This window comes from Eulemur rufifrons, chromosome 3 (assembly GCF_041146395.1).
Source record: "Eulemur rufifrons isolate Redbay chromosome 3, OSU_ERuf_1, whole genome shotgun sequence".
NCBI classification, from domain to species: Eukaryota; Metazoa; Chordata; class Mammalia; order Primates; family Lemuridae; genus Eulemur; species Eulemur rufifrons.
In genome coordinates this window covers 51,624,677-51,696,765 of record NC_090985.1, presented here as the reverse complement: position 1 = coordinate 51,696,765, position 72,089 = coordinate 51,624,677, and the positions used below count along the sequence as shown (strand labels likewise).

Genomic DNA, 72,089 nt, shown 5'->3' with positions numbered 1-72,089 from the left:
AACTGTCATAATTGTGAGAGAAGAGATTCCAAAGTGGGCAGATCTACTTTTAAACATTTAACAATCTAAAAGCAATAACTTTCCAGGGAGGTAGAATTTTAATTAAATGCTTAGAGGTAATCTAAAATGATGTAAGTGATTCTAAATTTTAAAAAGAACTAAACAGTTATAAATATAGTTATCGATAATTAGATTGAATTTGTATAAATTAGACTGAATTTCTATAGTGATATAATTAAATGAATGGCATGTCCTTTGGTTTCTGACTCATTTGTTCAATAATTAAACTTCTCCAATATACTACTTACTTTTCCTGTTCCTAAGAAGTTCATAGTCTAGTGAGGAAGAAAGCATGTAAACAACTGCCTACAATATGTCAGATTTAATAAACCATTCCAATAAAGGTTCAAAGTTGTTCTGAGACTAATTTCTGACTAATGCAATCATAGAGGACTTCATGGAAGAAAAAGCGTTAGCGTGAAGACTTGAAAACTCAATAGAATTTTTATAGACAAAGGAATTAGAAAGGGCATGAACCAAGGCATGAAGGTGTGAAAGTGCTGGACATGTCCAGGGAAGTCTGAGTGGTCTAGAATGGCAATGTGAGTCTTGGGTTTTGTTTTGTTGTCCGACTTTTAAATCTGTTTCTATTTTTCTTAAGAGATTGGTATAGAGTTTCAATTATGCAAGATAAAAAAGTTCTAGAGATCTGTTGCACAATGTAAGGCCTATGTTTAACAATATTGTATTGTGCACTTAAAAATTTGTTGAGAAGGTAGATCTCATATTTAGTGTTCTTTCACACACACACAAAAAAAATAAATAAAAATAAAAAAGGACAGAAGGAAACTTTTGGAGCTGATGGACATACGTCTATTACCTTGGTTTCATGGGTGTATGCATATGTTCAAACTCATCAATTTGTATACAATAAATATGTGCAGATCTTGTGTATATCAATTTCACCTCAATAATGTTGTTTAAAAAAGGATGAGTTAGGCCCACTTCCACTTATATTTACAGGTAGCATAAATATGTTTGGCTTTTCTTCTGCCACGTAGTTTTATATTATATGTCTCTAATATTTAATTTGGTGGTTTATTTTATTTACTTATTTTCTCTTTTGGGGTATATCCTTCCATATTTTGGAAGATTTTGCATTTTTATTCTAGTCATTACTTTTGTATTAATACCTTTATATAATACCCTTAATCTATCTTTTTCTCCTTCCCTCTCTGTGCCCCACCCTCATTTCTCTCCTTTGCAATTGTCTAGTGATTATGTACTATTAGCAATACTGAAATTATCTAATAACTTCTGTTTTTTCCCCCTCACTCTCTTCCCCTCCATATCTTATTTGAGGTTATATCCTTTTACTACCAGTTAGTACCTAAGCAATTAGTGGATATATTTTATTTTTTAATATACTTCCCACATACTGCTCCTCCTTCATTTTTGATAGTTGTAATGTATCAATATTTTCAGAGCATATAGCCATTACATATTATAATTATCCTTTTACAATCATTTAGTTTTTATTCTAAAGGTTAATATGTTTTTAATGTTCTTCACCTGTCTTTTTGATTGTCTGAGCCATCTCTTATAGATTCTTTAGTAACCTTTCACAGAAACCATATTTCATGAGTTATTTTACATTCCTAACATTTTGTCTGTAGTCTTTACACTTAGAGGTCAGTTTGACTGGATATAAAATCCTTGGCTCACATTTTCCTTTCTTGAGTATCTTAAGTATGTTTTTCTTTTCTTTTTTTAGCCTAAAGTATCACCCATTTAAAAGTTTAGCCAGTTTACTGCTAAAAGCTATTTTTTATTTTCCTCTAAATTCCAACATTTTTCCTAGAATAGGGATTCTTAGGTATTTTCATCTCAGGAACTCCATACAGTTTTAAACATTGAGGACTTCAAAGACCTATTATTTATGTGAATTACTTCTGGTGCTATTTACTGTATTAAAAATTAAAACTGGCCAAGCACAGTGGCTCATGCCTGTAATCCTAGCATTTTGGGAGGCTGAGGTGGGAGGATCGCTTGAGATCAGGAATGCAAGACCAGCTTGAGCAGGAGCAAGACCCTATCTCTACAAAAAAATAGAAAAATTAGCCAGGTGTGGTGGGGTAGGCCTGTAATCCCAGCTACTTGGGAGACTGAGGCAGGAGGATGGCTTGAGCCCAGGTGTTTGAGGTTGCAGTAAGCTATGATGACGTCACTGCACTCTAGCCCGGGAGACAGAGCAAGACTCTATCCTAAAAATAAATGAATAAATAAATGAAATTGAGTAATTAAAAACTAGTTATTGTTTTAAAATAATAACTATATATAAACACAAATAACATATTAAATGAAAATAACTATATTTTCTGAAACAAAAAATAGAATAATTATTTTACATATTTTCAAATTTCTTTTGTCTGGCTTAATAGAAGACAGTTGAATTCTCATATTTTATATATTCAATTTTTTTTTCTTTTTTTTTTCTTTTTTTTTTTTTTTTTTTGAGACAGAGTCTCACTCTGTTGCCCAGGCTACAGTGAGTGCCGTGGCGTCAGCCTGGCTCACAGCAACCTCAAACTCCTGGGCTCAAGCGATCCTCCTGCCTCAGCCTCCCGAGTAGCTGGGACTACAGGCATGCACCACCATGCCCGGCTAATTTTTTCTCTATATATTTTTAGCTGTCCATATAATTTCTTTCTATTTTTAGTAGAGATGGGGTCTCGCTCTTGCTCAGGCTGGTCTCGAACTCCTGAGCTCAAACGATCCGCCCACCTTGGCCTCCCAGAGTGCTAGGATTACAGGCGTGAGCCACCGCGCCCGGCCCTATATATTCAGTTTTTGAGATCTATTATTTAGGTTGAAATATTTGAAGAAAATATGGCCTCACACAGTATGTAGACGAAAATAGAGGGATATGTCTTCTTTGATGCCACATCAAAATTCAACAAGCAGAAGTTTTTTAAAGAGTAGTTCCAATGTTTAATCTGAAACCATTGCACTGAACTTTTTTGTACTCAGCCACACTAAAACCCATTGGTCTTTCTTGCACTTTAAATAGGTCTTTACTGTAGCATCATGTATTGGTCATTTGGAAACTATGTGATCACTGAGTTATGCAGACCTTCCAAATGTTCACACATTTTACTATATAATATCAAAATATTACATTTATTAATATCACTATTGATTTTATCAGAAAAGCAATTGAGTGTTAGAAAACTGTAATGCACACTAACAGATAAAATTTTTTCCCAAAATTTGAATTTTCTCTTGAAAGCTCAAACATTATCACTAGTAAAAAAAAAAAAAAAGTTAGTCAATTTCTTCACTTCATTTAAAAAAATTACTAAATTCCAAAATATTAATAACAATTACTTGTCTATAAATTATTTTTTGCAGTAAAGATGGTGTTCCATGTAAAAGTGGCTAATTTGGACCACAATTCAAACAGTTCCATGTCTTTTTTTTTTTTTTTTTTTTGAGACAGAGTCTCACTCTGTTGCCCAGGCTACAGTGAGTGCCGTGGCGTCAGCCTAGCTCACAGCAACCTCAAACTCCTGAGCTCAAGCAATCCTCTTGTCTCAGCCTCCCGAGTAGCTGGGACTACAGGCATGCACCACCATGCCCGGCTAATTTTTTCTATATATATTTTTAGCTGTCCATATAATTTCTTTCTATTTTTAGTAGAGATGGGGTCTCGCTCTTGCTCAGGCTGGTCTCGAACTCCTGAGCTCAAACGATCCGCCCACCTCGGCCTCCCAGAGTGCTAGGATTACAGGCGTGAGCCACCACACCCGGCCCCATGTCTTTTTCTTCAAGACAAACTTCTTACTTCTGTATGGTGCAGAAGTAGTTTAAATATATACTTCCAATTTCCTCACATAATATTACAAGGGTCAGGATTTAATACAATTAATTTTTAGTGCTTTCTCAAGGAATTTCTTACAGGAAACTTAACCTAAAGAGTCCTTTTAGCCCAGACTGTTCTGGCACTATCAGATGACAACAGTTTTTTGGTTTTTTTCTGCACTTATTGTTGTGTTGGTTCTTGCAAAACCTCCTCCTAGTTTTGGTTGCCATTCCAGTGAAAATGCATTGCTACTTGAGTATTCTCCTACTATAGAACCATTAAAAATTATTACCATTCCTCTGCTTCCCTTCCATACTCCCTGTCCCCAAAATTGATGATATCATGTGATCATGATTTTATAGTTGCTGGAAACTGGTGAAACCTTGCCAACTAGTTCTGTTGTAGATGTTGTATCTGATTTTTTAAAATTTTGCTGCCCTAGCTACTTACTCTGTCTGGGACATGCCCTTTTCCTATGGCCAAAGTCAGGAACAAGAGAAGCCAATCCAAATTATGCAATTTTACTTAAATTTTACTTACTTCCATTCCATTGAATAATGTCATATGGCCAAACCCAACATTAGTGAAGCAGGGGAGGATACTTTCCTCTATCACGGGGTGAGGAAAAGTTCATATGTGTGAACTATAATACAAACCGTCATACTCTTGCTTAAATTTGGTCAAATTCTTGGTCTTATGCTCTCCCTCAGAGAGGGTCAAGCACTTATTATTGCACTAGCCACATGGAAAGGACAAAGAAGGTGGCAGAAAAGAAGGTCCAGAAAGTCCTAACAACTGGGCCATTTGAGAAAAAGAATTTTAATTTCTTCAAACAATATTCAGTTCTAAGAATAATGTGAGACGAATTAATGTGGAAATGATTCCCATTGCAAAGATTTAGAAATCCAAAAATACCTTACATATAAATGATTTAGTAAGGAAGAAAGGTAGCACCTAGACATTGGAAGGAATTGGTAGTTAAAATCCAGTCTGGTAGGCTTGGGAGGTGGTACTGCGGCAGCCATTTTTTTTTTTTTTTTTTTTGGGAACCCGGAAATAGGCTTTGTGTGTGAAGGAGCTTGGGAGTTCAACATTCACAAAAGGTGGCATAAAAGACCTCAGATCCTAGGATCCCTAATACATGTCTCCTAAAAAGCTGCCTCAGCCATCTCCAGAGAAGACCACAGAAACTTCCATCCATCACTCCAGGGAACATGAAACTTACTTCTGCTGGTACTTTGGATGGGAAAAATGTCTTCTGTAAGAAACAAAAAACTCCAAGCCAGTACTGAGAAGGAGATTGTATCTGAATTTACAATACACAAGTTGTGAATAAATCTCTAAACTAAGACATTAACATAAAATTGATCCTAATGTGGTGATATCCCTGAGGCCCAAAGCAGTAAGAAACAAACATCAAACCTCTCTAAAAAGACATTTCTAGACGTAAAGCCATGTAGAATTTTTATTAGGAAAAAAAATTTCTTGCAAAAGATTTCTCTCTCTCTCTCTCTCTCATCATTTACACCCCCTTCAAAAAAAAAAATATAATGATGTAACTCTCAACTTGAAGTTACAGATATAACAAGGAGGACCACTCTCCTAAGAACTTCAGATAATGGACAAACTGAAAGAGATGATTTAAGAAAACCCAAAACTACAGATATCCCCAACTTAACAAGAATAGTCTGAAAATGCTGAAAAGCAGATATCCCACCAAAAAAACCTTTATCACTGGAAACTTATTTTCCCATTAATTAAAATATGAAAAATGGTAATGTATTGCATGTCACTCCTAAACTCCTAATTTCCTAAAATGTAGCTAAGGCATTGTCAAACTTTTACATATACATAAAGCAAATTACCATGCTAGCATGAAAATGCTTAGAACACTGCTTCTTCATTATAAAACAATTTATATGATTGTTAATAGTTGCTCTATATGCAGTAATGTGGATGGTTTGCATGCTATATTGTAAGCACTGTGTTTGCATTATGATACAACAAAAATAAAACAATAAGTGAATATGTTAGAAAAATGCAGACACAGTTTGCAATAAAAACTAAGGCACTTTCCTGTAACTAATTGTTTTTACTCAACAAGAGGAGTTAAAACTCAAAGCTTGAAGATAGTGGAGGAGGGAAAGATCATTACAGTGATCAGTTTGTAATCAGTTGCAAAAGTTGATGGTGCAAAGTGGGTGATAAAGGAGTAATTTCAGGCAAAATATCAGGTTCAGAGAAGTAGTTATGAATTCTTCATCATTTCGTCTTGTTCCTGAAAAAGGCCACTTTGAAAAATATTCAAGAAAAGTGATGGGGTCCATGCTTTAAGATAAAATCTCTTGTCAGCTAGAGTTCTGCTTACATGCCCATTGTTTATGTTGGCAAACATGAGGCTTCTCCTAATGCTAGCAACATCCAAGACACACATTCCCTTTGCTGACACTTAGCATGATTTTTCAAAACATCTAATACTGACTTTTAACATTTTCAACAGTTATGTTTGGTCTATAGCTTGAGACTTTTCTCTAAATGTTATTTTGTAAAAAATAACGTATTGAGTTTTAAAAATATAATTTTTTTCTATATAAGCATAAGCCAAAAAACATTCTGTGAGACATGTATATTCTATGAAGTTTGAATATAAAAATCATGATGCATAATATCAGAAAAATGTTAACCAGGGAGGGTTCTGTGAGGTGTGTCTGTAAGTTTATAATGATTAATTAGATAAAAGAAATATAACCCATAAGGAAAGAATATAATAGAAAAAAATGCTATGATAAAAAAGATTAAATTAGAACTTCTTGAAATAAAATATAGTTATTGAGGTAAAAACCTTAATGGATGAGTTAAAGTGAGTATTAGAAATAGCAGAATATACAACTAGAAAACTGAAATGTGCATCTTCTGAAATTACCTAGAATGATTACAGCCAAAGAGTTAATTAGATCAAATTATTTTTAAGAAAAAGATTTTCACCAAAGGTACCAAGAATACATGATGAAAAAAGAACAGTCTTTTCAATAAATTGTGTTGGGACAACTGGCTATTCACATACAGAAGAATGAAATTAGACCCTCATCTCACACCATTACAAAAATCAAGTCAAAACGAATTAAAGACTTAAATATAAGAGTTGAAACTATAAACTACTACAAAAATAGGGGAAAAGCCCCATGATAATGGTCTAGGAAATAATTTTTTGAGTATGACCCCAAAAGAACAGGAAATAAAAGCAAAAATAGACAAATGGGTTTACATCAAGCCACAAAACTTTTACACAGCCAAGGAAACAATCAACAGAGCAAAGAGACAACCTATGGGATGGGAGATAATGTTTTAAAACTATATATCTAATAAGGGGTTAACATCCAAAATATATGGGGGACTTAAACTACTCAGTAGCAAGAAAATAAGTAACCTGATTCATAAATGAACAAGGGACCTGAATAGACATTTCTTAAGAAGACATGCAAATGGCCAACAGATATATGAAAATAATTTTCCATGTTACTGATAATCAGAGAAATGCAAATTAAAACCACAAAATTCATGTTAGAATAGCTTTTATCAAAAAAGATGAAAGAGAAGTGCTAGTGAAGATGTGGAGAAAAGGGAACCCTTGCACACTGTTGGTGAGAATGTAAATTAGTATAGCCATTATGGAAAACAGTATGGAGGTTCCTTAAAAAATTAAAACTACCATATAATCCAGATATCCCACTACTGGGTATATATATCCAAAGAAAATGAAATCCATATGTTAAAGAGATATCTGCACTCCCATGCTCATTGCAGCATTATTCACAATAGCCAAGATGTGAAATCAACTTAAGTGTCTATCAGCAGATGAATGGATAAGATGTGGTATATATATATATACACACACAATGGAATACTATTCAGCCATAAAATAGAAGGATATCTTGTCACTTGTGACAACATGGATGAACCTAGATGACATTATGTCAAGTGAAATAACCCAGGTACAAAAAGACAAATACTATATGGTTTCACTTATATGTGAAATCTAAAAAGTGGAATTCATAGAAGTAGAGAGTAGAATGCTGGTTACCATGGGCTAGAGTGGAGGGTGGGGTGTGGGGTTGGGGAGTATTTGGTCAGAAGGTATAAAATTTTAGTTAGATAAGAGGAATAAGTTCAAGGGATCTGTTGTACAACATAGTGACTTAGTTAATAATAATATATCATATTCTTGAAAATGCTAAGAGAGATTTTAAGTGTTCTCACCACACACAAAAAATGATAAGTATATGAGGTAATACATTAGTTAATTAGCTACATTTAGCCATTCCTTAATGTATGCATATTTCAAAACATCACGTTGTACACAATAAATATATACAACTTTTATTTGTCAATCTAAATTATTTTTAGAAAGACATAAAATTACAAAGTTCAACATACTAATTCTGTAAGAGAAGAATTGAGAGATTTAAGAATGTAATACTTAAAGATGTATTGAATGACAACTGCTCAGAATTGAATATAATGTGAACCACAAGTTTGAGAATGCCCAATAAACTCCAATTTTGATTAACATTAAATCCCCACCTAGAATATTAATATATCACTGACACATCGTAAAACTTCAAGGGAAACAGAAAAATTTTGAAATCCTTCACACATAAAGAAAATTAACCTACGAAGGAACAACCATTAGACTAACAGCAAACTTTAAACAATATAAATAAGATAACAGTAAAATAATATCTTGGAAGAGTTGAGAGAGAATATAACTACAAAATTAGAGTTCTTTACCAGATAAAAAAAATTTAAGATTCATGGCAAAATAATTTTTATCTAGTACTAAAAAAATACTTCCTTCATAGATAAGAACACTAGATCTCAAAAAAAAAAAAAGTGGTAAGAAAGGAATTTGGTAAACATTCAGGTAATTCTAAATAATAATTACTTGTAAACATTAATAATAGTTTTAGTGACTAGTTTGAATTGTTAATAACAAGATGGAACTAAGATATATGAAGGGAAGATGAAAATGTAGTCAATTGAATTAAAGAATTATTTCTAAAATCCTTGTTTTATTTTGGATGAGGAAACATGTAATTAATTTTAGACTTTGTTAAGTATGCATGATAAAAATTAAAAATCATTTATTAGAAGAATAGCAAACACAGTATAACTTTCACACAAGTTAAAGAGAAAAGGGGAGAATATTGCAATCCAATAGCCCATAGAAGAGAAAGTGAAAAGGGAGGGAAGAAAGCAAAGAAAAAGTTTGGTAAATAGAAGGTGGTAAGTAAAAATGGTAGCAATTCATCCAAATGTATTAGTAATAAATAAATATAAAATGTTATAACTTATCAATTAATACAGGAAAATTGTCAGATGGGATTAAAATAAAAAAATAAAATAAAGCTATATGCTACTTTCAAGAGACATGTTTAAAATATATGAGCAAATAAAGTTTTTAGGTCAAGGAATGAAAAATAAATACCGGGGAAAATATTAAACTGAACAAAGTTGATATGACTATCTTATAAGAAAAAATAGACATGAAGGCAATAAATATTATTCAAGATAAAAGAGTCACAATTACAAAAGTAACAACTTTTCAAGAATATACAACAATCTTAAACCTGTGTGTACCTAAAACCACAACAAAATAAAAATGTTAATAAATATCTGATAGAGTTACCAAGTAAAATAAATAAATCTATAATCATACTGAGGAGATTACAGATGACTTTTGAACGATATTGGTTTGAACTGTGCAATCCACTTATATGTGGATTTTATTTCAATAAGTATATTGGAAAATGTTTAGAGGTTTTTTATAATTTAAAAAAATTGAGAGATGAACCGCATAACCTAGAAAAATATTGAAAAAAAAACTAAGAAAATGTATGCCATGAAAGCATAAAATCTGTGTAGATACTAGTCTGTTTTATTATTTATTACCGTAAAATGTCACATGTAGAAAACTGAAACAGGATCTGCACCTTTCACCATTCACAAAAATCAACTCACGATGGATAACAAACTTAAACCTAAGGTGTGAAACTGTAAGAATTCTAGAAGAAAATGTTGGAAAAACTCTTATAGACATTGGGCTAGGCAAAGAATTTATGAAGAAGATCCCAAAAGCAATCACAGCAACAACAAAAATAAATAAATGGGACCTGATCAATAAAAACCTTCTGCACAGCCAAGCAAACTATCACAAGAGCAAACAGACAACTTACAGAATGGGAGAAAATATTCACATGTTACACATCTGATAAAGGGCTGATAACTAGAATCTACATAGAACTCAGGGAAATCAGCAAGAAAAAAAATCAAATGATCCTATCAAAAAGTGGGCAAACAACATGAACAGAAACTTTTCAAAAGAAGACAGACTAATGGCTAACAAACACATGAAAAAATGCTCAACATCTCTAATCATCAGGGAAATGCAAATCAAAACCACAGTGAGATATCACTTATCTCCAATGAGAATGGCTTTTATCAAAAAGTCCCAAAACAATAAATGATGGCGTGGATGCGGAGAGATAGGAACACTGGTACACTGCTGGCAGGACTGCAAACTAGTGCAACTCTGTGGAAAGCATTATGGAGATACCTCAAAGAGATACAAGTAGCACTCATCATTATTATGGGTATTATTTCATTTCTCTAGCCTCCAAGGGCAGTATTGAGTTTTGAATTCATTTAACTAAATTACAGCCTAAGACTCTGTAATACCTCTATCAAAAGGTTTCTAATAGGGAACAAAAGAAATTACATACCCAGTCAGAAAAGAACCAATGTTTACTAAGTAGTTTATACATGCAATGAAATGCTGCATATGAAAATCAAAGTAACTCTAAAAGCCACAAAGGGCTAAGATCAAAATGTTTTTCATTTTTAATGTCAAGTTGAATTTAGGCTTTATCATTTTAGATGGTTAGTTTAATGATCTTCGTGTTGAATATTCCAACTTAAAAAAAAAGACAGATGTTTGAGTGGCACTGATGACTCTACAAACCACAATTTTGCTTTGCTGGTTGGCTCTCTGCTATGCACACCAATCTGGAATGCTAGAGGGATCCTGCAAGGTTCAGGGAGGAAGAAGGGGAGATATAAAATCATATAGAGTAGTATGGCAGGTTGGCGAAATGAAGGGTGGATGGCACAGTTAAAGCCTTGTTTCTTTATTTCATTTTTTTTTTTTAACAATGGCCACACTAAACATCTTTGCAGGGAGTATCTGGCCAATTCTTCAAAGCTGTGATCCTTGTTAAAGTAAAGAACTATGTTATTAAGAGTCCTAAAGCTCTGCTCTGGGAGGTGTCTTTAAAAGAGCTAACAATGAGCTCAGGAAAGAATCTCCTTATTGGTCAAAGAAGGAGAAAAGTACCACAGGTCAGCTGTCCAGAGGAAATTAGCTGCAATATGGGCAATAGATCAACCAGTTCAACAAAACAAAAGGATGGCAAAAACAGCTGGCACTAAAGCTTACCTCCTACATCTTTCACTGTAAATAAGAATCACCTTCTTCCACCCCTTCATCCCCCTGAGAGCCTGAAGATCATGGGGAAATATTAAACTTCCTTCTAATCAAGCATAAGGATGCTCAGAGGACTAGAATTGAAATATTGTGAATATGATAGAGTTTAACTCATCAGTGGGTGAGGCTTCATTAATTTGTAAGTGATTTTTGTTTAAAATAAAATGAATTTCAGAATATTAATAAGTTTATGTATCTTAATATCCAGTTAATGAGTATGTATTAAGTCTGTTAAATTTGTTATGAGGTTAGTTGTTACTCTACTAAAATTGAAACATTCCAGCATATTCTGTTTGTTAAGTGACATGATAAAGGGGCATATGTATATAAATAATTTTGGGCCGGGCGCGGTGGCTCACGCCTGTAATCCTAGCACTCTGGGAGGCCGAGGCGGGTGGATCGCTCAAGGTCAGGAGTTCGAGACCAGACTGAGCAAGAGTGAGACCCCGTCTCTACTAAAAATAGAAAGAAATTATATGGACAACTAAAATATATATATACAAAAAAATTAGCCGGGCATGGTGGCGCATGCCTGTAGTCCCAGCTACTCGGGAGGCTGAGGCAGGAGGATCGCTTGAGCCCAGGAGTTTGAGGTTGCTGTGAGCTAGGCTGATGCCACGGCACTCACTCTAGCCTGGGCAACAGAGTGAGACTCTGTCTCAACAAAAAAAAAAAAAAAAATAATAATAATTTTGGTATATGCATTTACTGTTAATTTCCACTGAATCATTATTAAGAGTAATATTAGGAATAGTTGATGACATATGGCTGTTCAAAAAGAGAGAAAAGTAGTTAAAATCAATAATCAACAGACTAAACATATGTATGGAGGCACTATGCCAATCACCATTAGAAAATATTTATTGAGATCAGTGTCAATGAATCTGTTGTATGTAGATCTGGTGATAACACTCACATTTATTTAAAATGTTGAATGAAATTTTATGTAAAAAGATCACGTGTGATTTTTGAAATTAAAAATTTCAAGTCTTAATTTTATATCCACAATTTTAATTATCATTTTACTAACTTGTATTATGAGACAAGTTGTCAAAGGCACTAGGTTTTAACCCACTTAAATTATGTTGAATAAAATTCAATTATTTTAATATTTAGTTCAAAGAGGGTTTTATTTGGCTAAGGGGAAATTAATTAACGTATCGAACTTTTTAAACTTGTGGTAGGAAAGAGATGTTGGAAATTTGGAAGGATAGAGTAACTAGGTACACCATTTAGAAATGAAGGAGACTGAGAAAAAATAAAAGAAGAGTACATCAGAGTAAATGCAATGTAGAAATGTTTTGGTGTTGAAAATTGGTGCATGTAGCTTTAAACATTTTATTTTGTTATGGGGCATGGGGATGAAAGGAGAAAATAGTTTCTGACATTTTATTTTTTCTTGAAGTGACATTTCTATTTTAGAATAATTGCAAGTTTTTAGTAAATGTCATTTTAAATCCTTAACCTTTTAGGATAAACGTAGATGATTATTATTTTGTGAAATAATTTTACGGAGCTTTCTAGCTTTAATATCCATGTTGAATTTAATTTTTGTCTCTTTAGCAAAACAATTATTTCAGCATATCAACCATTGGGAATATTATTTCCCTTTACAGTTTTCATTTGCAAATTTCATTATAGCATGATATGGTTACCATCTGGTGTTTCTTATATAACATTATACTCAGGCTTTTCAGTTTTGAAATAATATTTCAAAGCAAATGGAAATCCTTTCAGAGAATATCATGTCATATAAGTAACACATTTATAAAACATATAATGTAGTTCAAGTTTATACTTATTATACATATTGGAAAATGCATATGGTATATTCATGTGAATTTAAAAACCCTATTGGTATTTAATAGTTTATTATGAAACATATCAAGCTCTTCAGATTAACTTTTTTGCTTAATATTACATTATCATTTTAATTGTCTTAAAACCTTTAAATTCCCATAATCTTTTTTTAATAAACAAATTAAAAATTTGTCAGGTTTGATAAAGTTTTTTTAAGCATCTCTGCTGAATAATTATTTTGTAAATATATAAAGTAGGTTTTCCGAAGAAATAGACATGTAAGTTTTTCTTCCCTCGCTTCCCTCCCTCCTTATCTATTATCTGTCTATCTATCCTGTGTAGTTTTGCCTTAGGAATCTACTATAATCTTGGCAATATTTTCACTTTTAAAATTAAAGTTCTGCATGTGTTTCAATAATAAATATATTTTTATTGATCCATCAGAAAGCATATACATATAAAGGAATTAATTTGTATTTTAATTCATTCTTAAGGCAACTTGAGGTCCAGTGGCAAGCACAATGCTGGACACATGGTTGGCATCAATATATGTTTCTTAATCTGTATTCAATCTGCATCATTTGTTTCATAGGCTTACTTAACATTGCTATTGTATATAATGTCATAAATTTTTGTCTTTAATTAAAGTGAGCTGGATCTCTAGAAATAGTTTTATATAAATTGATTCACGTGGATTTTTAGTGCGTGACTGACATATCGATTTCAACAAACATTTGCTATCTGGTAGGCAGTAAAAGACATAATTTCTGACCTTTAATAGCCAAGCTAGGAGATCTATACATGAAAAAAATACGTGTATTAGCCTCAAAAGATAGTTTTCCATATAGCGTGGTCTCTCAATGTACTGTATCTCCTAGTATTCGTGCTATTGTATAGTTTTTTTGCTTTGAGTTAGGACTGGCCCTGTGACTCACTTGTAACCAATAGAGAGATGCTGTGTAACCTACAAAGCTAGGTCAGAAGAAGCCTTGCAGCTCTACTTCGGTCCCTTGGAACCCTCATATACGGTGAGGATGCAGCTGTTAAATACAGTCCAGCCACCCTGAGACCACCACTTTATGAAGAAGCCTAAGCTAGATACCTAGTGAGGCTGCATGAAGGGAGAAAGACACAACTAGACCCCAAATATTCCAGCCATCCTGGCCAGATATGCAACTAAAGAAGCCAAAATATATCCCCAGCTTAAATCACCATTTGATTCAACTATATAAGGGAACCCATGCAAGAATGGCCCAGCTGAGCCACTAAGCTTTTGGGGTGGGTTTTCATGCAGCCATACATAACATAACAGGATAATAGTGTGAGGACTATAGAATGAAAGTTTCCATCTGGAGTGGGGAAGACGCTGGTGGTCCAGAGAGACTAGAAGGAAGAAAGACATGGAGAATATGGAAGGTTTAGAAAACCAAATAGTAGAGCAGCAAATGATGCTTCTGCCATATAAGACACCTTTTTGAATTGCAAAGTGGTTTTCTAATCATGTCTCTCAAAGTTAGGAGTCTGTGCTCATGAACTGTTTTAGGGAGCCTAAAAGTAGAAAAATTCATTTATTTATCTGAGAAAATTTTGTTAAACTGCTATGAGGTCTAATGCTCTGAGTCAGTTGTGATCAATAGTTTAGGAAACTGGGCCAGGGAGTGCCATTTAGTTTTCAGCAAGGATGGTGGTAAAAGGAAGGAGAGAAAGGAAATGGCCACTGAGCAGGAAGCAAAATAGAGGAAAATGAAACATTTCTAAGAAAAGAGATTTTATAAATAAAGGGAGTTAGTTAAAATAATGACCTTGGGAAATAAAGATCAGAGGCATAGACAGAAAGAGGATAGGCATAGATGGAAAGAACAGAAAACAAGATGTAAGGATAAAGGAAAGATAAACTAAGTTTTCAGTGGAGGAAAAATGTTTATCAAATGGCATCCATAGTCCCAGTTAAGCAGGAGGTGAATTAATTTGCTGAAAGTAGGACAGGAAGAGGAGGAGGAGGGCTTGAGTGGGAGGAAAGTGGCAACTGTTATGGTTTACGTGTTGAGAAATGGGACTAGGAGCCAACAAGTGATGAGCAGAATGACTGTCGAGCTGCATCAAAGGCCCAGCTGAGGATGGAAATCATAAGCTTGTACTGCAGCCAATCACCATAATAGTGTAAGTTTCTCGGACAATGTAGTTCCCAGAAGCAGAAGGAAAGGAAATGGATGTCTGAGTCTGGATAGAAGGAGTATTACCATAGCAGGTAATACTGAGTCTGAAAAACTGATGGAATAATATACACAAGTCTTGGGCTTGAGCTCTGACTCTTTAAATTCCTTGAAGACCTTGGGAAAATCATCTAGCCATTTAGCATTTTTCCTCACACATAAAACGGTGATATTTACTTACCATAATTCTTATGAGACTAAAATGAGAAAATTTAAGTAAAGTGGTTTATAAACTTTAAGGTATGACTTTGCCACAAGTTATTTTTCCTTTTTGACAATAGGTGAAGATTCATATGATTGGTGACTTCAGGTACATCTTGTCTGTTTATTAATATGTCTCTTTGTATCTGAATCTGAAGAAAACTTTTTCTCATGAATCACTTACTCTTCAAAGCATGCTCTTTCTTTTGCTCTATGGAAGTCCTAATTCTACTCCCTTAATATCTTTTCTCTTAATTGCCTAGTGAAATGAGCATAATATGGATTAACCTTGTTGATCCAATGATAAAAGATGTCTGGCAATTCTATCTATTCTTTAATTTCTTAGATCACATTTCCTTATAGTCAGCATTTTACCACATCCCTTTATTCACAGAATTGTTCATTATTTGTACATATTTTTAAACTCTTATCTGTTTGTATGTGGCATGTTGTTGGTGCCATTATTTTTAAAGCACAGTCTTTAAACAAGAAGCAACTATGCTTGTTCCAATTCTTTTTTGCAAGGTGTCCATAAAACCCTGAGATGAATGCTGAATTTTAAAGTTTTTTTTAACTTAAATATCCCTTTAGTATTTGCTCTTTTTTTGCTTTTCATGTTTCCATGAACAAACAAATTAGCATTTCTAATTTTCAAGTAAAAATAGTAGACAGAATGAGTAGGTGAGCTGTGAATTGAAAGAGGATATAGCTTCATTTGATTAGAGTGATAATTTTCAGTTCATTCAAGGGAGGAATGATACATAAAGAAAGAGACTTTGCAGACAGTTTCTCACCAAAAATAGCCTGACACAGTTCTGATAATTGGAATAGAAGAATTCTAAGGAAAGTGATATAATATCTAATAGAATGTTTGCAATGATAATCAGAGGCAACAGTGAAATAGCTCCAAAAGAACCAAAAAAGATAAAAAATTACATTGTTCTCTAGGCATTAATCTGATGAAATCCACACATCACAGATATGATTAGCTTTTTTTGGGAATCAACAAAACTGTACATTTTTAACTGAAGAGTCTAGTTACACTGAAAAATCAAATTCCAATGATACAGATTTAATCTCATAAAAGTAGAAATGAAATGTGATTATGGTTGAATTAACAGCAACAATAATTTGGCTATGCCTTGTGGAAGACTGTGGAGATTTCCAGTCATAGTTGGAAACAGGAAGCCCCAGAACCAAAGTTACTCTGCTTATCCAGTACTGATTTTAGCAGACACAAATATGTCCATGGAGAGTTGTATTCTATTTGGGGTAGAACAGATTAGTCAAGCTCTTTCATGGCTTAAAGGAGATAAATCTTGAGATTATTTATCAACCTTTGCTCTGATTCTAGGATCATTAAGACACATTAGGATGAAAAACATTTTTTTACAAGTAAAGAAAAAGGTATGCTGAATGTGATACTTTAGCAAGTTGATAACTCAAAAAGAATGTCTTCCATTAGAAATTAATTAACTTTCTGGCTTATAACATTATGAATTTGTGTTTTCTATGATTCAGTTAATTTGAGTCACTACCTGAAATCTAATTTTTGTTTCTGTGGAACTGAGACCAAATGCTCTAAGTCAACATATCTCAAAATGTAGTCAACTGATGTCTGGGACCCCCAAAACTCCTTCAGTGGATCCAAAAAGTCAAAACTACCTTTATAATAACATTAAGATATTATTTTTCCTTCATGCTGTATTGATTTTTCACTGAGGTCCAAACTCAAAAGTGTCTAAAACTGTAGGCATCTCAGTAAGAATCAAGTCAGCAGCTTGCAACAGTGCCATACTATATACTGTACTTTTATAACTTATAAAAAATTTTCCCTTAAAAATGTTCTTGATGAAGCAGTAAAGTTTACTAACTTCATCAAATCTTTGAGTGACAAAATGGCAAGTACATATAAAGCAAATCTGCAGCATATTGAAGTACGATGGTTGCCCTGAGGAAAAACACTTGTGCAATGCTTTGAGTTGTGAGCTGAATTAGCTGCTTTTTTCATGGAACACCATTTTTACTTGAAACAAAGACCGAGGGATGAACTGTGATTATCCATACTTGGGTATTTAGCAGATGTATTTTTGTAAATTAACAAAATGAGTCCATTATTTCAAAGAAAAAAAAAATGGCATTATTTGGGAACCACTGTTCTAGGCTTTCCCGTTATCAAAATTCTTTAGCACTCTGGCTTAGACTGTGTTGGGTACAGTCTAATTTTACAGAAAGGGTTAAGGGCAGTTGTGGAGTCAGAGTTCTGGGTTTATTTATTCATTTATTTATATTTCAAAATACTAAGGAGGTACAAATGGTTTTGTTACATGGATTCATTACATAGTGCTAAAGTCCGGGCTTTTAGTGTGCCCATCACCAGGATAGTGTTCATTGTACCCAATAGGTAAGTTTTTGTCTCTCAATGCAGTCCCATCCTTTCCGCTTCTTGGTTTCCAATGTCCTTTACATCTCCTTGTGCCTGTGTGTGCCCATCATTTAGCTCCCACTCACTAGTGAGAACATGTGGTGTTTGTTTTTCCACTCCTGAGATACTTCACTTAGGATAATAGTCTTCAGTTCCATCCATGTTCTGCAAAAGACATTATTTCATTGCGTTATATGGCTGAGGAGTACACCATGGGGTGTGTGTGTGTGTGTGTGTGTATTTATATATATATGTATCACATTTTCTTTATTTACTCATGAATTGATGGGGACTTGTTGGCTTCAATATTACCAACTTTGGATAAACACTTTGGATTTCCTGATCTGTAATTGTTATTATAGGGTTGTTGACATTTTTAGAAAAACTAAAATGTGTATATTAACTAGAACTTATGAAATATTCAATAAATATTAATTTGGGGGGCTCATGTTAATTTTTAGATTACAACCTGGATGCTGGAAGCCCAATGGGATGACTCTCTCTAATCCCTGAGACGAAATCTGATAGATGAAGATGATTTCTTCATCATGGAAGAGCTTTAGGATCTCACAGACTTGTCTGGATAGCCATATTATACAACAATGTTCAGAATTTAAGCGTGGTCTGAAGACTTTTGCAACGTTGAAGGCCAGAATTCCTCCTGATATAATGATTTTATACCTGGGTCCTGTAGCAACCAGGTCCACTGTTTCCAGCTTTAGAATTAAATAATCTATGAGCACTAACCTCGTTGGCAATCTTTGGTTAGATTCTTCCAGCGAAATAATCATATGGAATTCTAAATAAGTTTTCCTTGCTTTCTTCCTAAAGTTATTTCTGTTGCAGTGCTACTTGAAACTCCTTGGTCTTTTCTCAGGAACTGTATATGCTAGATGTATAAACAGCCCTGCCCCTCTGCCCTCCTCAGGTGTTCTTGTAAGAGTGGAATTAAGGTCAAAGAATTTGTTCTTTACTATTCTTATTTAGGTATTAATACATTTGGAAGTTGTAAAAAAAGTTATACATTGAGGGAATATTTGGAGGCTTAAAATCTTACTTGTGATCAGATCATTGCTATCATTTGATTTTCTTTTCCTATAATGAATATGGCATTATCCAATTTTTGTTGGTGAAAACATAATTATTGCTTGTTCATATAACTATGATATTTAATATTTCAGCTTTTGAATGCCACCATTATTATATGTGTGTGTTTTGACTGGTATGATTGAAAGCTATCCTCCTAATATCTATATGCTATTTCTTATTCATTTTTTCTAATGAAATTGTTTCCAGTGGTGACTGATGTCCATAGATCTGATAGCTGTTGATGGTTGGTAAGTGAATTCTGCATATTTTCCTGCATCAATATCAAAATGACATTTATAGGTGGGAAAGACAGAATTTCTATTAACTCCTTATTTAATTTTTTCTTTACAACTTGATTTCAAATGCATATATGCTTGAGACAAAAAGCAATATATGCAAAAATTAGAGTTAGAGGCTGACATTACAATTTTATAATAGGTTAGAAAATAATCTTCAGGAGTCTGGTGGAAAATAAACTAAGTAAAAGCTTATCTTCAGGTCCTGAAAGTTATTAGATCAAAGACTTTTTAGTTTGAGAGAAGATGAAAATGCCAGAGTAAAAAAAAAAAGGAAAAATGTATTCTATAGAGTATGGAGGAGGGAGAAGTCATCTCTTTAATTACTAGGAAACAGTAGGAAATAAGATTGATATTTTAAAACTATTATTTGCATGTAAATTGCTTTTCTTCATCAAAACATGAGTTTTAATTTGTTATGATATAGAGTGATAAGGTTACAACTTCCTCCAAAGCAAGTAGACCAAAGTAGTTAACATAATTATATTATGGATTTTCAGACTGCCAGAGAATAAAGAAGTATTTCAGTTATTTTTCCATCTTTATTATTTCTGTTCTTCAATGGAGTTTCATTTTCCTTTCCAATTTCTCCCCAAAGCTCTCAAATATAAAAGAAGATAACAAGAGAGCACTTTGTTAAGTTAACAAAACCAAAAATAGACATTATGAAAATGTGTTAGTTAAGGCTATATTCAGAAAAAAAAAAGTAGCATTATTTGTATTTTCATCATCTGACCAGGACATTTTCAAAGACAAATGATTTATATCATCTGAAGAGAAACCAGAGTATGGAAACAGGCATTTTAAAAGATATGTTCAAATACCCCATTGGTCAGACCTATTAAAGCTTGGAGTTATAGCAAGGATCTCAGTCACCCCAAGCAACTTGGAGTGTAATAGCAGGAATGTGTGCTAAATCAGAGCAGAATGTTAGCGTTCCTACAGGAAAGATCACTCAGATATTTAGTCCTATATTTTTTATAATGATAAAATAGTAGTTTCCATAGACCACTGCATTAGTCTTTCAAATGTAATGCTAACCATAGAATTAAAATATTATTTCTTTTGTCTTTACAGAAAACAGTTTTCAGAACATTAAATGAGTGCAGATAATGATATGAAATAAAAGTTACAAGGATTCGAAATAAATGTGAAGGGAATAATTGGAGTTTATCATACCTTGTAGAGAAAAGTGCATTTGTTAAAGAAGGGATTTTATTTAATCAGAGCATTATTGCAATCAAATCTCTTGGTTTTGAACTCTATAGGTGTATTAACTGGGATTTGGTGCAATCATAATCCTTTTAAGATCTAATGGGGGGGGACTGTGGCTTACAATGAATCAAGAGCACAAAAGAACCTGACCCCAAAGCTACTTATCAAATGCATTCCTGATTAGTTGGGTTTAATTTTTTGACTGTTTTAAATCTCCCTTTTTTAGTCTCAGAAAAAAGTAATCTTTCTTTAAAATTTGTATATTTGATATTAAATGTTACAGAAAGAAATAGAACTTAACTAAAACACAATAAGCACTGTATATATTAATTGTTCAAAATATAATTTTGCAGTGGTAAAATCTCTTTTTGAAAATAAAAAATGAGTATGTAATAAAATAAGATTTATTTTGTTTTAAAAAGGAACGTAAAAATATAATCTATTAATGATTAGCATTTAGAAAATTTATTTTATTTTATTAGTTATGTGGGAAGCCTTTACTCTCCTTTCAAGGAGTTATTTTTCTCACTCAACATTTTGTTCAAGGCCGGGCGCGGTGGCTCACGCCTGTAATCCTAGCACTCTGGGAGGCCGAGGTGGGCGGATCATTTGAGCTCAGGAGTTCGAGACCAGCCTGAGCAAGAGCGAGACCCCACCTCTACTAAAAATAGAAAGAAATTATATGGACAGCTAAAAATATATATAGAAAAAATTAGCCGGGCATGGTGGCGCATGCCTGTAGTCCCAGCTACTCAGGAGGCTGAGACAAGAGGATCGCTTGAGCTCAGGAGTTTGAGGTTGCTGTGAGCTAGGCTGACGCCACGGCACTCACTCTAGCCTGGGCAACAGAGTGAGACTCTGTCAAAAAAAAAAAAAAAAAAAAAAACATTTTGTTCAAATTTGTTCAAATTAAACATGTGTTGAAGATATTTATTATAGAAATATATGAAGACAAGTTTCATAGTTATCTCCATTTTAAAATGCACTCACAATAGAACTGCCCTAAATACATTGTTGTGTTAAAGTAAAATTTTCCAATGCTAAAAACAGGACTCATACAAATAAAAAGTGAACATGTTGAGGATTTTATTCAACTTATTTAATCAAAGGAGAATTCTTTGGGAATGATGAATATATATATATGCATATGTATCTGAAATATATATACATATACATATACATATATATTCTTCAGGAATATAGAAATAAACCTGTTAATCCATGCAAAAGTAGTTAATACTCCATAGGGCAATAATATATACTATTTGGATCATCTTTTCTACAAAATGGGAATAAATTGTAACTCTATTAGAAAAGAACTCATTTGCATTTGTATTAACACAAATTATTTGCATTACTACCAGTTTTCTGCAATTTAACTTCTGTCTCTACAGAGTTTCTAAACAGCATCTTTAGTGAAGAATGAAAGGAGAACACACCCATATGACATGATAATTCCTAGGGAAAATCTTTAGATAATATCCAGCATTTCACTGAAAGGACACCCATTTCCTACTTTTGAACCTTTCTGGATCTATTTGCATCTTTGCCCTGCCTTCTCTCTTATTCCTCTGGGGTAGTTTATGGATCTCTAATTTCATCTCTCTTTAGTGTAATTTCTAAACTCTATTCCAGGTCTACATACTTCATGAAGCAAAAGTGTCTCACGTTTAATTTGAAAGCAGTTGGTGTTAAAAAATAGTTTTCTTCCATCCACATCATGTATCTTAAAAATTCCCATGGATATCTGGCAATATTTTAGGTGATCCTTGGCCAGAATTCTCTCTCTGCACCTTTGATACTTGCTCTGTCTGCAGCTACAACCCTGGCTCCCAAAAAGGTGAAATTCAAAGCTTCCCTAGAAGTTAACAATATATTTCTACATCAGATGATGATGAGGATCTTAACAACAGGACTCTATTGGAAGGAGGACCAACCACTTAGTCTATCCTAGGCAATTGGTTGTTTCGGAAACCATACTTGATTCTATACTAAACTACAAAGATCATTATTCCTTCAAATCCAAATAAAAAATATTATGGTTTTAGTTTTAGGATGACTTCATATTAATTAATCACATCAGTTTTTGTTGGGTTTACTTTAAGAAGTGGTTGATGCATTTTGTGGAAAAGATATGAGAGCTATACATGTTCATTGACACCAAACTTGGTTTTTGTCAAACAAAAATGTCTTTCTCCTTCCTGTACTCTCACCTTCTAATCTTCTTTCTCTTTCTTCTTACCACATGTTTTTATTTAGTATCTACTAAGTGACAGCCACAGTGCTAAGCCTAGGTTTATAGTTGTAAACAAAACAGAAAATCTGCGTGTTTTCACATAGCTTTAAGTGGGTGGAAACTAACATACCCATATTATGAAATTATAATAAAAGGTTATGACAAGGGAAATAGTATTATAGGAGGACATAGCAAGGGTATTGTACTAGTTATCTATTGCTGTGTAACAAATTACTTCACAATTTAGTGGCTTAAAACAATAATAAACATTTATTATCTCAAGTTTCTATGTGTCAGAAATAAGGGAGAACTTAGGTGTGTGGTTCTGGCTCCGAGTGTCTGATAAGATTGCAGTCAAAAGGTTGGCTAGGGCTCAAGTCCTCTGCAGGCTTAAGTGGGTCTGGAGGATCCACATTCAAGATGGTTCACTCACACGACTGGCAAGTTGGTGCTGGTTGTTGGCAAGAGACCTCAGAGGTATTTACTGATATCTTTCCATAGATCTGCTTAAGCGTCCTTACAATATGGTGGCTGGCTTTCCCCAGAGTGAGTGATTTAAGAGAGGGCAAAGTGGAAGCTGTAATTTCTTTTATGACCTACCCTTGAAAATCACACACCACCAATTCTTCAAATATTGTATTGATTACATAGTTCAGCCCGATCATTAAGGGTGGGTAGAGGAAATACACAGCCATGTGAATACTCAAGCAGTGAGGATCATTGGTAGCCTTCTGGGAAGCTGGTTACCACAGATACTTAGCTTGATTTACGGAGAGAGAGAGAAGTTTAAACATTTAGTCATTGAAATGTGATTCAGATCATAGAAGATAAAAAATAGTTGGAAAATAACTGACTTTGTGGCTTTACTTATTTTAATAACCAGTTGGATTGGTTATATGGACTGTAGGTTCTGGCATATAGTAATTGAAATGACCAAAGATCTCTGCTGAGAAATAGTTGATTGAAAGCAGCATAGCTGTATCTAATGTCAACATTACATTTTCTAAATCACAGTGTCTGGCAACTATAAAGTTATCAGTATTAAAATGTTAAAGGGAATTGGAAATGTTTTTTTTTTTTATTTGTTGACTTCCAATCATACCAAATCTAAATTGACTGTATGTTCTTTTTTCCTTCTTGTTTTTAAAGAAAATGTGTTCCACCATTTTCCCTCCATGTTCTCCCCACCACATTTTGACTGTTTTCCCTTAAATTACAATTTTTTTTGATATTTTGAAAGTCATTGGTATACTCTCCCTGAAGCCAACACTTGAAAAAAAATTAGGCTTTCATTTTGAGAAAAGAATGAAAGGATCACCTACTATCACCATTGCCATTTAATATTGCAGTGTAGTGCAGTAAGAAAGAAAGGAGACCTAAAAGATATACGGATTGAAAAGGAAGAAGTGAAATGTCATTATTTATAGATAATATGTTTATGTATATAGAATATTCAAATAAATTATATAATTTACTAGGTGAGTTTAGGAAGATTTCTGGACAAAACAACAATAAGCTAAATCAAATGTGTTTATAAAATGCATCAGGAACATAAAATACCTAAGAATATATCTAATTCAAGACCTTTCCATAGAAAGCAATAAAATAAAATTGAGAGAAATAAAATGATCCAGATAATTAGAGGGCTTGTATGAGGATTAGAAAACTCAATATTTTAAATATACCTCCCCAATTTGATGAATTAATTCATTTAAATAAATAAACAAATCTATTTAAATAAATAAATCCCAGAAATTTTTAAAAAATGGAACTGACAAGCCAATTTCAAAAAATACATATAGATATGCAAAATGCAAAGACTATCATAGATAAGTTCGAGGAAGACTAAGATAGGAAGATTGCTTCAGCTGATATCAAGAGTTATTATAAACCTATAATTAACACGCTTGGAGCTCTGACTTGGGAGGATGGGCAGTACATGGGCAACGTATGTAACCTGAACTTTTGTACCCCCATAATAAGCTGAAATAAAAAAAAAAATGTATGCCTTTTCTCCAATTAATCTGCCTTTTGTCAGTTGGTTTTTCAGTGAGCCTTCAGAGGGTGAAGGAAAGGCTTTCCCTTGGCCCCTACGATAGCTTATGGCAGTGAGAATTACTATCATGAAGAAGTAGATTTAAAAGCTAGATTGGGCAGCACTAGAAAAACTCCATATAATATATACATTTTTAAGTTTATCAACAAAGACTGTAGTGTCTATACCTTTTGAAAACAGTCATATGAATGCAAAGTTGTTTCTGATGACTTTGGCTGAGCTGAGGTTGTTCAAAACTTTTGGTGAATAAAGAGTAGAAAACTTCATAAGTTTATGATTAAAGTATTTAAAAATAAAGTTTAGAAATAGGTGTTCCAAATTCTCCTTCATTTTTCTAGCCCCTGGCTTTGCTGATGGCACCGTGCTATGCTGGACACTCTCTCTGCCCTGGTTCTCTTCATTCCCTCAAGTGCTCCTCTTCCCCTTCCCAATCCTTGAGGGTGGCTCTTCCTCTAGATTTGTGCGTTCTTAGAAGATTCACAGCCCACACCATCATCTCTGAGGGAGTAAGGTCAGCATCTTCAGTCCCGTCCTCTTGTTCTAGCTCCATTTTTATCTCTAGTTGCCACCGGAGCATTGTTGTTCCAAATTTTCCTCTCTTGTTATAAAGCACACTGGGTCACAAGCCCTCTAATTCTTCCAGCTCAAGAATTTGGTTTAGGGTGACTGGACCTGTCTGAGAGATGCAGGAAATGTGAAAACTGCTATGTTTCCGTTTCCACAGCAAGAGATGATGAGCCTTCTGGATAATCTTGGTTGTCATCCTCATTGTCTTCCCAGGGTTCTTATTAACATGCACATGGGGAGAACGACAGAGTGACTACCCCAACCTTCCCAATGAGGTTCAGAAGGTTATATACCATCTTGAGGTTACAGAAAGAATGGGGGCTTGGATCTTGGCAAAACAAGTAATGGGAGGGGGAGAAGAGAAGACCTGCCTAGCAAAAGTGGTCTTATTTTATAGATGAAATCTCACAGGTAGCAGCCCTCAGAGAGAATAGATGGTAAAAGTTTCTTTAAAAGCGTCAGACTCTCAGTTAATCTTTCCTATATATGGACCAGAGAAAGCCTGAGAAAACTTGGCTACATCAATGCAAATTTTCTCTACAGCTGCAAATCTCCCCCACAAAAGGCAGCTTTGAAGGGCTACTTCTGTTTGTAGGCCCTCTGAACAGCCATCTCAAAATGTGTCAAAGAAGTATATTTTGAAGTGAAATATTTTGATTTCCTACACTATATCATCTCTGTGAACACTGTTGACACAAATGAAAGGGAGAATAGTAGGAAGGGAGAAAGACAGGGACAGTGTTTGAACTCATTTGAGGTTACCTTAAACCTCATTTTGGTCATGCACCCCTTTCAGAATCAGGAAAAAAACTATGGAAACTCTTCACATAAAAATATATACATAATTTTACAATTTCAGAGTGTTTTAAGAAGCTCTGAAATATATTCACATACCCTAGTTAAGAATTCCTACCTTAAAATGTGTCCTGTCTTTATAGTGTGAACTAAAATAAAATTTTAAGGCTCACCCCCCTCCCCACCAGCTGACTGAATGGACCCCCTCGTGGCCAAAGGAATATCCTAAAACTAAATTGCCTGACAGGAGAAAACAGGTCAGATATGCCTTATCATGCCCCCCTCCCTTGGGGACATCCTTTGTAACCCATTAACAGGCCTAAGGGTACAAGTCCTCAATTTACACAACAAATATATGTCCGGGTGGCTTATCTCTGATAAACAGCAACTATGTTAAAACATTCCAAGCCTTTAGACAAAGCTTCATGTCTTTAATCAATTACAAGCCAAAAAAATCTTTAAACGCACCTATTACCTGTAAGCCCCTGCTTCGAGATGGCCCACATTTTTGGGCCAAACCAATGTATGCCTCCCATGTATTGATTTATGACTTTACCTGTAACCCCTGTTTCCCTGAAACGTATAAAACCAAACTGTAACCCAGCTACAGGGAGTCCACTTGCTCAAGGCATCTTGGGCGTGGCTCCAGGTCAAGGTCCTCAAATTTCACTCAGAATAAATCTCTTAAAAAAAAAAAAAAAACACCCTATAATTAAGCCAGTGTGGCATCAATACAAGGTGACTAAATTGGACCCACAATTTGGATAATGGATCTGAGAAGCAGATTCATGCTTATATGAACACTGGAAGTTCCACCTTACTTCACACCATATTAAAAATTAATTCCAGGTAGATTGTAAATCTATGTCAAAAGAAAAGTATTAAACTTTTAGAAAAAAATATCATGTCTATTGTGTGATAGTATTGTGACTCAAATGATTATAAGCAAAATGTCTTTTATTCGCTAATGTAATTAGAAAATCTGGATTGTGGGCCTCAAATGTGCTAAACATCATGTTTCTCTCCATCACTTTTCTCTGCTATTGTAGCTCCTACTTGGTTTTATTTTATGTACGTGCTCTTTCTTCCAGGGGATGTACGTGCTCTTTCTTCCAGGGGGACAATAGCCACCAGCAGTGTCAGACTCATATCCTCTAACACTGGCAGCTCCACTGAAGAGAGATGATCTCACGTACTGACTGCCAGGCTTGGTTTGCGTATCCACGGTGAATACCTCAGCACTGTGTCCACTGAGGAAAGTGGACCTCCCCTCATTGATTGGCAGCTTAGACTATGCTCCAACAGTGAGACAATAGTGCTTAGCAAGGATAACATATAGTGGGAGAGTGGTTCATTTTTTATTTTATTTTTTAGGAAGCGATGCTGACCATTTCGGTTTAAAATGAAGATTGCAAAAATAAAGTTTTGTTGCAAAACTTATAAGTGAGAATAATGTAACAGAATGACAGTTAATGAAATGTTTCATGTAATTTTTTAACACTGCATCATATTTTTCCACAAATATGAAATGCATTGAGTACTAAGCATGTAATATGTGCCTTGCTTTTTATATACATTATCTGTACTCTTTGCAACAAACCTGATTCTACTTTTATTCCTATCTGAAGAAAAGGAAAAACATCAACACAGCAAAATTGTGATTAGATTTCAGATCTGTCTTTACTCCCAACTATTGCTTTTCAGTGTACCACCTAGCATCTCAATTGAAGACTTGCTATCTCAAATGATAGCTAATAGCTAGTATAATCAGCAAAGATCAATTGGCAGTTTCTTTTGGAATAAACTTGGACATAAATTAAAAATAATTAAGCCTTATATACAATTTTTAATTCAAAAGAGGACAATTTTCACATTCTAAATTTAGAGTTAGGTTTCACATAAATTAGCAGTGAAAGGGTAAAGGCAGAAATGTTAAAAACAGCATACATTGTGTTCCCTGTGACTAACACAATATTATTTACAGGTTTGGTTGCTGTGGTGATGGTCTCATATGTTCATCTTCATCCAGCAACCCAGCAGAGATTTTTCTAGCAGTATAAATAAATTCCAAATTAAAAATTGCATTTTAAGAAATCACTTAATTTTTATGAACACAGAGAACATTAAATTAATATAATTCTATTACATCACATTACTGGAATAGTAAATTAGAAGATGCATTAAAATTTGTCACCTTCAAAGATTATATTTAGAAAAGAGGATTGTTTCCCCCAGATATACAGTTGGCTCTGCATATTTCTAAAATGATATGGTTTTATTTTGTTAAGTCTGAAAAATTTGTAAGCTTTCACAGATTTGACAGTGCAGTTGTAACCAGAAAATTTTTTTTAAATACAAAGTCCAAATATAAAGAAATTTGTTGGGAAGGCAAGATCTCATAGAGGCAGTGAACAGGGGGAAAAAAGTGAACAAAACACTGAGTTAAATGAATTATGAACAAAATATTGATCTCTTTGCTGTATGAAATGTTCTGCCATTTGGAAGAATAGAGTTTTACCTGCATGATGTCAAGTTTTCAGCACTATGGAGACCCAGCTCCTAGTTCCATCACTATGGATATTTTGTGTAGAACCTTACTATTGAGAATTGAATCTTTGTGGTGTTCATCATCCAAAGCTGTTTTCAAATAAGTAACTTTTCTTCCTTTGCCACTCTCTTATAATTTCCTTGCCATAGTCTCATAATTTCCTTGTATTGGTTTGAGAGCTAGATCATTTAATTGTGCTATCCTTATCCAACTGAATGATCAATTGACTATTTTTTCTTTCTATGTTTCTTGATGTTTAGAGTAATCTATGTGCAGTATTTGTTTATTTCAACAAAAGGTAAGTAATTTTTTTGTTTTATTTTTTATGTCATTTATTTAATTGCCTTTATTTTTGTCAAAGCTTAAAATTTCTTTGTCTAAATTACTCTCAGTACTTGAAAATTTTTAACTGATCTTTTTGATGGAGATAAACATTCACAATCTAGTAACTAGTAATGATTTCCAAATGCTTATGATAGATGGGTTAATTACTGAGAGTGTGAAAAATGTCTAATTGTGTGCGAACACAGCCTTTATTTCTGCATAACATGGATTACTATAGCAGTAGTTAATTTAGTGTCATCCTAAGTAGTAATATTTGTGAAATTTCAGCATTTATGTGCTAGCTATGTTTTTCTAATATACTTTGAAATAATCATTAAAATTACAAAATTATCATATTCCACATAATATTTTCTATGTACAATCAGTGGAATGTTTATTGCATGTTGGGACACGCTGGCTTAAAAGGTAAAACCAGGACTCCTAGACTCCAAGACGTGCTAAAACTCTTTATAATTTCATTCCAGCTAATTTCTGATCCTATCTTTAGTTTTCTTCTATTTATACACATTTTTCCTGTCTTCCTGTACGTTGTTTCTTCTAAAAAGAAGCCATTCCCTTCAATTTCTTCACTTTGAAAACTCATATGATTTTCTACATACTTCTCTTAGAGCAATTATTATTTTATATAATTATAGTACATTGTTATTTTATATAAGTTCTTGTTAATATGTCTTACTTCTTATAGACTGTGCTTCTTGAAGAATATCTGTCCCCTGGCTTTAATAAATCCAACCTTAGAAAGTTACTGACTACTGTAAATAATGCTCCCAAACATTTTTGAGTTTTTATGTTTACTCAAGTAAACACAAGCAGTTCCTTTTCATTTTAGTTTATTTCTTGACAATAGAATTAGGACATACTCACTAGAGAAAATGTGGAAAGGTATTAGAGATCCCTTTCTGGTAGGCAGATTCAGAACTTGGGTTAGCCTTAGGGTTGAGCCAGGCTTGTGGGTTCATTTAAAATACAATTTTCTTAAAAAACAGCATATCTGCTCTATTTTATTCTTGTTAGTTATTTGAAAAAATAATCACAACCAAGGACCTTGTTTAGTTATAGTTAGAAAGCATGGAGAATCTTTTTATAATTTCCTGGCCTCTATGCTTGACCCATCACTCTTTCCTTTAAATGCTGAAATAATTTAGCATTAGTTTGTTAGAAGCCTGGTTTCTACTGTTTAACAGAGAAGTCTTAATGTGAGATTCTTAATGGAAGTCACCCTGAAGGCTTATCTTCTCCTATTTAAGCTATAGGTGCAGTTGACTTTTCCAGCTTTCCAAAGCCCCAAATTACTAGACTGTCTGTCAATATTTATTGCAGTTAGCTGGCAAAAAGCCACTCTTACATTCCATCTCTGCAAACTGGCTAATTCTTGCCTGATTTCATCTAATTCTTTCAGTATGTTGCTAAATGCAATGACAAGTAACCAACATAAATAAATGCTCTGAAGTTTTTTAGCAGCTTCTCCTAGATCTTGAGACTCAGGAGATATGTCACCAATTTTACAAATTTTGGTGAGTAGAAATTTCACCAAAAGGTTTTACCATGGCATAATAAGCTTCACCAGCTCTCCAGCCTACAATAGCTGTTTCCTCATTGTGTGTTGTTCAATTCTCACATGAGTGCTACATATTTTAAGCTTTGCTATTGCTGTATTCCACTTCTAGATACTGATTTTATTCACTGGGACATAACTAATAGGTATAGAGGCTTCAAAGAGATAAACATTTATTTTTCTCTCTTGTAACAATATGGAGTCATTGCCAGACTCTGAGTGGTGGAGGTTTTTACAAGTTCTTGGTGATTTTCAGGAAAAGAATTCAGGACATACCACGTATGCCAAGCAAGCAACAGCTTTTTATTGAAAGCAAAAGTACACTCTCAGGAGAGAGTGAGCAGGCAGGTTTGAAAAAGAGCAACTACATTGGGAAGAAGTGGTTTTAGATCTTTTGTAGTTTTACTATTTGAGAGGAGGAATATTCAAGACCAAAAGGTTTTCTTTTACTAAGAATTTAGGTAATAATTCCTACAATTGTGTTCCCTCACATTTTATACTTTATATGGTTGTCTCTGAACTGTCATGGTGATTTCAAGGGTAGAGAAATTTTAAAACCACGATGTAAATGATATTATAATTATCAAAGTTACCAAATTTCATGTAAGGTGAGAGAGAGAGCTGACAAGCTGGTTGAAGCTGGTTTTTGCCTGTGGCTGTCAGCCCCTTTGGTTAGCTTCTGCTTGAGGGTTGTTTAACACCTGCACCCAATCTTTAGGCCCCTGCATTTGGTCTCAGCTCTCTTTCCTAGTCTCCTATTCTAAGAGAGGTAGGTCCAGCAGGGTGGATAGATAAATCTGTACCACAAAATCATTAAGGAGCCCAGGTTCTTTCTGTATTATTATACTGACATCCTCTGTTATATTTGAAGTGTCCATGAGATCCAAGGGTTATAGCCAGTGAGCAATTGTATGTAAATGCTCAAAGTTTCCATTCTAGGTAGGGATAGAATTAAATACCAACTATATTTGCATGTTATGATTTATTACTTATATTTAATATATTTCAGCCTGTTATATTAAACACTTAGCAAATTGCATATTAGCCATTCCAGTGGCTGGAGTATCTAGTTACAGTCAACTGGTCTTTGCTTCCTTTAGAAAGTATTAACTGCAGATTGGACAGGATGAATAAAAATACTTTATACAGATGGTGTCCAGGGTAGTAGGACCTGTTCAGAATTTGCCACTTCTTATAATACCTGGAGTTCCCAAGGAGAATAGTGGTGTTAGTAAAGGGAGAAGCTAAAAATCAAGAGGAAAACAATGGAAAAGGGAAAAATGATTAAGAAAAGGAAGAGATTGGTGAAGAGGAAATGAGCAAAAATCAAGGACAGCTGTTTATTTGCTTGTTTTCTTCTCAAATGCCTCTCTGTGGTATCTTCAGTCTGATAGGTTGTTTACCATTGGAAGAAACTTATTTAAATAAATAGTGAAAAAAGAGTACTATCATAACAACAGTAGTATGATAATATTTGTGTTGTATTTCCAGGTTACCATCTTGCCTAAGAAAATGAAAGGTAACCCTTGACAGAATGGCATGGAAGAAAGCAGCTTAAAAGTGACAGATTCTGAATAAGAGTTCTCTTTCAGATAAGCAAGTGCTTCCTACTGAAATGACATGAAAGTCCAAGCATTATGCACAGCCAATGAGATTCCAATAACCCAACCTTCCTTTGAAGGAAAATAGATGAGAAGCTTTATTGGTCTTGATCAGAGATTGCAATGGTATTGAATAGAAAACATAATAAGAATATTGTCTTAAATATAAAGACGAAACTAAACTGATCTATATTTATCCATGTAACTACTTTGTGAGCATTTTTACAGGAGGTAAATCTCTTCTATTACAAGCAAATAAATAGCTAGTGCCCTTTATAATTATGCTAAAATAAAGACACAGAACAAATAAGCCCAAGAGAGAAAATAATCCATCTAGAATTAAATGATTGCATGCAGTGTGAATATAGAATTTGATTAAAAATTTAAATGAGCATTTTATTTTTAATAATGGAAATGTAATTCTGAAGGAAATTTTAGACAACCCTCATATTTCATTGAAATTATAACTCTCCTATCTCTGCATTTTAAACGGCTGCATTATTAAACATTATAATCATATCTTGGTCACCTTAAACATCAAATGAATTATTTAGAGAAGTGATCTGAGACTTTCAGTGAATCATTAAAGTCTTCTTTTGTTGTATTAAAATCTCCTTTTGTTGTGACTTAATTCCTTCTCTCTTTGAAACAGAAATAACACATATTTTGATATATACATTATTAAAAACAGAAACAAGTTAATATATGTTTCAAATCACTTCAATTTTTAAACAGATTATTTTTTTACAGAAATATTGACACTGAGAAGATAGTATAGAAGGTTCTCACGTATTGCTCCACAAGGTTTCTTTTATTATTAACATCTTACATTTGTATGATACATTGTTACAATTAATAAATAATTAATAGAAACAACATTATTAACTAAAGTTCATAGTTTATCCAGATTTCCTTAGTTTTTACCTAATATCCTTTTCTGTTCTATGAGCCTGTCCAGGATATCACATTACATTTACTCATCATGTCTCTTTAGGCTCTGCTTCTGTGAGTTTCTCACACTTTCCTTATTTTTGATGTCCATGAAAATTTTTAGTAGTACTGGTCAGGCATATTATAGGATTCCCCTCTTTTGGAATTTGTCTGATGTTTTCCTCAGGATTAGACTGGGTTATGAATTTGGGGGAGTAAAATCACAAAGATAAATTTCCATTTTCAAAAAATCATATCAAGGGTACGTACTATCAACATGATTTATGATTATTGAGGTTGACCTTACACACATGGCTGAAACAGCCTTTGCCAGGTTTCTCCACTGTAAACCTTTTTTTTTCTCCCCACTGTCTATGCTGTAATCTTTCTGAAAAAGTCTTATTCATAGACAGCATGTAAGGAGTGGGAAGCTATGCCTTCCTATTCTCTGGGATGGAATATCTAAAGAAATTATTTGGAATCTTTTTCCATGGGAGGTTTGTCTCTTCTCTCTCATTCATTAATTTATTCAATCATTTCTTTAAACCAGTATGGACTGATGGATATTTATTTTATACTTTGGATTATAACACAATACTCTTTGATTTGGTTTGTTGTTCAGATTGTTCCAGCTTCAGCCACTGGGAGTTTTTTTTATAGCAATTGGCTTTGTTTGACATACGTCCACAATGTATGTGGTGCTTTCAGTTTTGGTTTTTGAGGTTCCCTCCCCCGCAACACACACGTTCTTACTTTCTGATTCTATAAAATGCTCCAAGCTCATCTTGTATATTTCCTGCCCTGGCTAAGAATTACCGATTTCTCCAAGGATCTCTTGCTATTTTTTTTGAGGGGGGGAATTTTATTGAAAACCTACATCTGGGTACTAGGTGTGCTCAATTACCTGGGGTGCTGTTTCCATTGGGCCTTTTCAGTGGACAAAGCAAAGATATATACAAGTATATGTTAACTCATTTATTTACACATATCCATAAATATTGTATGTAACCATCTTAATTATATTCAGTTAAACATGAGATCATACTGATATATTCAACTCTAATCAATTACCACATGGATCATTCTAGCCTCCTCCCCTTACTCATCAACAATCTGAAACCTGGCTCCAGCCAGCCATCATCAACTTACTTAACTGCCCAATGCCAACACAGATGGATAGTAGGTTACAATTGTGAACACCTCACCCATGGCAAACAGCTTTATCCACTAGAGTACAGTCCTCATATCCAGTTCCTTTTGTGTTTGGACTTATAGAATCTACTAATTTCTAAGGTTACTTAAGTCAGCATTTTTACCTCCATCTTCAGTGTTTCATACATTTGTAATATAGTCAGATTCTCTTGTCAGTCTGCATTCCTTCCTAGGATCCTCCGACTTCCTAAATTATTATTTTGAAAAATTTGCATACATTATAGTTTGGGTTTTGTGCTGTAAAATTTTAAGGGTTTTGACAAATGCATATGTCATATATACACCATTATAATATCATACTGAATGCATTCACTACCCTAAAACGCCCCTGTGCTCCACCTATCCTCCCCCTGCCACCAAGCCCTGGGCAAGCATTGATCTTTTTATTGACTCTATAGTTACGCCTTTTCCAGCATATAATCTAATTGAAATAATACCAAATGTAGCCTTTTGAGACCTGATGCTTTCACTTAGCAATATGCATGCTTCAAACATGTCCATCCTCCAGACGGTGTGCAGTTTGATATCTAACATTTCCTTTTGCTTCTTTGCTAGAATTTCCATCTCTTAGCTTGCATCACCCATCTGTTCTTGCATGCTGTCTACTTTATCTATTAGAAACCTTAGCATATGAACCATAATTGTTTTAAATTCCTGGTTTGATAGTTCTGACATCCTTGTCATGTCTGGTTCTGATGCTTGCTCTCTTTTCAAACTGCATATTTTGTCTTTTGGTATGCTTTGTAATTTTGTCTTGATAGTCAGACATCACGTATGAGGTAAAACAAAATGCTGTAAATAGGCCTTTAGTGATGTGGCGCTATGATGTGGGGGGGAGGGAAAGCATTTCATAGTTTATGGTTAGGTCTCAGCCTTTTAGTAAGCCTATGCCTCTGGACTGTGAACTTCACAAATATTTCTCAATTTGCTACCTTCACTACCCCCCCCCACCCTTAGGTGGGACAAGATTGCTAGAGAGGGCTAGAATTAGATATTTCTGTTCTCCCAGGTCAGTTGGGCTCTGAGAATACTCTAGCAGGTTGGACTCCGTAAACTAGTTTCTCCTAAGGGCAGGCCTTTTTTCAAATTATTATTTCAGAGCATTGTGGGGATACAAATGTTTTGGTTACATGAATTTCTTTTGTTCCATTTGAGTTAAAGTTGTAACTGTGTCCATCACCAAGATAGCGTGCATCGTATGCCTTAGGTGTGAATTTGCTCGTCTCCTCCTTCCCCCTCCCACCTGCTTGGTTTCCACTGAATTTTACTACCATATGTGCACAAAACCCACATGTACTCACTATCAAACTGGAGGGCAGGCCTTTTTAAGAAGAGCAGAATGTTCTAATGTGTTTAAAAATGGTTTATTTTTCTCTCTCCCCGGCAGAAGCATGAGGGGCTTTTTCTCTGTTGTTTACTGTGGGAACTTGATTAGGCTCCTGGAGGTAAATCTGAAAATATTGTGTGTTGCCCCCTACGACTGGGATCCCTGGAGTTTTTAACTCTCAGTATTGTCCACACGGAGCTTCTGGCAATTCATTAATTGCAGTTCAGGATTTCCTGCCCTGGCACTGATTCCTGCAGTGCTTTCCACTCATTAAGTCTCTGTACCAGTAATCTGTGACTACCTGTATTTACCTGTCTCTCCAATTTTGGGAACAGAAGTTTGTCCTCTCTCCTCACCTCTCCTACATATCTAAAATTGAGCCCATCCTTTGAAGTGAGGTATCACAAGGATGGAAAAAACATGCACCACATGTACTCGCCATCAAATTGGTACTAACTGACCACCACTAAGTTGTTCACATGGTAGTAATACTCACTGGGTGCCAGTTGGGGTGGGGGTGGGGGGGGTAAACCCACAACTAATGGAAGAGGAATGCACTGCATGGGGGAGGGACACACTTGTAGCCCGGCTTGGGTGGGGCAAACAGCATTACATGTAACCAAAATGTAATCATAATATCCCAAATAAATTTAAAAAGAGAGAGAGAGAGAAAGTACTCTCAGACAAAGAATAAAGATTCCTACAATGTTCTGTGAAGCAATATTATTATTGTATAATATAATTTGTTCACTGAATAAATTTTAACCTCGGAAGGAAAAAAAAAGGTGTTGATTTTTCAGTCTGTTCAGCTTTTTACTTGTTGTTAGGACAGAGCAGTGACTTACAAGCTTCTTACATAGCAAACTAGAACCTGGAAGTCCCATATTATTATTTTTTTGAATAATAAAGCAATCAATTTTTTCATGGGTAATTTGTTTCAATTGAGTTAAAGTAATAATATTATCATGAACTAAAAGATGATTATACCAATGATATTCTTTATTCTGCCAGTAGCAGGTAAAATTTATTTGCCCTACCTCACATAACAAATTAACACACTTAATTATGTTGATATAAAGTTGAACTGTGAAATCTTAACTTCCTAGTTATAATGACAGTAAAAATCTCATACTACACAATCAAGAAATAAGATCAAGTAATCCTCTCCTAGCCAATTTGAGTCTTGAGCACATCCCCTACATGTCCCTGTCCTGCTACTCTCACAAACTGCTGCAGTGCTTTTTGCAATAGGTGTGGTTTTTGCACAGGACTTGTGAGGTGCACTTTAATATCTTCTGGGCTATGCTATGCTATTCTGTGCTCTGCCAGAGTATCCCATCCCATCCCATCTCATTTCATACTATTCTACTCTACTCATTCCATTTTATTCCATCAATTCCATTTTTCAAAAGTAATGGTCACTGAATAAATTTATTTCATGACCCATTAATGGCTTTTGACCAGCAGTTTCAAAAATAACACACCCTGTATGCTGAAACAATTCAAGTTGTTTTTAAGTCTTGGAGTAAGAGTCATGTAATTAGTTCTAATGGAGACCTTGTTTTGGTATTAAAATGATAACACACAGGAATATCTTTATTATATAGGCATCTAAAGTATTTATTTTATAAAAATTACTTTTAATAGACTCCAATATTGCTTTATTTTATAACACATTCTTTGGTCTACAAAATTTTTCTTTGCATTTAAAAGAAGGTAAGAAAAAAGCTGTTATTGTACTGTCCTTGCCAATTATAATGTGGATTGGACAAATTATTCCACAGTACTTGTTTTTTTCTAGAATATGTATTATCCTGTTCATTTTACCAGTTAACTGGCCCCTCGCCCTAAATATGTGCAATGTCTTTGAAAGAGTTCCATATAAAATTAAATGAAAAAGTCTTGCTCTGTGCTCTGAAAAACAGTTTTAGAGAATAGATGTCAGCAATGTGTGAGAAAGATTATTTTGCTAATTGTATTATCAGATATTAATATATCTGCTGAAAGTTCTCTGAAGAATTATTTACAGTATAATATGACGGATGCCAAGTGGAGAGATAGTACCTATTTATCTAAGCACTGTAGATTTTGAAATCAAACATACAGGTTTCTTTAAATTATTTCTTTAGCATATTTCATTAGCTTGTGTGAAAAATAGTATATAATATTTCATTAAAAAGGGAGTATAGAAGAGTACTATATTAAAAGAATTTGTCAAATGTCTTTTGATAGTACATTTCTTAAAATTATTATTGTAATACAAAGTTAGATATTCTATCTTTAAAGTTAAAAAAGAAATTCCACTGTTATGCATAGAGATTTTTTTCAGGGAGTAGTTATTTTCCTTGGTTGAAATCTTAAAGAAAAAACAGATTAAAATAATAAATAAATAATGAATAAAAATGCTCACATGAGGAAAGAAGCTATGAATTCAGCTAAAGGTAGAAGAATGGTTTTCATTTTTATATTTTCATTGATGCTTTCTTTTTCTGATGGCTTATGGTCAAGGTGGTACTATTGTTTGTGAAGTTTTCTTTTTTTTTAACTTCAGAAGCAAGGCCTGTTGAAATAAATTTCCTACAAAGCATAGTTTCCATAGCAACTGTAGCTGTCTTTTATATTCCCATGTACCGTTTAGAATTAGTTGACAATAATAATTATAGACCACTTAAGACAAAGCATTTACCATACAGAAAAGACATGTGTAAAGACAGGTTTCAGAAAAATTGTCCTGGTTTACAGAAACTTAAATTACTTTTTAAGAACGATCTGATTGTCTTACTTAGGTAGATGATTAAAATTGTATCTACATATTTAGTGTGAAATATTGAGATGATTACTGATATATGTAAAGGAACGTGTTTCCTCTTATAATTTCAAAATCATGTTTGCTGCCCTAAGTTTTTATTTCTCTTTTCCTGTGTATGCTGTGTGTATACACATGCATGTGCCTAACTTGTCAAATCTTCTTTGCTTCAAGCATTATTTCTTTGGAAATAATTTGGGTATTAAACATAGAATGATGTATAAAATATACACATTACCATTATCTTTTCTTATTTACCAAAACTCTTAGATTATAGGCATTCTAAAGAAGGTGAAATAAGGTTTTATATAATTGGAAGACTTATCACAAAACTGTGAAACATGAAAATGAAATCCAAAAGTTAATTAATTAATTTATTTAATTACATCATGTTATTGAAAGCTAAAAGTATTTATCCCAATAGTTTTACAAAAGTTAATATGTAAACATAAAAATATTTTTCAGTCATTGGGGTGTTAATAGTTCCCATTAAAATAATGTCATACTGGGTGAGATGTTACCAGTTCAGAAAAGAAGAAAATGGGATTTAGATCATGGTGAATTTCATCTTGAAATATTATTTTATTCATTCCATTTCTTTGTTCAAGAATAAAAGTAAATAGCATGGTAATGATAATTCTGTGCAACATAAATAATTACGATGTGCTTCAGTACACAATAATGATAAAAAGTGTTTTCTAGGATAAAATTTTTTTCTCTGAGGTTAACATAAGTAGACTAGAATTTTCTTTATAACTCCTTTAGGAGGCTAGGGTACAGTGAGAAAATAATGTGCTTTAATGGGGTGCTGTGGGTAGTGGAGGAGACAGAAGATGACCACGAGTTGCTGTCCAGAGACTAACTAAAGCAATGAGGGCTCTGGTTTACCCCACCAAGCACTTTGTCTAAGCTTCCCCTCAGAAAGAGAGGCCATGTGGTACACGGAGGGAGGCTGCTTCTGAACCTACATGGAGAAGCAGACCTGTGTTGCTCCATGGATTGACTGTGGTGGCAATAAAAATGCACTCCTCAGATCTCCTCCTGAGGGTAGTATGATTGACTGACAGCCTGAGCTGTTGCCTTTCTGGAGTAATTACATCTTGCTTTATTGTGCTTCACAGATATGACATTTTTTACAAATTGAGAGTTTGTAGCAACCCTGAATCAAGGAAGTCTATCAGTGCCATTTTTTTTCAACAGCATGAACTCACTTCATATGTCTTTGTTGCATTTTTGGTAGTTCTTGCAATATTTCAAAATTTTTTATTATTAAGTATTATGGTGATGTGTGATAAGTGACCTTTGATGTCACTATTGTAGTTTTTTTAGGATGCCACAGATTGTACCCATAGAAAACAGAGAACTTAATAAATGTCATGTGTGTTCTGACTGCCCCACTGACTGGCTGTTCTCTCTCCTCAGGCCTCCTTATTCCCTGAGACACAAGAATATTGAAATTAGGTGAATTAATAATGCTACAATGGCTCCTAAGTGTTCAAGTGAAAGGAATAGTCACATATCTCTCACTTTAAATCAAAATCTAGACTAATTAAGCTTAGTGAGAAAGGCATATTGAAAGGTAAGATAGGTTGAAGGCTAGGCATCTTGTGCCAAATAGTTAGCCAAGTTGTGAATAAAAAGTAAAAGTTCTCGAAGGAAATTGAAAGTGCTACTCCAGTGAATTCATCAATGATAAGAAAGCAAAACAGCTTTATTGCTGATATGGATAAAATTTGAGTAATCTGGGTAGAAGATCAAACTAGCCACAACATTCCCTTAAACCAAAGCCTAATCCAGAGCAAGGCCTTAACTCTTTTGGAGGCTGAAAGAGGTGAGGAAGCTGCAGAAGAAAAGTTTGAAGCTAGCAGAGGTTGGTTAATGAGGTTTAAGGAAAGAAGCCATCTCTATAAAATAAAAGTTCAAGGTGAAGCAGCAAGTGCTGACGTAGAAGCTGCAGCAAGTTATCTGGAAGACCTAGCTAAGATAATTGATGTAGGTGGCCACACTCAACAACAGATTTTCAATATTCATGAAACAGCCACATATTGGAAGAAGATACCACATAGAACTTTCATAGCTAGAGAGGAAAACTCAATGCCTGGCTTCAAAGATTCAAAGGACCGGCTGACTCTCTTGTTAGGGGCTAATGCAACTGGTGACTTGAAGTTGAAGCCAATGCTCACTTACCATTCCCAAAATCCTAGGGCCCTTAAGAATTATGCTAAATCTACTGTGTTTGGGCTTCATAAATGGAAAGACAAAACAAAGCTGAAATGACAGAACATCTATTTACAGCATGGTTTACAGAATATTTTAAGCCTGCTATTGAGACCTACTGCTCACAAAAAAAGAGATTCCTTTAAAAATATCACTGCTTATTGACAAGTCACTCAAGAACTCTGATGGAGATGTACAAGGAGATAAAAGTTGTTTTCATGCCTGTTAACACAACATCCATTCTGCAACCCATGAATCAAAGAGTAATTTTGACTTTCAACTCTTATTACTTAAGAAATACATTTCATAAGTCTATACCTGCCATAGTGATTCCTTTTATGAATCTGAACAAAGTCATTTGAAAACCTTCTGGAAAGGTTTCACCATTCTAGATACCATTAAAAACATTCATGTGGAAAAGCATCTCATACTCACAGATTGGTAGAATCAACATTGTTAAAATGTCCACATTGCCCAAAGAGATTTACAGATTCACTGCAATCCCCATCAAAATACTAATCTCATATTTCACAAATATGAGCAGAAAAAATAATTCTATGCTAATCTGGAATGAAAAAAGAGCTCAAACAGCCAAAGCAATCCTAAGCAAAAAGAACAAATCTGGAGACATCACACTACTGGACTTCAAATTATACTACAAGGCTATAGTAAACAAACATCATGGTATCGGTATAAAAGTAGAGATCATAGACCAGTGGCACAGAGAACCCAGGTATAAAATCATATACCTACAACTACCTTATCTTCAACAAGGCAAACAACATACACTGGGAAAAGGAAACCCTACTCAATAAATGGTGCTGGGAAAACTGGATAGCTGCATACAGAAGAATGAAACAGGACCCCCATCTCTCACCATACACAAAAATTAATTCAAGATGAATAAGATGAATAAAAAACTTAAATGTAAGTCATGAAACCATAAAAATTCTAGCAGAAAAAGTAGGAAAAACTCTTCTAAGACATCAGCCAAGGCAAAGAATTTATAACTAAGACCTCAAAGGCAATTACAACAACAACAAAAATAAAGGAGTCTTGATTAAATTAAAAAGCTTCTGCACAGCAAAGGAAATAATCAACAGAGGTAACAGACAATCTACAGAATGGGAGAAAATATTTGAAAACTATATATCCAATAAAGGGCCAATATCCAGAATCCATAAAGAACTCAAACAAATCAACAAGAAATTAAAAAAACAATCCATCTCATTGAAAAGTGGGCAAAAGACATGAATAGAAGTTTTTCAAAAGAAGACAGACAAATGGCCAACAAACATATGAAAATATGCTCAATGTCATTAATCATCAAGGAAATGCAATTTAAAACACAATGATTATCACCTTATCCCTGTCAGAATGGCTATTACTAACAGTCCCAAAACAATAGATGCTGGCATGGATGCAGAGAGAAAGGAACACTTATACACTATTGGTGGGACTGCAAATTAGTAGTACCTCTATGGAAAATGGTATGGAGATTCCTCACACTATTGGGTATCCACCCAAAGGAAAAGAAATCACTTTCTCAAAAAGACACCTATACTTGAATGTTTATTACAGTGCAATTCACAATTGTGAAGATGTGGAATCAACCTACATGCCCATCAATTCACGAGTGGATTAACAAAATCTAGGGGGTGTGTGTGTGTGTGTGTGTGTATACACACACACCATGGTGTACTACTCAGCCATAAAAAGTAATGAATTAATGTCTTTTGCAGCAATTTGGATAGAACTGGAGACCAGTATCCTAAATAAAGTATCTCTGGAATGGGAAAAGAACTACCACGTGAACTCTCTAATAATTTGGAACTAATCAATGGGCACACATGGGCACAGAGAGAAGTAAAGGTCATTTGAAATCAAGAAGGGGAGAGATAAATTGATGCCTCCCAATTTGTTCTTTTTGCTTTAGATTGTTTTTGCTATACAGGGTCTTCTCTGGTTCCATATGAAATGCAGAATTATTTCTTCTAGCTCTGCCAAAAATGATGTTGGTATTTTCATAGAGATTGCATTGAATCTGTAGATCACTTTGGGTAGTATAGACATTTTAACAATGTTGATTCTATGAGCATAGTATGGTTTTCCACCTCTTTACGTCCTCTGCTATTTCCTTCCTCAGTGTTGCGTAGTTTTCCCTGTAGAGGTTTTTACCTCCTTAAATATATTCCTAGTTATTTTAATTTCTTTGTCGCTATTGTGAAGGGTATTGAGTCTTTGATTTAGTTCTCAGTTTGACTGTTGTTGGTGTGTAGGAATGTTACTGATTTCTGTACATTGATTTTGTAACCTGAGACTTTGCTGAAATAAAAAAAAAAATCAATAAATAAATAAATAAAGAAAGAAGGGGGGAGGGAGGAGAGGGGCGGGGTGAAAACCTACCTAATAAGAGCAGTGGACGCTATTTGGGTGATGGGCACACAATAATAGCCCTGACTAAAGCATTTTAAAAGCTAGCCATGTAACAAAAACATTTGTACCCCCTTAATATTTAGAAATTAAAAAAAGAACATTTGTAATTTATAGGAAGGGGTTACAATATCAACATTAATAGGAGCTTGCAAAAATTCGATTCCAACTGTCATGGATGACTTTGAGGGGTTCAAGACTTCAGTGAAGGAATTAATTGCAGATGTGGTGGAAATAGCAAGAGAACTGGAATTAGAAGTGAGGCCTGTAGAAGTGACTGAGTTGCTGCAATCCCATGATAAAATTATAATGGATGAGGAGTTGCTTCTTATGGATGAGCAAAGAAACTGCTTTCTTGAGATGAAATCTGCTCCTGGTGAAGATGTTGTGAATATTGTTGAAACGGCAACAAAGGATTTAGTATGTTACATAAACTTAGTTGATAAATCAGTTGCAGGGTTTGAAATGATTGACTCCAATTTTGATAGAAGCTCTACTATGGGTAAAATGCTATCAAACAGCATTACATGCTACAGAGAAATCTTTCATAAAAGGAAGAGTCAATAAATGAAGCAAACGTCATTGTTGCCTTGTTTTACGAAATCATCACAGCTTTGAACCACCAACCTGATCAGTCACCAGTCATCAACATTGAGATAAGACCCTCCACCAGTAACAACAACAAGTCAGAACTCGCTGAAGGCTCAGATAATCATTAGTATTTTTTGGAATAAAGTATTTTTAAATTAAGTTATGTACATTAGATTTTTAGATACAATGCTATTGCATACTTAGTCTACTATGGTATAGTATAAACATAACTTTTATATGCAATAGAAAACAAAAACATTGTGTGTCTTGCTTTATTGTGATATTTTCTTTATGGCAGTGGGTAGAACCAAACCCACAATATCTCTGAGGTATGCTTGTATTCCTGTTTCTAAGATATGTGGGACTTCTGAGTAGGCTACTTTTGCTCAAGAACTCTCCATCAACCTGGCTAAAATTTCTTAGAACTAGACTGTAATCAGAGACTCTTCTTACCCAGTCTTCCACTCTTCTCTTTCTTCTTCTCGGCCATCAGATCTGCATCATGGTCTGATGAGTCTTCCCAACTTCTCTAGATTCCTTCTCTTTAACCTTCACAGGTCACTTTTTTCCCAATGAATGTCTTGCAAATAATTAATACTATAATAATCATCTCTTAACATCTGCTTAATATAAATACTTTGATATTGGATATGCTAATTGTGAGCTGTTTGTTAGATGTCTGTTGAAGAGGTAGTTTAGATACACAAATCTGGAGATGCAGGAAGTGAGAGGAAAGTTATAGTCTGGACATAGAAATTTGGGAGTTGACCAAAAATCAATGATATTTAAACCACAAAACCAGATGATTTTATCAAGGGAGAAGATAAAAAGAGAGTAGAGGAGAACTGAGGATTAAGCTCTGATTGACCACCCCAACTGGAAAAGATGGCTGAACATGGAAGTAGGGGTGAAATTAGGAGGGCATGAAGGACTGGAAGTCAAGTGAAGGAAGCGTTTCAAGTAGAGGTCTGTAAATGCTGTTGATGGATCTGGCAATATGAAGTCTGAGCATTGACAACTATATTTAGCAATGATGTGGTCATTGCTGACCTTAAGAAAAACAGTTTTACAAGAGATGTAGGAGGAGTGGGAGACTGACATAGCGGATTTTCAAGAAAGAATAGGAAAAGAAACAGTGAATATGGAAATGAAGACAGTGATTATGGAAAATGCTGTGAAGGAATTTTGCCATAAAAAAGTAGAGAACTGTGTGCTTTCTAGAGGATAAAATAGATTGAAGAAGTTTTGGGGGGGACTTGTTTTTCTAAGAATATTTTAGGATGGAAAAAATTAAATCATGCTTGTGTGCTAATAGCAATGTCTAGAGGGATGGGGAAAAGTGATGGTGTAATAGGGAAAGGGGAAAGACTTTCTGAAGCAATGTCCTAGAGCTGGAGAGAAATGGTGGAATGGACAGTTCAACTCCTGTAATGGGAGGAAAAGGAGAGTGAATCAGCACAGATGGAGGTAGGTGGATAAATGTGGGTGCTGGCTCTTGTAAAAATATCTCTTCTGATTCTATATTCTGAGTGAAAGCGGAATCAAAGGGAGGTGTTAGAGGTTTCTATTTATCTCCACAGAGTGAATGGACTTAGGAATTGCAGGATGAGATTGCCTGGCATCACTAAGAACCCATTTGGGGTTGTAGACATGAATGTAAAATGAGAACAGTCAGAATGTATCATGGGTTTTTTGGTAAAGCATGATCTGCTTTACAGAGGCAGGCACAAGGTAGGCATTGGATTGGATTTAATTAGGGTTGGGGTATTACCAAATGAATACCAGGAAGGAAGAGAGGGGCAATAGAGTTGAGAGTGTGAGCAAGGGAGTGCTTAATATAATAATATAATATAATATATAATATAATATAAGGAAAGTGAGGACATGAGGATGGTTAAGTATCCAGCTTATCCCATTACCCTTAAAGATATGCCATGTAAGCAATTGACTGTAGGGTACATGAGTAAAGCTCTCCATATGTGACATTTTTCTTCCATATATCAGTATGGCTTGGAGAGAGTTTTGAGGTGGTATTGCTTTGCAAAGGAAAATTACCAAGGGAAGTATTAGAACACATCATTTGCCAACCAGTATTTTCTTGGACCTGAACTGAAAGATTGATAAGACAGAGATATTAATGGCTAATACTTCAACAAAGGAGGCTTTTTTGTGTTAAAAAAATGTATTACTGGAAATATCTGTCAGAGTAGTAAGCTTACTCAATGATAATGTTTTGCTTAGGTAACTTGGGTAAGCATATATATTTTCTGCAACAGCTAGTCAAAGGATTTTAATGAAAGTAAGAATTCTATATTGAAACATAGAACTGAGATTTCTTTTTTTTTTTTTTTTTTTTTGAGACAGAGTCTCACTCTGTTGCCCGGGCTAGAGTGAGTGCCATGGCTTCAGCCTAGCTCACAGCAACCTCAAACTCCTGGGCTCAAGCGATCCTCCTGCCTCAGCCTCCCGAGTAGCTGGGACTACAGGCATGCACCACCATGCCCGGCTAATTTTTTTTTGTATATATATATTTTAGTTGTCCATATAATTTCTTTCTATTTTTAGTAGAGACGGGGTCTCACTCTTGCTCAGGCTGGTTTCGAACTCCTGACCTCAAGCGATCCACCCGCCTCGGCCTCCCAGAGTGCTAGGATTACAGGCGTGAGCCACCGCGCCCGACCAGAACTGAGATTTCTATGTCAGTTAATTCCTTTGTGCAACTAATACATTATACTTAATACTACATTGCATTAAAATGATAAATGAAACAATTATATATATGTATATGAAAAAAACAATAAAATATGAATATGATGTAACCCATATTAGGGATATTTCAGTAATTTCTTAAAATTGCTCTTTTGGGTACTCAAACATTGCTTCCATGCGTTCAGATGTTTTTAGTTACTATTCTCTGAATAGCTTAGAGAAAAACAATAATTCCATTATTTTATATTTCTAAGCATATTAAATATTGTTATAGCAACATTTTTTAGATCTCTAAAAAATATCTAATATTTTAAATGACATGATAAAAAATTAGCATACATCCTGTCTTGATTTGTTACTTAAGTTAAATTTGGTTTGTTTATATGTACCTTTCTTGGATAAGCACATTAATATTTCATATAACAGCACAGTTGACTAAACAAGGATATTTTAAGATTTCTTTTGAAATGTCCACATCTTGACAAAATTTATACAGCTAACATAGCACATTTGTGGAGAAAATGTTTAAGATTCTCTATGATAGGAAAAAAAACACATATAGTTTTTTCACTTTTTATTTTCCAACTATTAATTATTCTAAAGATAATGTTTTTCATGTCTAAAAATGACTGTAATGTGTTACCACAACTGTTTCTTAAAAGCACCATTCCACCTCTGAAAATAAGCTGATATTTTACTTAAGGCATATTAAACCTCTCCATCCACAAGAAGTTGACTTGCCTGCCTATGAAATAAACCACTATGCATCGGTTGTGTGGGAAGAATGAAATCTGTAATACGACTTTTAGGAGTGTCATTTTCAGGATCAGGAAGATTGGCATTCTGTCCTGGCTCTGCCACCTATATATAGACTGTGTGAATTTAGGCAAGTTTACATCTTTAATGTCTCAGTTTTGTCATTTGTCTTCCTCGCACACCCTTGAATAGACTATTAAATATAAGAGAACAAGACTTGGTCTTGATTAACAAAGACTCTCTAGTGCTCAGCACACAGAAGAGTCCTTAATAAATATTCATTGAATTAATAAAGATTTAAGCTATATATTTAAGAAAGTGTAAGTAAATATATAATAGAGCTATTTTGAGGATAAAATGAAATGACACAGGATGAGTACAGAGCATAGTTCTGGATCAGAGTAACCATTATTTAAGAAAATTCTAGAAAAGCCAGAGTAAGTTTGCCTTCTGTATCTAACTTCTACTTCTGCTTTGGACCATAGATAGGATTTATCCTAGGTCTAGTGGCCTTGTGCCATACTCTTGCACCATATATATGTGTAAAAGGAAAAATATTTATTTTATTATTACTCATATCCTCTAAATATTTCATAATATTTAGGAGAAGTGGAAACAAGCCAAATGGATTAAAGTACTTCAGTACACAATCTAAACTCATGCCATCAGTGAAAATGTTTTCAGAGCTTAAGCATGCATACCAGAGAACAAGAGGTAGTACATGTGATATTTCATTCATTTTAAGATGCATATTTTAAATTTTTACGTATCCAATGTCTGGATGCATTTTACAGTCAATGGTATCTGACAGTTGATTGGCACCTTTCTTTCTTTCTTGGTAGTTCATAATGTAATAGGATGCTGTAAATAGACTTGATGAAATATGTTATAACCATATATTAAAGTAGTATTTTTCAATGTTTATATCTTATCACTACCCACCCATGGTAAAAATCCTTTTAGGCACTTTTTCCTAATGTCTTACCTCATGAAATTTTAATACTGCAGATATACTGTATATTAATATATGTTTATGTACTACATGCATACCTGTGTTTTATATATAAAAGGGTAAGATTTTACCCCCCCAAGAACTAATTTTCTTCCCCTTGGGGGCTCTATTGTATCCATTAAAAATGCAGGCATTAAAGTGATCCATTCCTTGTTATTCTTCGAATCTCATTTACTAAAATATTGGGACTCATGAGCTAGTTTTTAGCTTTAGAGCTTCTGACTGTAATTATATAACAGAATGTCTAGGAATTTTATAATTAATATGAATGTTAAAATGTTGTCAAAATGCCTGCAAAGTTTGAACATTTGCTATTTATCCCAACAGTCAGAAAGCTATCCATAATATTTTTTTGTTAACAAATAAAAGATCAAGTTCATCTAGTGATGTCATTCAACATATCATTCTCATTTTATGAAATAAGATTATTTAATAATTTCAGTGTATAACTTTAGGATGTTCATTACTTCAATTCTACATATTCGTGACTTTACAGACATAATTGAGCAATACATCCATAAAGAGACATTTTAATGACCATCTGATTTTTGTGAAGCACTAAGAAATATGCTGCTTTATACTCCCCATATTACACTCAGCTGGGAGAATGAAAATGTGCAGTTCTAGAAGTCTTTGTGCAGACTCATCTACTGCAGTCTAAAGAGTTTGGGGATTCTCATCTCTAATAGTAATGATGGGATACAGAGCTAAGTTCACTTGAGACCAGTGCTTTGCACCAGAAAGGAGATAGGGACACAATCTTGGACTATCAAATACGGGTTTTCTTGCAAAGCTAATTGTTATATTCAACAGCTTTAACTGATGGAGAAAGGAGTAATCTATGTACTTGAAGAACAACTTTAAATATATTAATAGCAAAGTTGTTCAGTGTGTTCTTAAATGTTCAGTTATCTTTTCTCTGGGATATGCAGTTTAACTTCCATTTTTTAAAAATTAGTAGCGCAAAAAACTTCTAAACTTAATGACACATAAAACCTCTAACTTTGTTGTATATATTGCAATATTATTTCATATTTGACAATTCAAACATGTTTATATTGGTCCAGTTGTATTTGGCTGTGTTAGTTAGCTATTTTTGAGATTCAAATGTATCAAAATGATGTGCACTAGTTATAGGGGATGCAAAATATTCTAGTAAACCAAGCAATGTAACAGCAAAAAATAAGATGAGTAGTGCTCCAAAGAAATTAATCATAAGAACACAGACATTCATATCACGGCTTTATCAGTTGAGTTAATTGTATACAACTTTTGCAAATAAATTGAAAATGAATTCAAAACCAGAAATCATCTCCCCCGCTGCTCCTAGTACTTGCTCTTTCTCTGCCTTTTAATCGAAGCATCTCCATGATACTACGGGCATAGACATCTCTCAAGTTAACGCTGATATATGAGTCAGTGGCTATATTCTTGGTAAGCTTCTTTAGAGCTTCACGCTGTCTAACAGCTGCCTCCTTGAGTTTCAAGGTGAAGTAGCAAGCAGAGAAGCGATCATTAATAATAGCAATAGGCAAGGCCAATACAAGGATTCCAGATAATATACACATGAAGGCCACGATTTTGCCTGTGGTGGTATCTGGTCTAATGTCCCCATAGCCTACAGTAGTCATAGATGTTGTGGCCCACCACCATGCACAAGGGACACTTGTGAAGGTTGTGTCTGGAATGCTTTGCTCAGCAAAGTATTCCACAGTTGAAAATATAGAAATTCCCACAGATAGAAATAGAAGCAGCAGGCCGACTTCTTCATAACACTGGGTGATGGTCATCCCAAGTGAGCGTAATCCTGCAACAGAATAGCTGCTGTCAGTCATTGGCACTCCTCTTCTCTTCTCCCTTCCCCTCTCCCTCCTTGCCATCCACCCACAACATGCACTGCACACCTAATGTGTCCCCAGACTGGGCAATGTTCGGGGGATACAAAGATTTATTAAATCATAATCCCTGTGTTTGGAAAGCTCACAGTCTAGTTGATGGGGCAGGATGAGAGCATAGAGAGAAATACAATTAGACTCATTCATTCACTTATATAATTATTGAACTCCTACTATTTATAAAAATGAAGTTAGAGGTAAGACTAAAAGGCAGGCAGAGGGTATATGATATGAACTTTGTATTTTAGTCTGTACAATAAGAGGCCTTTGTAGTGTTGCATGTGGATGGCTCACTTGGCCAGACCTGGATCTCAATGTATCATTTCAGCACTTCTTTCTAATGCCAGTTTTATGGGATTTTTTTAATTATATTTTATGTGCCTGTTTCTCTCACCCTCCTGATAAAGTTTAATACGTTCAAGAGCCTCATTTCTTGAAAGCCAGATGAAGTAAACGATGTATAGCATGGCAATGAGGTGAAGCAGCAAAAGCAAGTTAGCTATTAGGGACAAAATCAACATAAGGACATCACATGTATATTCAGGGAACATTTTTAGTGGTGTAGCAGGAGGAGGTCCTTGAACTCTCAAGACATCCATTGAATTCCTAGTCCTTAATACCAGAGCTATAGGGAATTATCTTGAGTACATACTATCTCTGATTTCTTATGAGAATATAGACCTGAATACAGAATATTCCTCCACTGCAGTAGGTATGGGGAATGGAGTCACTAGAGAATTCACTCACTATAAGGCTTGGTAGAATTCTCATTGCTAGCTCTGAGGATTTATTGAGCCCCCGGGAGACAGGCCCCAGGGAGTCCAATCTCATCTACGAAGAGACTTAGACCTGGGGAGTAGGAGCCCATTATAGAAGCAGGATTTGATTGATATCCTCCCTAATCCTAGAGAGATGTTTCTTAAAGTTTATCCACATTTTGAAGTCATGATGTCACAATGATATTGCCTCAGAGTTCCAAAGCAGTGTCTCTTAAAATCTTTTCTTGTTTGTTTTTATTCACTCACTGGTGAATAAAGTGCATTAACATACTATTTATGCTCTCATTATTTTGAATTTTGCTCTTCAAATTTTGAGATATTCTTAAATTATTAACCATCTATTTTTAAAGAGCAATGAACATTAATTTTGAAGTTTAGCTTCAAAATAATATATTTCAGAATACCTTTATAATATCTTTTTAGAAAACTGGCTTTGATGTGTCTATATGGACTTATATTTCTGAAATAATTTGACAACACATGAAGAGAAACCTAGTATTTGTCTAGGAAAACTGTTTTCATTTAAAGATGAAATGTTCTAAGCAATTTTGTAAAGAAACACAAAGTGGGCTGAATTTCTAGCATGCTACAATTCAGATAATCCTCAAAAATCAATATAAAAAAGATGTTATTGTTATGCCATTTTACAGATGAGGAGTTTGAGGCACAGAGGGGTAGCATATCTAGTACAAAGCTACAGATCCAGGATTTAAACCTAGGCTGTCTGGTTGAATAATCATTATTCTATGAAACCGTTCAATTTTTATTTATAATTAATACATGAGGAAATAAGGCATCTATGTTTATAATCTTACTAAATGTAATATTGAGGTAAATTGTCAAATACTTATGCAATTCCTCATTTGTTTAATAAATTAAGGCTACATTAATACTTTATGCTTGTTTTAGAACCGAGAAAACCTTCGCAGAGGTGACATTGTGAAAATTACTATTATTTTCCTTTTTCTTTCTTTTGGGGAAAAATGTAGTCTTTACTGGGTGTTTTTAAATTGAATCTTGTGAAGAGTTTATAAATACTTGAAGAAAGCATCCCATTATGTGTGTCAGAAAACAAAGAGTGGTACTTATAAAAGTTGTTGGAAACCCCATTATCAAATCCTTGGTGTGTGAGACTAGCTAGGAAAATACACCACCAAAATTATATTAGGGTAAGTCCTAATTACCCCAAAGATGTGGGGAAAAAAACATATGAGAGATTAATTTACATTTATAGGAAGAGACAACTACCGTCAACATCTTTTTGATGGCCAGTCAGGCGCGTATCTAGGGGAAAAGTTGGGACTAGAAATCTCTAGCTAACTTGTTTGTACTATTAATAATATGTATTTGTAGTAATATGCATTTATGGCATCATACTCCAATGTTTCTCAAAGTGTGGTCCAAGAACCATGCTTTGTCTGCTTGTTAAAATGTATGCTCATAGATCCAACCTCAAGTTTTCTGGGTGTAGAGGCTCAGAATCTGCATCTCAACAAGCTTGTGTGGGGATTCTTTTCACTAAGATTCGTCATAAGGAAACTCATATGTAGTGCAGAACATCGAACAGCTGCAGGGCCAACCACTGAGAACTACTACCCTGGGGATGCAAGAATCATCTTTAATCAGTTTGTATGATTCCACTGACATTGACTATAATTTTCATACACATTATGTGTGTGTGCATGTATGTGTGTGTGTTGTGTGGAGATGTTTCTAGAAAATATTCATTAGGTTTTCAAAGGTTCTATGACACACAAAAAGCTAAGGAATTCCTATGACCCTCTCTCTCTTTCATACATCTCAGGTTAGGGACAAGAAAATTCTCAGATATTACTTAAAGCATTTCATTAGTGTCTCCTGCTTTCTTCTAAAGCAAAATATTTCCCATTGCTTCTTCAAAATTTTTAGAAAGGCCACCAATGCCTGGTCATCTTTCTTTCTGGGTGGCCAGAGAAGGCTCTGGAAGGCTCACTTTCCCTTCTGCCAAGGAACATATGTGGCAAGTACATCTTAGGCACAGAAGAGAAATTGGCTTATGTCCCTAGATATCATATATAATTTATGTGTATCTATGTGTCATTTATGCATGTTTTGTCTAGAACCTTGTAGAGGCAGAGTGTCTTTAATTTTTGTACATCTGGGTACAAGGTTTAAATAAATTGAGGTTAACAAATGGTCAAATTGTTTCTCAACATTTCTCTTATGGAGAGGAAGTGTGTGAGAGACATCTTCTCCTCTATACTTGTGATAACAACCTCAAGGTTTTGCTTCCCAGTACCTCTTTAGAGGGCACAGTTGGGTAAAGCATGGGAGTTGGTCATGTTGAATATTAATTCAAAGTCACTTCCCTTGTACATGGTCATATTTGATGCTTACACACAATGAAAATTAAAAGGCATCAACGAAATCTGTACCTGTGGAATGTCTGCCTAGCTTGAGCATGCGCAGAGCTCTGAGCAGCCTCAAAACTTGGACTATGCGCCCCACGTTTTCCAGCTCCTGTGTGGTCTGGCTCCCGCTCAGGCTTTCCACCAGAAGAGTGATGTAGAAGGGCAAGATGGCAAGGAGGTCTATGATGTTTGGCACCTTTCTCAGGAAGCGGCACCTGTCCCGCACGCACAGGAAGCGCAGGACAAACTCCCCGGTGAACCAGCTAATGCACACATACTCCAGGATTTCTAGAAGCTGCAGGTCCAGCCAGCTTAACTCGGCTGACATCAGGGCCATGTTGACAATGGACACCACAACGAAGATGATGGAGATGACCCCAAAGATTCGGGCAGCTGTGGAAGACCCAGGTTTCTCCAGGATATTCCAGAGCTTCTGGCGGACAGTGGGACAAGGTCCTTGTGAGAAGTCCTGTTCACTCTCATGTTGGCTTTCCTGGTCTTCTGTGTCCTTCTTAAAATCTAAAGTTTCACTCAGCTCCTTTCTTCTGAAGTATCTTTTAGAGAAGACAACTTGGTGATTAGTCAAACTTTTTAAAAATACAGTAGAAGATAATTAAACTTGGCAGGGGGGGTCATACTTTTTATTTTCGTAAACATACAGAAAATATCTATTCATATTTTATTCAGCTTGTCATTTGCCCACAGTATTCAGAATTTCTCACTTAGGTTTATGATTGTTAAAAATGATACTTTCTTGGCAGAAGTTTATACAAAAGGATTTGTATGTATCAGAGCTACTCTGGATTAATGCAGTTGATTACCCATTTTCTGGTAACAAGAACAGATGTTTGCCATAGGAAACTTTTCTGTGAGTAAAGGAAAGGTATTGGTGAAGAAATGGTGTTGATAATAACAAGATAACAGCAAAGTCACTCCCAAAGTCCCACAATCAGTCAAGAGACCAACGTTTTATCTTCCGTACTTAAAGCAGTTCTCCATCTAAGTTTTTCAAAGTTAGTGTTCTAGGTTTGATAAAAGATAATGCCCCACACCAAAACGTTTATCCCTACAAATGCATCCCTTGGAGCATAGCTTTTCTGATTCGTTTATTCAGTCAAGAAATATTTATTGCAGGCCTGATTTTCTTGCTTTATACATTAGTAAACACTCACTTGAAAAAGGGGTCAGAAAATTTCAAAAAGTTCCATCCCAAAGTTGGCTTAGACCCTTTCCAGTCCCCTACCCTCAACCCTCCTTTCAGCCCTATAGTAGCCACCAGTAGGCCTTGGTTTAGCAAAGCTTGTGTAAAGCTTCAAATCTTTACCTGTGCCTCTCTGTCTCTCTCTGTCCACCGCGCCCGCCTCCCCGCCCCGCCTCCGCGCGCCTCGTGGGTACCTGTCCCTGCAGCAGGAGTCGATGCTGAGTTCGTCGATGCCCCAGTACTGGATCTCCTGCAGGAAGGAGAGCGCACACAGCTGCTCCATGACGTGCAGGCGGCCGGTGCGGTAGTAGTGCAGGACATAGCGGAATGCCTGCGAGCTGCGGTCGAAGAAGTACTCATTGTCCACCGGATTAGCATCATCGCAAAGCTCCAGAGGGCTGGGCGCGGCGGCCAGGGCTCCGGGGCGGCGGTAGGAAGCCACCACCACCGCCAGCTTGCCAAGGCGCGTGTGCGGGAAGCAGGACAGCGCCTGCTGCGAGAGCACAAAGCGGCTGCCGCCCACGTTGACAGTGAAGCAGTCCCCGAGAGCCAGGGGCTCCCCTTCGCCCTCGCTACAGAAGACACTGGATTCCAGGGAGTCCAGGGAGCCGCTGTCCAGCGGCGAGTCCAACAGCGCTCGGCTGCAGAGAGGCAGGTCCATCCTGGCCGCCGCTGCTTGAGGGCGCCACAAAGTTGAGGACACACGGGAAGCCTCGGTCCCGCGAGCGCAGTGGCACGTCCTCCGGTGGCAGCCGGGGTTTCCCGGGCTCCCGAGGGGGTGCCTCCCACTGGCGCACCCCTACTTTCTCCACCCCCAGTGCTTGTTCCTCCTCCTGCCGCTAGGGAGCTGAGAGTGCGCGGTAGCAGCGCACAAGTGGCAGAGCGAGGAGACTAGGAAGTGAGGAGGGGTGGCGCCAAGGGAAAAGGTCAGGTGTAGCGCGAGCCAAGACAGACCCAGGGCACGCTGCCGGTCGTCCGGGTCCTTCTTAAACGAGCGCACCCTTCTCCCAACTTTGTAATTGACAGCCCCAGCCCAGGAGATGTATAGATTGAATGCCTCCTTAATTGGCGGGTGGAGGGGTTGGGAAGGGAGGGAGGAGGGAGATCTAGAGTGGAGGAGGAGGAAGAGCAGAAGATGACTCTCAGCGGAATGCAAGCTAGAGGGCTGGCGAGACTCACTTCTGCCCGCAGAATACCAAAACAAAAAGTTCAGAAAGCAGAGGAAATGGTAACCCGGTCTGAGTCCCTTCCAACTTGACAATTTATCTTCCTCCCTCTTCTTTTACCGCGACTTCATTGGCCTCCCCAGGGTGTTGGCGGGGGTATGAGCACATGGGGCAGGGTGCTCTGGGCGACGGGCCGCACCATTTTCTCCCAATTCACTCTAATTTTAGTCTGATTGTCACTCACCCTCCATTTTCTTCTCCCTCCTTCCTTAGGTTTTGACCTCCGGGCTGAGAAATAAGGATAATTATTGATGAGTTTTAAACAAGGTCCCAGTGAGTCACTAAGAACCAGGGAGGGGTCGTCACCGACAGCTCCCATCCTGTTGGGTACCCACCGCGTGTTGAGGCACTTTGCACCCTTCCTTTTTAGCCATTTCTGTCCCTACAAGTTTCCCCGAGAGCAAGTGTTCTGGGCACAGTGGAACTCTCATTTTAGAAGAGCAGGCAAAAACAAACAAAGAATGGAACACGCGTGGGTTGGGGCAGGAGTTTAGTAATGATGCCTCGGTTAAGGGAGAAGCCGAGTGCCGGTGCCCAGGTGAGATCCCTTGGAGCTGCGCTCTCGGGCCAACCTGTTGGACACATGGCGAGAGGATGGGGGTGGGAGGAAAGGCAAGTGACTCACCTGCAGCTCCTGGCACATCTGGGCCACGCGCGCGCAGCTGGTAAGGTAGCCTCCTTTGATCCGCCTGATCTACACGTAAGGTCTAACTTTATGGCTCCAGGATGGAAACTGTGCTCACAGCTGAGCTCTTTGCCCAGCCTCGCAGGCTCGCCTGGCCTCCACTTGTCTCCAGACTCCTGGCTCCTCCGCTCAGGATGAGCGTGCCCGCCTCCGCCCGCGCCCGCGCGCTCCCGCTGGAAGCCACCCGCCTAGCGGTTCCCAAGCACAGCAGAGGGGAGTGGCAGGAACCGAGGAAGGGAGGTGAGACGCGGGGAGGAAGTGAGGCGCTCAGTGACACTGATGATCATATTCATCCTGAAGACGCTTCAAGAATTACAGCATTAGATTCCGGTTTCCCTCAATCTGTCTTCTCAAATGTTCAAGAGCAAAATTTCCAACTGGATAAGTGGGGTAGGCACTGGTTAGAGCAGTTACATGAGCTGCTTCGGTTGGCATGGTTCAACGTTTTCTCATTATTTCCAGCAAGCATCTCAGAATACTGCATTTCTTAAAAGTCTTTGCTAGAGAGAGCGAACCCCACTCATCTTTGCTGTTTGGAAAGTACATATGAAGAGATGAGCTTGATGCAGTAGGGAGAGCTTTTTCATAGGTTGTACAGAAATGTGGCTGTTTAGTTCTGGCTTTGCCAACTAATTGTGGGACCTCTAGATGTCATTTATTTCATGGATCTCTAAGGCTGCTTCTGAAAAATTTCAAGTTTTAATACTTCCATTGTGCTTTATGCCAGGAAAGCACAGTACCTTATATATTGCTCGCGCAGTACCTTATATAATCTTAATCAATACTCTGAGGTAGTATTAATATTAGTAATGTACCCATTAACAGAAGGGGAAATTGAGGCACAGAGAAATTAGTTGATTTACTTAAGGTCACACAGTCCAAATTCAAACCCAGGACTAAATGTCAAAAAGGCTGCATTCATTAAAAAATGCTTGAAAAATATCAGTGTTATTTTAAAAAATTTTAAGTAAATTTAAGTGTGTTTGCTTGTATTTTATTTATTGATTTTTTGTGCACGTTTCTAAAAGACAGGAGTTTGATGAGGTATTTTTCCTGATCTTTTAACAAATGTCTACTGAGCATTCACTACGTACCAGGCACTATTCTAGGTGCTCAAGATACATCAGTGAAGAAAACAGACAAGATCCCTGTTCCTTTGAACCTGACAGTTACCCTGTGAGGATAAAAAGGCAACTTTAATGAATCTTTTCAAAAAAAGTATAATATTTAAAGGTTATTATTCTTTTGACAGTTATCCATTTGATTAACTTTTGTCTCCATAAAGAATGCTTCTATACAGAAACTATAGAGATGCTAACATTATCCTAGCACATAGTTCATCATTCTGTTTAGGTACTTTGTTATTTTTTTGAGGTAACAGACCTTTCCATTACCCAGAGGGAAAAAACTCCTCCAACAATTAAATTATAGATTATGTGGGTATTGAAAAAATCAAAATATTATAGTTTTAATAAGCTTTATTTGTTCTGTGATTAGCAATAAGGATCCATGCTAGCTTTACAGATTATGGCAAGGAAGGAGGAAAACTTTCAGAGGCAAATGACACCCTTAGGTGAGGAGGGAGATCTTGGACAGATAACCAGAGGTTAGCAAAAGGTGACTGAGGCTTGCAGGTGTCCTCCACTGCCACCAAGTCCCTGAACCTCAGTTGTGATGAGTGGTGCCCTATAGAGGTAATAATAATAACCACCCTTTAAGTATCAGGCCCTTTGCTATGCATCTAAATTCTCACAATGATCTTATAAAGTAAGCATTGTAATCCTTAGTTACATATTTCAACTTGGACTTTAGCAGACACTAAGTAACTTTCCAACTTACATGGTGAATGTGTAAAGGGGTGTATGAAGGAATTGAAACAGGGTCCTTTCTAACTCCAGATTCTATCTCAATTAGTAAAAGTCTAAATTTTTCAATTGTGAGTATAACAATTTACACTAATTAAGGCAGCCATGACTAGAGAGATTAAGACTAGTCAACTGAGAGTATATAAATATAAATGACCCATTTCAAAATAGTGTTTGGAGTAATAAAAATTCCCACCTGTTTCCTGTTTCATTCCCTTATACCTATTTACTCTTTCCTTACTTGCCCAGGTTAGAGTCAGAAAGCACATGAAAAGCATATGATGAATAAGAAGAGAAATATGTCCATTCAAAGGATACTTTCCTGTTCCACGATCCTGACCTGAGATAGACCCAGCGGTATGTCAAGAAGTGAAAGGAGAACAACTGATAAGTGGTTGGAGGTGGTGAGGTCTTGCTTTCCATTTAATTCCTACATAGCATGGGAGGAATGTGATTGTCATGTGGGAGTTTGCTCAGTACTGCAGTGTGAAAACTCTCGACAATCTAATGACTTTGGGTATATTCCCTAGTCATCAGATGTTATATTTGAGTGATTTTCCATGAAGAGTCTTGTTATGAAATACTCTACTAGTTCCCACCTTTACCTATCAGTTTTATCCAATATTGATTTGAATATTGAATCTCCAGTGACAACTAGTGTTTTTAATTCTTTCAATTTTTATGGATATTTCTAAATTTATTAATGAACAGCACATATTCTTTAATAGTCATATTTAAAATTTGGATCAAAAGAAAAATCATGGCATACTTTAAATGATTCTATTGATAACAATTATAAAAACAAAAGTAAAGTCATTTGAAGCACATTAGACAATCTTATTAAAAATATGGAAGATTTCATTTGTGTTTTTGAAAAAATAATGGGAATATTAGTAATAGTAAAATATCTTTTTATATGGGTTTCATTTGAATAAAATATCTTGATATTTCTGTGAAATCATTCATGTTCATCTTTTATATGAATGTTGTAAAACAATTTTACAGATATGATCATGTAATTGAATTTTTTTAGGAAAGTGTACATTCATTATTAATTTATATCCCAGATACCACAACTTGACATTTATTTTTGATAATTAGATAGGGGAAATATAATGAATGAATGACTTTGAATAAAGAGCTTTACAGAATTCAACTTAAGTAAACTCTACATTTTCATTTTCAACCCCCTTACTGTAGCCTCATACATTTACACAAAATCCATTTAATATTTGTCATTCATTAACAATGCAGATCAAATTTCATGTGAATTATGCGTATCTTTGGTTCTGTTTCTGATTCCTCAGGGGCTGACAACCTGATGACCCAATTGTAATGGTGTTTAAAAATGCCTTTGTGTATGGAAAAAATGGCTTTATCTTCTTTCCTCATTGCATTGGGATATGTTTAAAGGTAACAGAAAATCTGACAAATTCTATCTGTTCATCTTTCATGTGCCTTCTAGGTGCTTGGAATAAATCTTTCCAACTGTACGACAGCCCACTCTAATGCAGAATTTAGCTTAATGTGGGCTTGTTCTGGATTCCTTCCAAAGGGAGACAATTATCTTTGGAAGTACCCAAGAACTCATTTTTATAGTCTAGTCTGCTACAGAGATAGCACGATGGGTTGATGACGGTGATGGTGAGGATAGTAATATGATAATAATAGCTGCTACTTTTACTTATTCAGTCCCAGTTCTTCCTTTTATTGGATATGTGACATTAACAAGTTTCGTAAGCCGTCTAAGTCTTATCTTTCTCATTTATAAAATAGGGATAACAATAGTACTTTATGTCATTGTTTTAAAATTAAATGCCATAATCCAAGCCAGGCGTGGTGGCTCATGCCTGTAATCCTAGCACTCTGTGAGGCTGAGGTGGGAGGATCGCTCAAGGTCAGGAGTTCAAGACCAGCCTGAGCAAGAGCGAGACCCCGTCTCTACTAAAAATAGAAAGAAATTAGCCAGACAACTAAAAATATATAGAAAAAATTAGCTGGGCATGGTGATGCATGCCTGTAGTCCCAGCTACTCGGGAGGCTGAGGGAGAAGGATCACTTGAGCCCAGAAGTTTGAGGTTGCTGTGAGCTAAGCTGACGCCACGGCACTCTAGCCTGGGCAAGAGAGTGAGACTCTCTCTCAAAAAAAAAATGACATAATCCGGGTAAAATGTTTAGTGAAGTGCCATTATTCTTGTTGCTTTTGTTATTATTATGTTTCATGAGTGGTTTTTGCACCCCTACCTTACCGAATATGTACTAGGTGATAGGTGCCACATCAAGAACTTTGCAAATATTTTCTTATTTCACTTATATTTCACATAAACTTATAAAGAGGTTAATATTTTTATTATTGTTTTACATATGAGAAACCAGGATCAGAATGTTAAAATGATTTTCCAAGTGTCATAGATAGTAGATATAATTTCGAACACATTTGTTTGACTCAAAGCCTTTATTCCAGGGAGGGCATTAATATGAAAATAATACAATCATGAGAAATCACTATTAGATATTACCCTCTCTTCTTTACAAGTAATTTTAAAAAGAGAACATTTAGATTATATGCTCCAAATAATTAAGAGATGGCTAACTTTAGAGGCAATGACCAACATATTGGCTGTGATTTCACATTTTAATAATTTGATTTTTAATTCTAGCCATCAAAAATGAGATATATGATTGGATTCATCATTAAATGATTTTCAGTATGCCATTATGATATGCAGAAGACATAAGTCAATTTTTTCCTGAATTATCAAGAAAATGTGTAAAATTGGGCACTTTTTGTTCACCAGATTAACTCCTATAATTACACTGAAATTAAACTTTTATAAACATGATTTAGAAGCAGTGGAGCAAGAGCAGTGAAGTGCTCTGCTCATCACGTTCTGTGAGCTGTTAAGCGAACCCAATATTGAATTTGAAAATTCCAATTAAATCCTTTCTATCCAGCTCTATCGAATTTTCTTATGTTGATAGAGAGAGGTTGAGTCATACGGAACCATTGAAAAATGCTTCTCATTGAGTATATGTGATTCATTAATATTAAAAGTAAAATTGCATTTAGACTTATCCCTTATCCTATTTAGTACTTTCCTTCATTATCCAGGAACTCAGTCAACTTGAATTTTACTCTATAATTGGAAGAAAGGTAATCTTTGCACTCCATACATGTTATGAGATTTTCTATGTTGTGTTTCCTTGGTTTCCCTAAAATAAACTCAAAAATGAAAAGTTTATCAATCAGTAACTAGTTATGGAAATATACTATTACAATCTTCATGGGGATGGTTATTAGTATATGCATATAGAGTATGTATATTATGTATGATATATATCATGTATATCATATATATCATACATATGAATACATGCATACACAACACACATACATGAAAAACTAACATTGCAGTTTATAATGAGTACCAGGTCAGTGGATCACATTGGTGTTACTCTATGCAAGAAGACTAGTGAGAAATCAAAGGCAACATAAAGAAAATAGTAGACATAAATAAGAGGAAAGACAATTTTTCTCTATAAAATGGTTCTTAGTTGTATGATATAGTTCTTTTAAATAGCATCCTCATGGCATTTTAAACATAATCTAATTAAAGAAAAAATATGAAGTAACTTTTTAGGACACTTATGCTGAAATCTGTGCCAGAATATTTTTGTTAACTGGACTGTGAAACTGTATAGAATACATATCATTCTAATCTCAGTTTTAAGCACATAGAACAACATTAATTTGGATAAATATTTTATATGTTAACTATGTTGCACAAAAATGGGAAAGCCCCGATTCTGTTTGAGCTTCTAAGTTAATGCTTAGCTGTATGTTCTACTTTTCTTATAGTTTTTTCTTCAGTACAAAAAAATATATATATAGGTTTGGAGTCAGTACACACTAATCTTGTTGATTTGAAAAAAGAGCCCAGAATCAGTGCATGTATTCCAGCATATATTTTCTCTACATAGAGTAATTATATTGGTGGCAACTGAATATACAAATTTGTCATTCTTGTAACATGAAGAATAGCAGTAACCATATGGCTTCTCCTTTACACCATTGCATCTGATTGACATCTCAGTTACAGACCCAGCCTCACAGTTCTCCCACAAACAGATTTCCCGGAAATCTAAACCAAATGGGAATCCAGAGGGAAGTCAAATTATAGTAAATTTGTCATAGGCCTGTGGTTTTTGTTTGATTTCTGTAAGGTCAAATTTATCCATTTTAGTAATTGGGAATGTTTTATTTTCATGGTGACAGCAGGAAATATTGTTTTATACTTATAGTTTTTAAAAATGCAAGCAAGCACAAATTAAATAATTCGTAAAAAATAGAAGTAAAATAAATAGGGCTGTAAAAAGAATTTAGGAAATTATCAACTTAGTAATAGGTTCAATATTTACAATGTTACAATGACTTTAAGCCACATATGTTTTACTTTTGATAGCAGAAGCTTGTGAAAAAATCAAGAACAGATAATAACTGACTAAGCAAACGGATGTTTTGAGGATAGCAAGCATTTTATGAATATGTGCTTGTATGTATGTAGAGAGCAAGTCTTTTAATTTGATTTAAAAGAAATTAAGCCATAAGTATACTAGAATTACATTTCCTCTTGATATGGTTTAATAACTGGTTCTAAGTATCAAGAATTTTTCAGCATAAGTAAATAAAAGACTTCACATTCGAAAATGTTTAATTTTTGGCTTGCTTTACTTTTATTCTGTTAACAATGTGTTAATAGTTGGCAGTTTACCTCTTTGTAAAATATTTATTAAATGACTAAATGTAAAATGAAAAGCAAGTTTGGATGTATTAGAACATACAGGTGCTTGGATAAGACCGTGATAGAGGAGCACATGACTTCTCCCAGTATCAGCAGGAACAAACACTGCCTGTGGCTGGGGCCTTGTTTGCTTGTGAAGTGATCTACTTTCACCTCCCATTTGAAAGTAGGCGTTTGTCCCTTACCAAAAAGACTCACAAAGTGGGCATCTCTCCAATAAATTGATGGAGATTACTGGATGATGGACTGGATGATGCACCCTATTAAAAGATTTGTTTTCATGGCTTCAGGTTCTTAAATTATGGCTGTGATAGAAGGCAGCAGAGTTGGGATCCATTTAGATTCTTAAAAATCATTGAGGATCCAAATAGTTTTTGTTTATGGGGGTTAAATCTTGATATTAACCATATTAATAATTAAAACAGAAAAATTTTTAAATATTTATTTATTTATTTTTTAATTATTTCAGCATATTGTGGGGGTACAAAAGTTTAGGTTACGTATATTGCCCTTGCTCCCTCACCCCACCCAGAGTCAGAGCTTCAAACGTGTCCATCCCCTAGACAGTGCGCATCGCACTCATTATGTATGTATACACCCGTCCCCTCCCCCACCCACATCTGCCTGACACCCGATCAATGTTATTCCTAAATGTGCTCTTAGGTGACGATCAGTGAAACCAATGTGATCATAAGTACATGTGGTGCTTATTTTTCCATTCTTGGGATACTTCACTTAGTAGAATGGGTTCCAACTCTTTCCAGGAAAATACAAGAGGTGCTATATCACCATTGTTTCTTATAGCTGAGTAGTATTCTATGGTATACATATGCCAAATCATTTAAAAATAATAGTAATAAACCAAATACATGTTAACAAGAATAACGCAGTTTTTGAAAATAAATATATTTTGCTCCCCTCAAATTAGTGAGATGAGTGGCATTGTTTTACTATTTTTCATATCTTTTTTATATTTGGCTTAATATCTGCTTCTGTATTCAAATTGTTTTCATATTTTGGTTGATATTTGCTATTAAAGTTTATGAATAAACTTAGTGTCACAGAGATATATAGTTAAAAAAGAGAGGAATATTTTAATAGCTTTGGCATATAATTGTGTAAATTCTTCTTTCATCCTACACTAGAACTTGACGGGTTAGTTGCAACATGGAGTCTGAAACTACATCAATGACTTTTTTGTACCCTTTACTTTAAAATCCATTTTACATTAAAATCCATTGATCTATCTTGTCCTTGGAATTATTATTTTTCAGTCTATACATGATTTTATTATACCATGCATTGGTCAGTTGGAAAATGGTGGTTTCTTAGTTATGCAGATTTTCCTGAAGGTGATGCATTTTATTGAACAACAACCACCAATGTAATCAGACAAGTTTTAAATATTGGGAAGTTATCAAGCTTATGATGGTAGAATTGAGTTTCCATAATTCTAATTTTCATTGAGAAGCTCAAATTTTATCATTGGCAACAAATATTGTCAGCTTTCCTTGACAGTGACAGGCTCCATTCATTTTTAAGAAATTATTGTAAATCTCTGAATAACCGTAGTTTTGTTTCTGAGCCATTTTTTTCCAGTAAAAGTGGTGACCCATAGAAACAGTGGCTAGCTCATCTTGCAACTCAAAACAGTCATGCAAGTGCTTTTTCTTGGGATAACCATGGTACTGAGATTGCTGCAGAAGGCCTGCAGTGTACTTCCCATTTAGCCAAATAAAACAATAGACATGTAGCCTTTCATGAAATTTGATAAAATTAATAATATTCTAATAATGTTAATAATTTTATATTATTTTTCATCAAGGAAATTAAGTGAAACTGATTTTTTCCCCCTGGAAAGTGGGTGAAAAACATAATGACAACTAGTATAATTTGATGCCACTGCTTTGATGTGTGTTAAAACACAAGCAGTTTTACCTATCATTGCTTTTTCACCATCAATGCAAATGTAGAGAGTAAAAAAAAAACAAAGTTTCTTGGAATTAAAAAAAAAACTATTTCTTTTAACATCAAGGACCACTAAAAGGGTCTCATCAAACCCCATAGGCACACTTTGAAAACTATTATTCTAAGAAATATATATGTATATATTTTGACAACTTAAGCACAGGATGTATAATGTTTATGTTGTTCAGGAATTAAAGATAGAAATATATGACTTTTATGGTTTGCTTTCCAAATGTTCATCAAAACATTTCCTGCATCTAAATATACATTATATATAAATACACACACACACACACACACACAAAGAGAAATGTGAATATATGAATTTACACCTATTTTTAGATATGCAAAGAAAGTGTAATTTACATTTTGATTAGCTATTTCTTATAAATTCCTTCACACTAGGTATCAGGTAAATCCTACTTTTTAGTACAATTTAGTAAATATAACTTAATCTAATAATTCAAATAATCCTTTTAAGTAATGCATAATCTTTTTGGGTAAAAATGCTCAATCTCTCAGATTTTTGGCACTCTTTATACCTTTCTCCACATGGGCAGGGTGTGCCCCAAGGAGATAAAGCTCTCCTGTCTAGTCTAATTGATGTAATTGAATCACTGGTTAGTAGGAGGTCTTCCTAGACTAATGGCTATTGGAGTATTCCTGGGCATGAATGGCTGGAGGCCATTTGCTTTTGATCTCTAAGTTTCTCCTCACTTAGGCCCTTTTCCTTTGCCCTTAGGTTATAACTGGTTTATCAGGCCTCTCTAGCCTCTTCACTCTGTATCTTCGTAAGTGGCAGTGTAAGGGGCTACTTATATCTATTTTAGTTTTTTTTGTCTGTAATCTTCTGCTGTTATTTCCATAAAATCACACCTGCCCCATGTTGTAAGTGGCAGAGTATGGAGCATCTCCTAGAGCTTGTAGCTTTTCACTAACATAAATAGCAAAGTGTTAGCACACATGTTCCTGGGCTGGCTTCTCCCACCACCATCTGGAAGTTTCTAAATGTCCCTCTTTGAGCTGCTGGGCTTTGTTGTCAATGTGTATATGTATTTATAGAGAATGCAGGAACCCTGTAGTTGATCAACATGAAGTTCCTATGTCTTCCCCCTCTCCCCTCCCCCCGCCAATTTTTTCTTTATAATTATTCATGTGTTTTTTTTCCCCTTTACTTTTAAGTCAGGGGTTCTCAATCAGTGTTATAACTGCTATTTTAAAGAGACATTTGGAAATGTTGTCATGGTGGTGTGGGGGCGTATTTTTACCTGTCACATGATTGGAGAATGTTATTGACAAGTACTACCCAGGAGCCAGAGATATTAAATACCTTTTAATTTATGGGCAATAAGAATTGCTATTCCCCAAATGCCAACTGCACTCTCATGAAAAACACTGCTCTAGGATACAAATTCCTCAGACCCTAGGGAAGAAGGCCTCATAGCTTAGCCATGGTCTCTATAACCAAGACAATACTAATTATTCAAGTCCCCTCACAACCCTCCAGATGAAGGCCTTAGGTTGATTTCAAGGAAAAAAATCATGGACCAGAGAAATGAAAAATGTTATGATCATTATATGAAATGTGTACATACATTAGACTTTTGAATTTGTAATCATTTTTATTCTACCGTTGCATAGGGATGACACATTAAGCACAATAAATAATATATAAATATATATATTTTTAAAATCTACAGTAAAACAACATTACTTTACTATAATATTAATTTTTGAGAAGGTGCAGACTTGAACTCGCTAAAGTGGAGATCCTTATGGATGGACCCTGGCACATGTTATAGAGATAGCCCATCATGTATGCTCCACAGATGAGCTCTAAAGGTTTCTGGAAGACTTCAGAAAAAGATGAAATTATATTCCTTAATATCTTTGGTCAGCCTTCTCAAGGATAGAATACCCTGAATGATCTCTTTGCTAGCTGCCAGCTTTACGTCCAGAAAAGCAAACAAGAGTCACTGTTTTCAGAATGTCTTTGCAGTGCTTTTTTATCCACTTCCCTACACTTTATCAATCTGGTTTTTCCTTTATTAACTCAGTTTATCAACTGACTCCTTTGGATGTGAGAAAACAGTTTACATGTAAAAATAACTAAATGAAGTGCAAATAATTAACTAAATGTACCTCAGTTATCTTTTGATATTGTTTAATCAGAATATCCTAAATCTTACTCTCTAACAAAATATATATTATATGCATAATAGTCACACAAAATTCCTAGAACTCTATTGATAAACCTTGAACTTTGGGAGCAGAATTCTCTAAAATAAGATATTGATTCTTTAAGTCAGTGTATAATATTAAAATAATTCAGATTGAATATTTTTCCTGAAATGTGATAAATTTGCAAAGGTAGACCTTCCCCATAACTATCCTACAGTTTACATTTATTTAATTTTGTCATGACTTTTGTTCTTACAAATACATTCAGTAGCGAGCATCTGATAAGAGCAACACATTTGAATTGATTTCTTTTTTGTAGAAGAAAATTAATGGAGTTGCTTGATAGATATTTCTTGAGCTGTGAACTAATAATGGGGTGATTCAGAGTCAATGGAAGCTTTGGAGATGTTTTAATTTCAGAAAATGGCAATTATATGTGAGTTATCACACAAGTTATGAAAAACATAACAACACCCAGTACATTGTGTACACTCTGGATGTGTTCTGCTTCACACTGTCCCTGAGGTGAATTAGCTGTTTATTGACACAAATACCATAATAGAAACTGATGTCATCTTTTAGAATTTTTATATTTGTTTGATCTCTTTCTGGTTCTTTGGTAAAATGTCAAATTGAAAACAAAAATAGCCTTTGCCAGAGATTGAATTATTTTTGAAGTTTGTTTTAAGTTAACAATGTGTTTTCACTATTCAGTATTCACTATTTTGGTTACTATTACTGCTCATTCTCTTTCACCTTAATGTAGATTTATTAATAGTAAATTTTGGATAGATTGGTGCATTTTGTGGTTCCAAGATACTGATAACCATATGGAGTAACTGGTTTTTAGTGAACTCTGAAATTATAAAATATAGTTTAAATTTTTCTTTAGCAATGCAGAACTAGAATTCTTAGTACATTTGTGTTCCTGACACTTGTTTAGTAACCTGCAATGAGGGACAGTTTAGATAGTCAAGTCAGAAAAGTCTTTCAAAAACTACCTAAAAAAGCAGAGATTATCTGGCAAAGTTTTTGTGTATTTAACAGAGGAAAACAAACAAGCTAAATGGGCAGCTGACATGGTTAAAAGATGAGGTCTTACAGAGGATGGCATGATTAGGTTGGTAAGAAACAGCATTTGTAAAACAGTTCAACAAAGTATTCATCTATGAAACACATGGGATAAGAGTGTTTTCCCTAAAGACAGGTAAAGAGAAAAAGGCAGAGCAATGAGGACTGTAAATTGGGATACTCAAACTTTTTTCTCTATTGGTGGTGAAAGTTTGATGTGTTTATGGGGATTGGACTATTTAAGGATTAAGTGAGATAATATGTGAAATGTTTTAAAAGTCGTAAAGGTTTTATTTATTTATTTTTCCTGGGCATAAAACACAAATATGTTACTAATATTTAGTGACTGCTATTTGTGTGTTTGACTGACAAAAAAAATGAAGCAGTAAATTTTCAATAGTCATTTCTCTCTGGAGCACATCATAGACACAAAAGAAATTCATTTTCTTTGTAATTTCAGTCCCTATTCCAGAGTCTGTCTTTCTTTAAAATTGATTCTTAGACACAGAAAGAGCCAGCTGGTCTCTGATTACCACACACCTGGCATGCTTAATCGCCGTTCCTTCTAAGCATCCAGCATATCTTTATTGCTTGAAACTGTGCTTCAGCACACTATTTCATGCTTTGGCTCTTGCTGGCTGTGCTTTAGTTCCACTATAGATATCAGATGTCTGGGTATCCTTACTTCACCCATCTTTCTCATATCTTTAATTCAGTGGGATTTGAAGGTGTATCAGAGCTGCCTATCTTCTAATTTTAAGAATAGACTGTTTTATTATTGATGAGGACTATTCCTAGTATGTAGGCTGTGTTCAGCTGGGACAGTCTTCGTACTTGTTTTTGGTGGTCAGTGGTATGAGGTGGATGTAGTGGCTTTTGGATAAGCCATTTCTATCAATATTTTCTAAGTCTTCTGGACCCTGGAACTTTTTCAGGTTATTAAAATGTGTTTATGATATATATATATGTGTGTGTATATATATATGTTTTAAATCAAATGTGTTTGCATTTAACAAAATTAAAGAGCTTTGTTTTCTTTCCAAAATGTTTTCCAAATCCATCTACTCCACTTCCTCACTAGTCTGAGCTATCAACCCCTGGTGTCCATTAAATGCTTCCTTGCTCCCATTTTTGATGTCTGTCAAATTCCCATAGGCTCCACCATGACATTTGAACAATTTAAATCATGTAACACTGGTCCCTACTTAAAAGCCTTTACCTAGAATGTTGCAAAGATATGTCCTCTCTCCCTGGCAATGCTTTTCTTCTGGCTTAAATAATCTCTATGAGCCTTTAGATATAGGATTTATGGTATATCAATTACAATAGAATATAAGCTCAAGCCCAATGCTCTTGAATACCTTTTAAATGCTTAGAATTACTGGGAAAAATATTTTTGGAGATTTGCTTGAAAAATATTCAGTCCATTATTATTCTAGTTATTCTAAATTTTACATTAGATTTAGTCAGACCCTTGTCAGGACATTCGTCGGTACCATGCCAAACTGGTTTCATGTAGAAAGGTTTTCTTTTTTTTAACTGAGTTATATTTTGGTGTATCTTTGCTGGTCTACATTCATGAACCTTATAAGAAAGAGCCTTAAGCAGTTCATTGTTGTAATTATTGGAAAGAAGTTGTTGAGGATGATACCCATAGAAAAAATGTTTTTTCTATGAGGATCTCCATGATAAAATTCTCTCCCCTCTGAGATAGAGGAATAATTTCTATCAATGGATTTGTTTTGCTGTATGGGCTTTGGACAGAAAGGATAATCATCCATAGCCACACAACTAGAAAATATTGGAACCAAATTCTAAACGCAGCCTAACTTCAGTAGATTGCCCTTCACCTAGATCTAATTTATTTTCCTAATTTTTATTTTTCTTTTGTCTTATTTTGGATCTGCTTAAGCAACCTGAAATCATATTGGGAAAATGTGAAGTACACTGAAATAAAAAGTAAGATATTGAGCTGCCTTTCCAGATGAGTAGTATGTCCTATCACAAAGCACAAATAATTCTATAGGTAGAAAATTAAGTGAGAAGTTTAAGAAAATATATCTTATTTGGAGTAAGCTATTTATCAAATATTATTCTCTTCTAGTTGCAAATTTCATCCTTGTCTGTGTCACAAATTAATTTCCATTTCTCTTGGATTACTTTCTCAAACTACACCTATAGAAATCTGTCTTGTTATGTTAGTGAAGATTAAATTGTGTCTTATAGTCCTTTATATTTAGTCGGTTATGATGAATGTTTCATATTTCTACATATTTTCTTGAAAATAATGGGAACTAACAAGATGTTCTAAGAAGTACCATGGAGCTAAGTAATTTTTTGATTTATATCTACAATTAAGGCTTGCATACAACATTAAGGATTCTTGTTTCTCAGTTTATGAGTCACACATTTTAATTATATACATCATATATGTAATTTCCTTAAACCATTTTGGAATATGAAAATATTGTATTAAATACATGAATAGTTGTGGTTGATATTACTCAAATTACTTCTAGAAATCTCCCCTAATTTATCAATAAGACATCTGCTATTTAAAAATTTTAGAAGGTCTATAGGCACACAAATTCCACTAAAAGTTCTCTTTAGCTACAGTAGATTGAATATTCACCTTTAATGATTAAAAAACATCCTTTCAAGGCTCCATTAATTACATCTAATATCTGACTAGATCAACCACAATAGAAACAACAGAAAATGAATGAAAGATACAGTAAATTTCTCTTTATTCTAGAGCCCACTGTCGACCATCTTTGCTTAAGCTACTGCTGTATCTTTCATAGATTACCACAAAAGTTTCCTAATTTACTCGTCTAAAATTTCAATCCATTGCCAACTTCTAATCCATTGTTCACTTTGCAGCCAGAGCGGTCTTTCTAAACGATGTATTTGGCTATGCCATGCTTCTGCTTGAAATCTTTCAAGGGCTCCTCATTTCTCTCCTGGTATTTGCTCAATTTCTTCTCAAGGTTCAAACAATAGTTTTGGATCCAGAATCTTCTCCTGATCTCATCTCTTACTCTTTGTCTTTAGCCATCTTAAACTACCCCTACTTCTGAGAATAAGTCCTCTGCTTTCTTGCATCTAGACCTTCACACTCTCTTTGTAGAATGACTCTCTTCTTTATTTTTATATGCCTTATAGGACTCTTATATGTCCCTAGATTTCAACCTAGAGACTTCTGCTCAATCTAAGTTAAGTGCTCCACCTTTGTTGTCCCATGGCTCCTCTGAATTTATTCCACCAAAGCTGTTGCCTATTTACTCATCTGCCACTTTCGATGGGAGACTGAAATACACTTTAAAGAGCAGGAGTGTTTTTAGTTAACCATCTTGTTCTCTGCCCTTATGCTAGAGATCAGCACTTAATAGGCACTCAATAAGCCCTCAGTATTTTTTCAATAAATAAATGGATTTTCTGATATTATAAATATTATTTTAATATACTATTTTAATATTTTTCTCTAAATATATCTGATTATCAATAGCCCCAATTGTACTGTCTCAACTTGAGTTCAAATCCCAACTCCCCTACTTATTAGTTTTGTGTTTTTGGGCAAATTAACTAAAGTCTTAGTGTCCTCATTTTAAAATCTAGAACATAATTGTACTTACGTATGTTAAATGAAGTTTAGCCTAGAGCTGCCTCCTAACATATTTTAAGTTTGG

At 35.1% G+C, this 72,089-nt stretch overlaps 1 protein-coding gene and 1 pseudogene across 1 annotated transcript; one reads left to right on the top strand and one right to left on the bottom strand.

Annotated features, from left to right (window-relative positions):
- Positions 1 to 40,099: 40,099 nt before the first annotated feature.
- On the top strand, positions 40,100 to 41,281 carry LOC138381372 (tigger transposable element-derived protein 1-like; annotated as a pseudogene).
- Positions 41,282 to 49,632: 8,351 nt separating this feature from the next.
- Positions 49,633 to 55,263, bottom strand: KCNV1 (potassium voltage-gated channel modifier subfamily V member 1). Its single transcript, XM_069466072.1, has 3 exons — positions 54,797 to 55,263; positions 53,426 to 53,955; positions 49,633 to 50,144 (listed from the first exon to the last, which is right to left on the bottom strand). The coding sequence occupies exons 1-3, from the start codon at positions 55,261 to 55,263 to the stop codon at positions 49,633 to 49,635; spliced, it is 1,509 nt and encodes a 502-aa protein (XP_069322173.1).
- Between the last annotated feature and the right edge of the window lie 16,826 nt (positions 55,264 to 72,089).

What these genes read in the sequence shown, in the direction of transcription:
- KCNV1 (XM_069466072.1), bottom strand. Translation starts at nt 55,263, where the DNA reads ATGGACCTGCCTCTCTGCAGCCGAGCGCTGTTGGACTCGCCGCTGGAC. An exon ending in GACTCCTGCTGCAGGGACAG is followed by an intron (nt 53,956 to 54,796) that starts GTACCCACGAGG and finishes CTTCTCTAAAAG; the next exon opens with ATACTTCAGAAGAAAGGAGC. An exon ending in GCTAGGCAGACATTCCACAG is followed by an intron (nt 50,145 to 53,425) that starts GTACAGATTTCG and finishes ATTCTGTTGCAG; the next exon opens with GATTACGCTCACTTGGGATG.